Genomic DNA, 72,089 nt, shown 5'->3' with positions numbered 1-72,089 from the left:
AAAACATCACAAATATCATATAAGAGATCATAGGAAAAGCATTCTCTGATATTAGCCATAGAAATGTTTTCTTTGGTCAGTCCACCATAGCAACAGAAATAAAAACAAAAATAAACCAGTAGGGCCTAATTGAAATTACAAGCTTTTGCACAGCAAAGGAAACCATAAAAATACAAAAAAACATACAGAATAGGAGAAAATAGTTTAAATGATACAATGGATAAGGGCTTAATCTCCAAAATATGGAAACAACTTATACAAATCAACTGCAGAAAAAAAATAGAAAAAATGGGCAGAAGACATTTACCCAAAGGAGATATACAGACGACCAAAGAGCACATGAAAAAATGCCCAATGTCATTAATAATTATAGAAATATAAGTCAAAACTACAGCAAGGTACCATCTCATACCAGTAAGAATGGCCATCATTAATAAGCCCACAAACAACAAATGCTGGAGAGGGTGTGGAGAAAAGTGTCCCCTCCTTCACTGTTGGTGGAAATATAAATTGGTACAACCACAATAGAAAACAGTATGGTATTACCTCAGAAAACTAAATATAGAACTACCCTATGATCCAGCAATCCCACTCATGGATGTATGCAGACAAAATTTTCCTTGAAAAAGATACATGCATGCATATGTTCATTGAAGCACTATTCACAATAGCCAAGGCATGGACACAACCTAAATGTCCATCTACAGATGACTGGATTAAGAAAATGAGGTATACATACACATGGAATACTACTCAACCATAAAGGAGAACAAAATAACCATAAAGGAGAGCAAAAATGACAATTTGCAGCAACACGTATGGATCTAGAGTTTCTCATATTAAGTGAAATATGTCAGAAGGAGAAAAAAAATATGATATGATATCAGTTATATCTGGAATCTAATATATGTAACAAATGAATCTATCTACAGAAAAGATACAAATTCATGGACATGGGGAAGAGACTTGTGGTTGCCAAGAGGGAGGGGGAGGAAGTGGGTGGAACTTGGAGCTTGGGGTTAGTAGTTGCAACGTATTGCATTTGGAGTGGATAAACAATGACATTCTGCTCTGTAGCACAGGGAAATGTATCTAGTCACTTATGATGGAACATGATCAAGAATAAGGTGAGATGGGAGTTACTTTTGCAGCTCAGCAGTTAATGAAACTGCAGCATGCAAGTTCAATCCCTGGCCTTGCTTAATGGCTTAAGGTTCCAGTGTTGCCGTGAGCTATGGTGTAGGTCACATACACCACTCAGACCCCACATTGCTGTGGCTGTGGCAAAGGCTAGAGGCTATAGTTCTGATTTGACTCCTAGCTTGGGAACTTGTTTATGCCCCCCAAAAAGAAAGCAAAGAAAAAGATAATGTGAGAATATATATGTGTGTGTGTGTGTGTGTGTGTGTATATATATATGTGTGTGTATGTGTGTGTGTATATATATGTATGTATATATGTATACACACACATACACATATACATATATATATACACATATTATATATATATATACACACACATATATATACACACACACATACACACATATTATATATATATATACACACACATATATATAGTAATTACATTTATGATAACAGAACATTGTAAATATAGTATAATAAAAAATGTTGAAATGGAAAAAAAATGCTAATCAGCAACATAAAGAAACCTATGAAAATATACAACATTCTAGGAAATGAGAAAAACACACATTCAGAATTTGAAATGTGTAACTTTATATTAGATTTGTTTGACTATGTAACTATAGTACGAAACTAAAGGAAAAGAGTATGAAAAATAATTTAGCAAATGTAATTTGCTAAAAAATTATAGCATATAATGAGACAAATTGTGATACAAAAATATGAAAGAGGAATCAAACAGCCCTTTTATAGGTGAAAGAAGGTATTTTCCTATCAACATAAGATAGACCATTTTATCTATTAGTTATTTTATGAAAACTTATGGTATCCACAAAATAAAAATCTAGAAACCCAAAAAAGAGGACACTGAGCATGTAACACCATAGAAAACCACCAATTTACAATGGTAGGTAGAAACAGAGGGAAAAAGTGGTAATACGAAACAATAAGAAAGCAACAAATTTGATGGCAGTTGTTACGTCTTTACATATTAAAAATTATTGTTTAAGTGTAAATGATGTTAATTTACCAGTCAAAAGGCACAGAGGCACTGGATAAATAAAAAGCAAGATTCATTTATATGCTGCCCATATTTCAGCTGTAAAAATAGACAAAAACTCAATGTGAAAAACTTATTCCATACAAGTGAAAACCAAGAGGGAATAGCACTTTTTATATGACAAAAAGACTTCATGAAAAAATTGTAATGAGAAAAATAAGAACAAATATATAATTATAAAGGGTTCAACATATTTTTAAAATCACAAATATATGTGAACTGGACTTTAGCACTTGCCATCTGCCTCTGTATCAATTGAATCATGTGCCACTGCAGCTGCCAACATGCAACTCCTCCTGAAAAATCTCAGGGTGGAGATCAGGAGCCTAACATATTCTATAAGCTTTGAAATGTGCCTGTCTTCAAGGAAGTTAGAGAATGTCTAAAAAATAAATAAGAATGGGTGAGGTGAATTACACTCAGTGTGAAAAAGTAAAATAAATAAATAAAAATTGATTCAATAAATAATAAACAGTGGTAGAGGTAAACTGTATTATATCAAGCTTTTAAATATCCTAGAATTTTCTTATATATTTTGTTTAATTCTGATAAGTATATAGATAATTATACCAATCACTATAAATTCTAGAATTTTACTTAATGTAAATTACAGATATATATGCCTCAATATTATCTAACAGATTACTAAGACAACATGATTGAAGCATGACTTCTTATAGCTTGTGCATTAAAAAGTTATATACAGATCCAAAGTAGTCAAAATATCATTTGTTTTGATAGTAAAATCTAATATTTTGTTACTAAATATAAATTTGATGAGAATGGGTGTGTTGAGGGTGGTATGGCTGTAAAGTTCTGCTATAATCGATTTGGGAAAAATGAGTGGATATACATATATACACAACTCCTTCACTTTGCTGTAAACCTGAAGATAAATGAACATTTCAAAACAATGATAAACCATAAAAAAATATCAGTTTGAATGTTCAAGGTTAATGAAATTATTCTAATATTTTAGGAAAAATAGATATATCACATACTCTATCATATATTATGTGGTATTCAAACAAATTGAATTGGATTTTTAAAGGAAAATCTCACTTTACAACTTTTCATCATCGATGCTCTTTTTATAACTTAAGCAAACTTATAAATCGCATTTATAAAATTTTTGCATTATTCAGTGTCTCTCTTCCTTATAATACTTATATGGAGACTTGACCCAGAAATAGGATACAGATTTATGTCCCTGTATTTCTATCTTATGTGGCAGAAGTTTTTTTGTTTTTTAATAATGGCTCATATTGCATGATGCATGACATTATTCATTCACAGATTTGGGTCATTTGCACTGAATAAGTCACATTCTGTAACAAAATTTGAACTCTAGTGTCCCAAAATCTGTATCTCAATAAATGAACATAAATATATATTCAAGGATGATTTTTGAACAGATGGAACAAAGGAAAATTTTAGATAAGCCTTGAATCATTTTTTAATGATTTTAATTTTTTCTGTTACAGTGGTTTAAAGAGTTCTGTCATTTTTCTACTGTACAGAAAAGTGATGCAGTCATACACTCTTATGTATATGCATATACACATTATTTTCTTTTTTAATGTTTTTATTTTTATTTCCCCAAAACAAATTTTTTCTACTGTGTAGCATGGTGACCCAGTTACACATATATGTATACATTCTTTTTTCTTACATTATCATGCTCCATCATAATTAACTAGATTTAGTTCCCAGTGCTACAGAGCAGGATCACATTGCTAATCGATTCCAAAAGCAAAGTTTTCTTCTGTTAACCTCAAGCTCCCCATCCATCCCACTGCCTCCCCCTGACCCCATGCAACCACAAATCTATTTTGCAAGTCATTGATTTTTTTCCTGTGTAGAGGTTCATTTATGCCTTATATTAGATTCAAGATATGTGATATCATATGGTATTTGCCTTTCTATTTCTGACTTATTTCACTCAGTATGAGAGTCTCTAGTTTCATACATGTTGCTGCAAATGGCATTATTTTGTTCTTTTTTATGGCTGAGTAGTGTTCCATTGTGTATATATAACACTTCCTATTAATCCATTCATCTGCCAATGGACATTTGGGTTGTTTCCATGTCTTGGTTATTGTGAATAGTGCTGCAGTGAACATGTGGGTGCATGTGTTTTTTAAGGAAAGTTTTTTCCAGATATATGCCCAAGACTGAGGTTGCTGGGTCATATGCTAGTTCCATGTATAGTTTTCTAAGGTACCTCCATACTGTTCTCCATAGTGGTTGTACCAGCTTACATTCCCAGCAACAGTCCAGGAGGGTTCCCTTTTCTCACACCCCCTCCAGCATTTGTTATTTGTGGACTTATTAATGATGGCCATTCTAACTGGTGTGAGTTAGTATCTCATGGTAGCTTTGATTTGCATTTCTCTAATAATCAGGGATGTTGAGCATTTTTTCATGTTCTTGTTGGCCATCTGTACATCTTCCTTGGAGAATTATCTATTCAGGTCTTTTGCCCATTTTTCAATTTGGACATTTATTTTTTTGCTGTTGAGTTGTATAAGTTGCTTGTATATTCTAGAGATTAAGCCCTTGTCAGTTGCATCATTTGAAACTATTTTCTCCCATTCCGTAGTTTGTCTTTTTTTATTTTTTTTTGTTTTCCCACTGTACATCAAGGGGGTCAGGTTATCCTTACATGTATACATTGCAATTACAGTTTTTCCCCCACCCTTTCTTCTGTTGCAACATGAGTATCTAGACATAGTTCTCAATGCTGTTCAGCAGGATCTCCTTGTAAATCTATTCTAGGTTGTGTCTGATAAGCCCAAGCTCCCGATCCCTCCCACTCCCTCCCCCTCCCATCAGGCAACCACAAGTCTCTTTTCCAAGTCCACGATTTTCTTTTCTGAGGAGATGTTCATTTGTGCTGGATATTAGATTCCAGTTATAAGTGATATCATATGGTATTTGCCTTTGTCTTATTTATGGTTTCCTTTGTTGGTCAAAAGCTTTTCAGTTTGATTAGGTCCCACTGGGTTATTTTTACTTTTATTTATGTTGCTTGGGAGACTGGCCAATGAAAATTTTTGTAAGGTTGATAGCAGAGAATGTTTTGCCTATGTTCTCTTCTAGGATTGCAATTGTGTCTTGTCTTATATCTAAGTCTTTAAGCCATTTTGAGTTTATTTTTCTGCATGTTATGACAGTGTTTTCCAGTTTCATTTATTTTTTGTTTTGTGGCTGTCTAGTTCTCCCAGCAACACTTGCCAAAAAGATTGTCTTTTTTCCAATTTATATTCCTGCCTCCATTGTCAAAAAATAATTAACCATAGGTTTCTGGGTTTAGTTCTGTCTTCTCAATTCTGTTCCATTTGGTCTGTATGTTTTTGTTTGTTTGTTTTTTTACCACCAGTACCACACTGTCTTGATTACTGTAGCTTTGTAATATTGCCTGAAGTCTGGGAGAATTATGCCTCCTGCTTGATTTTTTTTTCCTCAGGGTTGCTTTGGCAATCATGTGTCTTTTATGATTCCATATATATCTTTAGATTGTTCTAGTTCTGTGAAAAATGTCATGGTTTTTTGACAGTTGAGTTGCATTGAATCTGTGGATTACTTTGGGTAGCATGACCATTTTTATGATATTAATTTTCCAACCTAGGAGCATGGAAGATCTTTCTATTTCTTTTAATCCACTTTAATTTTCTTGATTGTTATTTTATAGTTCTCAGCTTCTAAGGCTTTCATCTCCTTGGTCATGTTTATTCATGGGTATTTAATATTTTGTGGTGCCATTTTAAAAGTTATTGTATTTTGTATGTCTTTTCTAGCATATATTGTCATTAGTTTAAGAAGTGCAACAGAGTTCTCAATGTTAATTCAATGCTGAATTCATTGATCTGTTCAAGCAGTTTTTGTGTGGAGTCATTAGGGTTTTCTATATATAGTATCATATCATCTGCATAGAAAGACAATTTCACCACTTTGATTCTAATTTGGATACCTTTTATTTCTTTTGTTTGATTCCAGTGGCTAGGACTTCCAAAACTATGTTGAGTAAAGTGGTGAGAGTGGGAATCCTTGTCTTGTTCCAGATTTTAACAGAAAGTCTTTCAGCTTTTCTGCATTGAATAGAGTATTTGCTGTGGTTTTATCATAAATGGCTTTTATTATGTTAAGATATATTCCCTCTATGGCTGCTTTGGTAAGAGATTTTATCATGAATGGATGTTGGACTTTGTCAAATGCCTCTTCTGCATCTGAGATGATCATGTGGTTTTTGGACTTCCTTTTGTTAATGTGTCTATGATGCTGATTGATTTGCAGATTTTGAATCATTCTTGTGAACCTTGGATGAATCCCAGTTTGTCGTGCTGTATGATCTTTTTTATATGTTGGATTCAGCTGGCTAATTTTTTTTGAGAATTTTTGAGTCTATATTCATCAATGCCATTGGCCTATAATTTTCTTTTTCTGTATTATCTTAGTCTGGTTTTGGTATTAGGGTAATCATGGCTTCACATGCCCTCTTTGGAATTGTTCCTTCTTCTTCAACCTTTTGAAAAAGTTTAAGAAGAATGGGTATAAATTCCTCTTTGTATGTTTGGTGTAATTTGCCTGTGAAACCATCTGATCCTGTACTTATATTTGTAGGGAGAGTTTTTATTACATATTCAATTTCATTTCTAGTGTTCGGTCTGTTCACTTGATCTATTTCTTGATTCGGTTTCGGCAGGATGAAAGTGTCTAGAAAGTTTTCCATTTGTTATAGGCTGTCAAATGTGTTAGCTTATAGTTGTTCACAATATTCTTTTATTTGTGTATGTGTGTTTCTGCAGTATTGGTTGAGACTTCTCTCTTTTCATTTCTTTTTGTTTCCTCTCCTCTTCTTGGTTAGTCTGGCCAAAGTTTTGTCTTTTTTTTTTTTTTTTACCTTTTCAAAGAACCAGCTCTTGGTTTTACTGTTTTTTTTGTTATTTTTTAAATCTCTATTTTATTTATTTCTTCTCTGATCTTTGTTTTCCTTTCTTCTTCTGACTTTAGGTTTTGTTCATTCTTCTTTTATTCATTTAGGAGGTATGTTAAGTTGTCATTTTGAGATTTTTCTTCTTTTTTAAGGAAGGCCTGTATTGCTATGGATTTCCCTGTGAGCACTGCTTTTGTGACATCTCATAGATTTTTAATTGTTGAGCATTCATTAACATTTGCCTCATGTTTTTTGTTTTTGTTTTTTTTTTTATCTTTTTCCTTTTTTCTAGGGCTGCTCCCACAGCATATGGAGGTTCCCAGGATAGGGGTCTAATCAGAGTCATAGCTGCCAGCCTATGCCAGAGCCATAGCAATGCCAGATCAGAGCCATGTCTGTGACTTACACCACAGCACAGAGCAATGCCAAAATCTTAACCCACTGGGCAAGGCCAGGGATTGAACCTGCAACCTCATGGTTCCTAGCCAGAATTGTTAACAACTGAGCTACTACGGGGTCCTCATGGTATTTTTTAATTTCTTATTTTTTTCTTCATTGACATCTCTTTTCCTGTGGTTGATTTCTAGTTGCAAGCCATTGTGGACAGAGAAAATTCTTGAAATAATTTCTATGCTCTCAAATTTGTTGAGGTTGGTTTTGTGACCCAGTATGTGGTCAATCCTTAAGAATGTTCCATGGGCACTTTCAATCTATATGTGTATATGCCCTAAAGTGAGTCTCTTGTAGACAGCAGATCGTAAGCTCTTGCATTTTTATCCAAACTGCCATTCTGTGTCTTTTGATTGGAGTGTTCAGTCAATTGACATTTAAGGTAATTATTGGTAAATATGTATTATTTCCCATGTTAAACCTTGTTTTCCAGTTGATTCTATGTTTCCTTTTGTTCACTTATTTTTTTGCTTGAATGATTTCCATTACTTTTTTGCTTATATAATTTTCTTTTTAGTTTTTGTGAATGTAATGTTTGGTTTTATTTTGTGGTTGCTCTGTTTAAGTATATTACCCCTTCCTATATCTGCTTGCTTTTGCCTGATTGTCATATAGGCTCAAACACATAATTTAAAAGAAGAGTCTAGATAGTCTTACTTTCCTTCCCCACATTCTATGATTTAAAGTCCTTTTTTAACATCTTCATTTTGTCTTTTTGCTCTTCCTTTTGTTTATCATCACTATTACAGCAGTTACTTATCCCCCATTTTACATCTGTAACTTGCTTATTTAACTGAATTCTTTCCAACTGTGATTTCCTCTGCCCTATTTCTTCTTACTTCTTTTTTATTTAGAGAAGCCCTTTCGGTAATTCTTTTAGAATGGGTTTAGTATTTCTGTACTCTTTTAGCTTTTGTTTGTTAGAGAAATTCTTTATTTCTCCTTTTATTTTAAATTATATTCTTGCTGGATAAAGTGTTCTAGGGTGCAAATTGTTCCCTTTTAGAACTTTGAATATATCTTGCCACTCTATTCTGGCTGTAGAGTTTCTGTAGAGAAATCAGTTGATAGCCTTATGGGGGTTCCCTTATAAGGGACACTTTGCTTTTCTCTTGCTGCCTTTAGGATCCTCTATCATTAACTTTTGTCATTTTTATTATAATATGTCTTGGTGTGGTCCTATTTGGGTCCCTCTTGTTTGGGGTCCTCTATACTTTCTATATCTTGATATCAGTTTCCTTTAGATTTGGAACATTTTCAGCCATAATTCCTTCAAATATATTTTCAATCCCCTTTTCTTTTTCTTCTCCTTCTGGAATTCCTATTATGGATAGATTGGCCCACTTTATTTTATCCTATAGTTCTCTTATATGCTTACGTGTTTTTTCATTTGGTTTTCTTCCTATTGTCCAGTTTGGTGAGTTCCATTATTCTATCTTCCAGGCACTAATTCGTTCCTCTGCATTACTCATTCTGCTCTTTTGTGCCTTTAGTTCCGTTTGCATCTTTGCAAAAGAATTTTCTATTTTTTCTTGGTTTCTCCTTATATTTTCTAGTTATTCTCTAAAGTAATCTGCATTACTGTTTATATCTGTTCCTAATTCATTTATATTCACCTTAATTTCTTCAGTATTTTCACTATCTCCCTTTTGAAGTCAGTGTCCGTCAGACTGAAGAGGTCTGTTTCATTGTTGGCTGTTTCAGCTAAATTCTCCTTTTATTTTCACTGGGAATGGTTCCTGAGCTTCTTAATTTTGCTTATTTTTGTTTTTCTTTGCTATTAGGGAAATCACACTGTCATCTTTGAGAGCTATTTCTATACAAGAGAGCAGTTGGTATTTTGTGGAGTGTTACTATTTATTTTTGGAGTGGGAGTTTGGATATTTGCTGTCTCTTTCTTTGGTGTGAGCAGGCTGTTATCCCCAGGGTGCTGAGTGTATTTCCAGAGAGAAGGCAATGGGTAGGGCTGGTAGTCAGTGTCTGGTTGGTGGGGTCTTGACATTAGCAAGGACCTGCGGGAAGGTGGTACAGGATACTGCTAGTTGTAGGGCCCTGGGAAGTGGTACTGAGATTCAGGCATATTTAGGCATTGCCTGGAACATTTTGCAGTGATAGTGGCAGGGTTTGTGTGTTCCCAGAGGAGTGAGAACAACAACATATTGTGTTTGGTCAAAATGCCCTCTTCTGTGATGCCCTCCGAGGTGACTGGAGCCACAAGTTGTGTCTGTTTACAGACCCCTTGTTATGGCAGGCCAAGCACACCTCTAGACTTAGAGATAACTGTGATGGTTTGCCTCCATCACCTGTAAATCATGCACCAGGTACCCCATCCTGCTTATCCCATGCAGTGTGTTCTGCACAGTCTGCTCCTAGTTGAAAGGTCCTGGGAAGTGACAGTGATTAAGCATGTGTGGTTGCTGCCTGGAGTATTTGGCAGTGGTAGAAACAGGGTGGTTGTGTTCCCAGGGGAGTGAGAGCAACAGCTCATGTTGCTCTGTTGCAGTGTCCTCTTACTTGCCAACCTCTGAGGTGACTGGGGCCACAGGTGGAGCCTATTCACACTACCGTAGTGGTGGCAGGCCACACCTCCATCTGGTTTCTGAGATGATTGCTATGATTTGTCCCCACTTCCTGTGGATCTTGAAAGAGGCACCAAATCTCACTTAGCCCCCTGCTGCCCTTAGCCCACAAAAGAGGTGCCCAGCCATCCATAGCCTGCACAATAAATGCCTATTCTCCCATATCCCAAACAAGTGGCCTCTCACCACTAGCCTGCACCAAATATGCCCCACTCTCAGAGTCCCCGCATGTGCAGGGAAAGAGATTTCTATCGTGGTCCCCTCCACCTCTTGCCCTCCCTAACAATGGTCCCTTTTCTTATCCTCTGGGTCCAGACCTCCCCCATAGTTCCCTGAGTTGTGGTAAATCACTCCCACAGCCAGTCCTTCTCCAGAACTGACCTCTAGAGCCTGATATAAATTTTTTCATTAAGTACAAGAGCTATGTTTAAGTAAAAAGAGAAAGATGTGTATGAATATATTTGATATTTTTATTTGATAAAACATATAATATTAAAATTATATGCATGTGAAAGAATAGTGATTAAATATAAAATTTCTATCTAAACTTAAAATATAAATGAGATATCTGCTTATCATGATAGCACCACATTTCTCTTATCTAATATTCATCCTTCTCTTCTTCAGATGAGGGAACCTAGACTTGGCAAATTGCCAATCCCCCTGGTATGACAGATTTTTTTCCTCTTGGAATGCTCAGAAATTCATGATCTTTAAAGCTTACATGTACACTATTCTTACTGATCTATATAATAGATATAATGGAAAATATTCTCTTTTCTACCCTCACCTCCTTGACAAGCACAATTCAACTTCTATATACTTTTTTCTGAGGCACTTATTTCATTTGTTTCACTTTGATCACTATACCCAAATCTATCATAAATTCAATCATACACACCAGGTCTATCTCTTTTCTTGGCTGTGCCACACTGTTGTTTTAGGCCCATTACCCAGCATTTTCTGATCTGGTTTTACCCATAATGATGACTTATGTATGACTGCTAAGTGGCCATTTTATATCCTTTTTACTATGGGGCATCATGAAGAGAGAGGCCTTAATGCACCTAGAAGCAGCTGCTAGGTTTAGTGGTGGAATATGTGGAAATATGTATACTTATAGCACCTTCTCTTTAATCTTTTTCATCTTCCTTATACACCATTTTTTCTATGATGTTACTTCCTTGATATAGATTCTATGCATTGGTACAAATATTGTAAAAAGCTGTCATGAGTGCCATAATTTTTTTCTTAGCTTTGGGATGCTTTACTTCCATCATAGTACACTGAACTAAATATTGGCTATTATTCAGTAAATCTCATCAACAGAAAGGAAATTAAAAGCCTTCCTCAACTATCTGCCTCATCTCTTTCTCCTGACCGTACATGTCTCAATTGGCAATACAAACTATTTGATCCCAAGTCAGATATCCCATTATATATGAAGTTTCTGTGAACTGTCTTCTAAACTGTCATACCTCCAAGTTTAAATCCCATGATGTACAGCTTTAGGAATGCAAACCTCAAAAATGTTATAAGGAAGCTAGTTTTGGGCAAATTTTTCATAGTGTAACTCTTTATATGATCTCTTTCATATACAATATTTACTGCAGATACTTTGAGATGCTACATCATTTGGATTCATTAATTTGAATCACAAGCATAGAATGGTGTCTGCTGATATCTCCACCATGGAATATATCCATGCTAGGAGTCACTGATCATAAATTCCATCTTGAATTTCTAGTTACAAAATCTCCATTGTATTTTAGATTTCATTTCTAATACTGCTAATCAGTTTTTTTCATAATTCTCTATTCAAATTATGCATTACAGATTAGCATTTTCCTTCCCTGGAGTAATAATTTTGAGCAAAATGACAAAATATCTGATAATATTGGGGCTTATTTATCTCAGTGATATAATTTAAAGGTGTCATTCTACAACCACTCAATTCTCTGTAGATTTCCTGTTTTGTCTTTTCTGAGCCTGTAATTTAGCTTTGACTTTAATTCCATGAGCTACTTTGCATTGAATATTGCTTTTGTCATTAGGATAACCAATCATTTAACTTATAGACAATTATAGGAATAGAAGTAGGTTTCACATAAAACACATGTTCATGGAAGTACTGGTATGAGCATCTTGTAAGGAAGAGATGTAAAGCAATTAAACTCCACTGAACATTCTCAGAAGACACACTGATGAAATCAACACATGTTTTCTCTATGGAGCACCTGATCCCAGGAGTTCACTAAAAAGGATTTTTATAGACCTTGGTAAGCTAAAACTGCACGAGAATGTAAAGTGTGAGTTACCCTAAGATCTAGGCTAGATTCTTCTGATGGCACTGAATGGTATACATAAGTACTGTTCAGTAGACTTACTTCAGGGTAAAAAGATAGCTAGAGAGATAAGTAAAATAAGATTTTAATTCAATATAATTTAAATTAAATTTAAATAGCTGCATATAGAAGATGTCTACTATGTTGGGCATTCACAAATTTGGAGTAAAAATAATCAACTACTCCAAAATCCAGACTTCAGACATTAAGTTCTTGATACATTTTTCTATTTTGAGGAAAACATTCATTTTGGAACCATAAGTGTATGGAAAATAGTATGTATACAAGATTATCAGGCCCATATATGATTCAGAGAGATAAATCCACCTTTCCATGGACATGCCACCACAGTGAGATTTTTACAAATATGAAGTGATGATATTACTTTAATGTGCCAGTTGCCACTAAAAAAGGGACAAAAGATTATGGGCTCTTTTGCAGTATTATCTGCATTATTTGTCTATATCTGCTACTCTGAATTATTATTATTGACAAAATTAATTTAAAAATTGAAGCAAAATATTCACCATTTTTCAGGAAAACTCAAAGAGAATAAAGCTCCCACAACCAGGAAAATTACCTATTAACTGACACCTATTAATGTGTTAATGTTTTAAGAAAAAGATCATATCAAATGATTAAACATTTAAACATTTTAAAAGAAGACTCATGATGTGCATAGCTTCACTCAAAAGAGCGTGCTGCCAACGTTTTTTTTTTTTTTAATTTACTTTTTGTTGTATTTTCCCCAACACACATTTTTTTCCCCACTGTACAGCATGGGGACCCAGTTACACACACATGTACACATAATTTTTTCTCCCATTGTCGTGCTGCATTGTAAGTATCTAGACATAGTTTTCAGGGCTACACAGCACGATCTCATTGAAAATCCTTTCCAAAGGCAAGAGTTTGTATCATTTGACCCCAAGATCCCAATCCCTCCCACTCCCCCCCTCTGTCCAGGGAATCACAAATATATTCTCAAAGACCATGATTTTCTTTTCTGTGGAAAGGTTCATTTGTGCTGTACATTAGATACCAGATATGAGTGATATCATGGTATTTGTCTCTCTAATTCTGACTTATTTCACTCAGTATGCGAGTCTCTAGTTCCATCCATGTTGCTGCAAATGGCATTATTTTGTTCTTTTTTTACAGCTGAATAGTATTCTATTGTGTATATATACCACATCATCCTAATCCAATCATCTCTCGAAGGACATTTGGGTTGTTTCCATGTCTTGTCTATTGTCAATACTGCTACAATGAACATGTGGGTGCATGTGTTTTTTTAAGGAAAGTTTTGTCCAGATATATGCCCAAGAGTGGTATTTCTGGGTCATATGGTAGTTCTATGTATAGATTTCTAAGGAACCTCCATACTGTTCTCCATAGTGGTTTTACCAGCTTACATTCCCACCAACAGTGCAAGGAGTGTTCCCTTTTCTTCAGACCCACTCCAGAATTTGTTATTTGTGGACTTATTAATGATGGCCATTCTGATGGTGTGAGGTGGTATATCATGGTAGCTTTGATTTGCATTTCTCTAATAATCAGAGATGTTGAGCATTTTTTCATGTGCTTATAGGCCACTTGTATATCTTGGAAAATGTCTATTCAGGTCCATTGCTCATTTTTCCATTGGGTTTTGTATTTTTTGCGTTGAGTCTTGTATATTCTAGAGATTGAGCCCCTGTCAGTTGCATCATTTTAAACTCTTTTCTCTGATTCTGTAACTTGTCTTTTTGGTTTCCTTTGCTGTGCAAAATCTTATCAGTTTGATTAGGTCCCAGTGGTTTATTTTTTTCTTTTCTTTCTGTTGCTTTGGGAGGCTGACCTGAGGAAATATTCATAAGGTTGATGTCAGAGAATGTTTTGCCTGCATTCTCTTCCAGGGTTTTGATGGTGTCTTGTCTTTTATTTAAGTCGTTCAGCCATTTTGAGTTTTATTTTTGTACATGGTGTGTGGGTATGTTCTAGTTTCATTGATTTGAATGCAGCTGTCCAGGTTTCCCAGCAATACTTGCTGAAAAGATTGTCTTTTTCCCATTTTATGTTCTTGACTCCTTTGTCAAAGATTAATTGACCATAGGTGTCAGGGTTTAATTCTGCATTCTCTATTCTGTTCCATTTGTCAGTATGTCTGTTTTGGTACCAGTACCACACTGTCTTGATAACTGTGGTTTTGTAATTTTGCTTGAAGTCTGGAAGAGTGATGCCTCTTGCTTTTTTTTTTTTCCTCAAGATTGCTTTGGTGATTCTGTGTCTTTTGTGGTTCCATATACATTTTTGGATTGTTTGTTCTAGTTCTGTGAACAATCTCATGGGTAAATTGATAGGGATTGCATTGAATCTGTAGATTACTCTGGGTAGTATAGCCATTTTTATAGTATTGATGTTTCCAATTCAGAAACATGGAATATCTTTTCATTTCTTATATCTTGTTTAATTTCCTTGATTAATGTTTTATAGTTCTTGGCATATAAGTTTTTTACCTCCTTGGTCAGGTATATTCCCAGGTATTTGATTTTTTTTTGGGTGCAATTTTAAAGGATGTTGTATTTTTGTATTTCTTTTATTTTTCATTGTTAGTGTACAGAAATGCGACTGATTTCTGGATGTTAATCTTATGCCCTGCTTCTTTGCTGAATTTGTTGATCCATTCAAGTAGTTTTTGGGTTGAGTCCTTAGGGTTTTCTATATATACTAACATGTCATCTGCATACAGTGACAGTTTTACCTCTTCTCTTCCTATTTGCATGTCTTTATTCCTTTTGTTCATCTGACTGCTGTGGCTAGGACTTCCAATACTATGTTGAACAGCAATAGCAAGAGTAGACATCCTAGTCATGTTCCAGATCTGAGTGAGAAGGCTTTCAGCTTTTCTCCATTGACTATTATATTTGCTGTGGGTTTGTCATAAATGGCTTTGATTATGTTCAGGAATGTTCCTTCTATACCCACCTTGGTGAGAGTTTTTATCATAAATGGATGTTGGACTTTATCAAATGCTTTTTATGCATCTATTGGGATGATCATATGGTTTTTGACTTTTTTTGTTAATGTGGTGTATGATGTTGATTGATTTGCATATGTTGAATTATCCTTGTGTACCTGGGATGAATCCTACCTGGTCATGGTGTATGATCTTTTTGATATATTGTTGGATTCGGTTGGCTAAAATTTTTTTGAAAATTTTTGCATCTATATTCATCAAAGATATTGGCCTATAGTTTTCTTTTTTTGGTGGTATCTTGGTCTGGTTTTGGAATTAGGGTGATGGTGGAATCAGAGTGTATTTGGGAGTGTTCTTTTTCAACCTTTTGAAAAAGTTTATAGAGGATGGGTATAAGTTCCTTTTTATGTGTTTGGTAGAATTCACCTGTGAAGGCATCTGGTCCTGGACTTTTATTTGTTAGGATTGTTTTTATGACGTATGTAATTTCATTTTTAGTGATCAGTCTGTTCAGTTGTCTGTTTCTTCTTAATTTAGTTTTGGCAGGCTGTAAGACTCTAGAAAGTTGTCCATTTCTTCCAGATTGTCAAATTTGTTGGCGTATAATTGTTCATAGTATTCTCGCATTTTTTTTTTTTTTGTATTTCTGCAGTATCCATTGTGACTTCTTGTTTTTCTTTTCTTATTTTGTTTATTTGGTTTTTTTCTCTCCTCTTCTTGGTGAGTCTAGGCAGAGGTTTCAATTCTTTTCACCTTTTCAAAGAACCAGCTCTTCGTTTTATTTTTTTAATTGTTTTTTAAATCTCTATTTTATTTTGTCTTTGATTTTCATGTTTCTTTCCTTCTGCTGAATTTAGGATTTTTTTTTTGTTCTTCTTTTTCTAATTCATTTAGGTGGTGGATTAAGTTGCCAATTTGAGATCTTTCTTCTTTTTTGAGGAAGGCCTGTATTCCTATGAATTTCCCTCTGAGAACTGCTTTTGAAGCATCCCATAGATTTTGTTAGGTTGTGTCTTCATTATTGCTTTTCTCTAGGTATTTTATAATTTTCTTCTTGATTTCATCATTGGCCCATTGTTTTTTTAGTAGAATGTTGTTTATTCTCCATATAATAGGTTTTTTTCTCATTTCTTTTCCTGTGATTGATTTCTGGTTTCATGCCATTGTGGTCAGAGAAGATTTCTTGTTTCATTCCATTGTGGTCAGAAAAAAAATTCTATACTCTTAAATTTGTTGAGGTTAGCTTTGTGCCCCAATATGTTTTCAATTCTTGAGAACATTCCATGCTCACTTGAGAAGGATGTACATTCTGATTTTTTTGGATGTAATGTCCTGAAAATGTCAATTAAGTCTAACTTTTTATTGTGTCTTTTGGGATCTCTGTTGCTTTATTGGTTTTCTGTCTAGAGGATCTGTCCATTGATATGAGTGGGGTGTTAAAGTTTCCTACTATGATTGTATTCCCACCAGTTTATCCTTTTATGTCTGCTAATGTTTGTTGTATGTTTCTGGGTGCTCCTATATTTGGGGCATATATGTTGATGATTGTAATATCCTCTTCTTGTTTTGATTCTTTAACCATTAATAGTGTGCTTCTTTGTCTTTCTTTATGTCCTTCATTTTAAAGTCTATTTTGTCTGTTATAAATATTGCAACTCCTGCTTTCCTCTCTTTTCTGTTGGCATGAAATATCTTTTCCCACCCCCTCATTTTCAATCTATATGTGTCCTTTGTCCTAATGTGAGTTTCTTGTAGGTAGCAGATTGAAGGTTTTTGCTTTTTTATTCAATCAGCCACTGTCTTTTGATTAGAGCCTTCAGTCTTTTGACATTTAAGGTGATAATTGATAGATGTTTATTTATTGCCATTTTTAACCTCGTCTTCCAGTTGATTCTATGATTCTCCATTCTCCCTATCATTTTTTGATTAGACGGTCTCTAATTATTTTCTGCTTAGTATTTTTCTTTTCATTTTTTGTGATGTGATGTTTGGCATTGATTTGTGTTTGCCCTGTTTTTTAAGTATGTTAACCCCTTTCTATAATTGTGTGTTTTACCCTGATATTCCTGTAGATCCAAACACTTCATTACCATAATATAATTTAAAAAAAGAAAAAAGAAAAAAAAGAATATATTGATTTCCTTATTCCCTTGCCCATGTTTTATGATTTTTATGTCTTTTTTAAAAAAATTATTTTATTTTAAACATCGTGATTAGATCTGTATGCTGGCTTATTTAAGTGACTGCTCTCTGACTGTGGTTTCCTCCATCCTAATTCTTCATATATATATATATATAAAAGTATATATATATATATATACTTTTAATTTAGAGAAGCCCTTTCAGTATTTCTTTCAGAATGGATTTTGTATTTCTGTATTCTTTTAGCTTTTTTTGTTGTTGTTGTTGGATAAATTCTTTATTTTCCCTTCTATTTTAAATTATATTCTTGCTGGATAGAGTAGTCTAGGTTGAATATTTTTTTTCCTTTTAGTGCTTTAAATATCACTTGCCATTCCCTCCTGGCCTGTAGAGTTTCTGTAGAGAAATCAGCTAATAGCCTTATGGGAGTTCCCTTATAAGTGACACTTTGCTTTTCTCTTGCTGCCTTGAGGATCATCTATCATTAACTTTTGCCATTTTTATTATAATATGTCTTGGTGTTGGTCTATTGGGGTTCAAATATTTTTGGGCCCTCTGTTCTTCTTATATCTTGAAATCAGTATCCTTTAAATTTGGAATGTTTCCAGCGATAATTTCATCAAAGATATTTTCAATCCCCTTTTCTTTTTCTTTTCCTTCTGGAATTCCTATTATGTGCAGATTTGTCCACTTTATATTATCCCATAGGTCTCTTATATTGATTTCATGTTTTTTCATTTGGTTTTCTGTCTGCTGTCCTGTTTGTATGATTTCCATTATTCTATCTTCCCATGTCACTTATTCATTCCTCTGCATTACTCATTCTGCTCTTTTGTGCCTTTAGCTCTATTCGTATCTCTGCAAATGAATTTTCTAGTTTTTCTTGATTTCTCCTTATATTTTCTAGTTCTTTTCTGAGGGAGTCTGTATTACTGTTCATATCTTCTTTTAATTCCTTCAGTATTTTCACTATCTACCTTTTGAACTCCAAGTCTGTCAGACTGCAGTGGTCTGTTTCATTGTTCACTGCTTTAGGTGTTTTCTTCTATTGTTTTAACTGGGAATGGTTTCTGAGCTTCTTTATCTTGCTTGCGTTTTTCTTTCTTGTGGTGGAGTTGCACTCCCTGTGCCTGGGCAGGGCTTGTCTTGGTATTCCTGGGCTGTGGAGCTCTTCCCAAGGGCAGATGGAGCTGGAAGACTCTCTCAGTTGAAGTGCAGCACTTCCTGAGGGCTGGCATTGCTAACCGGCTCACTCTGAGGCAAAGGAGCACTTCCTGGGGGCTGCCAGGATTGGAAGGTGTGCACCAGAGCCTAGACTCACTTCCCATGGTGGTTCAGGGCTTGCCCTTGTGCTCCTGGCCTGAAGAGCTCTTCCCAAGTGCTTATGGTGTTGGGCAGCTTTCTCCGTGTGAGTGAAGCAGTTCCTGAATGTGACCAGATCTAACCAGCTGGCTCTGAGGCAAAGGAGAGGCTCCTGAAGGATGGTGGGACTGGCAGGTGTGCACTACAGTGTAGGCCTACTTCCTGTGGCTGGGCAGTGCTTGCCCTGGTCCTCCTTGCCATGGAGCTCTTTCTGTGGGTGAGCTGTGCTGTGTGGCTTGCTCTGCAGGAGTGGGGTGTTTCCTGTGTGCAGTCAGGCTGGCTTGGGAAGACACAGTGGCAGATGGCCTAAGGGTGGTGAGGCCAGTCCACAGGGATGGTAGGTGGCTTCTAGCCTGGTGTGCACAGGGTGGGAGAGAGGGGATGTGGTAGGAAGCTCTGCTCTCTGCTAGCTGATGGGCAAGTGTGCATGCTGGGTTGCAAGGAGTATTCTATGATGGCTTGCCCCTCCTTCTCTCCCCTCCCCAATACTGGTGTCTTGTCTCTCCTGTGAGTCCAGAACTTCTCCCAGGTTCCCTCTGTTGTGGCTTTCCACTTCCCATCATTTAGCCACTTAGTGCATTGCTCCACCCACCCATGACACACCACTTCCTAGTGTCTCAGGCTGTTTCCACCCCCACCAACTCCAGCCCACTCCCAGGGACTAACCTCCAGGGCCTATGTCTTGGTGCCCAGTCCCTACCCGAGTATCTCAGGTTTTGGTGTCTTTGCCAGTGGTTCAGAGGATCTGTGTGGCTCTCACTCTGCTTTTTAGATTTTAGACCTGCTGATCCACTTTTCTTGGAGTGTGGACATCCTTCCAAATCAGTTTATCTTTCCATTGGTTAGCTGACATTCCAGGGTGTAGGTTCCCTTTCTCCTTCATAGTTCCCTCTTAGGAGTGCCAGTCCAGTCCTGATTCCCCTTCTCTCTCTCCTCTTTTCTCTTATTTTACCCAGTTGTGTCAAGAGATTCTTGCTGTTTTTGGAGGTTTAAGTTCTTCTGCTAGCATTCAGTTTTTATTCTGTGCAAGTCATTTTTACGTATGGATGTGGTTTTTTGTTGTGTTTGTGGGAGAGTGTGAGCATGTCCTCCTACTCATCTGCCATATTTGGAACCCTCCTTGTAATCTCTGCCAACATTTGTAATTGGTTTTTGATGTGAACACAGTAAATGATCTTGTATTATAATAAAAATTATGATCAATTACTGCATTATGGGTAATTTCTAGATTATTTAAAAAATCTTCCATCTCTCATTATGCTTGTGGAAAATGTAAATATAATAATACGCATGCAGTCAAATGATATCATGTGTCCTGTAGAACACTGTGTCCAGCAGAACACTAGGGCTGTAACAGCTTTATCCATGGAGGTAAATTACAAAAAAAGACATTATAAATGGGTCAATAACAGTAACCTTGTACTTATGATAATAAAGTAAATGTAAAGTATTTATTTTCAAAAAAGAATGGATGTGTGTATAACATATAACAGAATTATTTCGTTGTAGAGCAGAAATTATCACAACTTTGTAACTCAAATGTACTTCAATGAAACTTTAAAAAACTGAAAAAATATATATCATATATACAAGAAAAAATAAAAATAAGAAACTCTTCATAAAATTGATTTAACAAAGGTACGTGTGTATTCTTAATTTTGTTGATTAAATATTATACATATTGCACATTTTTCACAAATAAATCAATTGAATTCCAATAAAGATAAAACAATATTTTATTGTATACACATAAAATATTTGCAATTTACTATGATGGGCTAGCAGGATAAAAATATGAGACAGAGACAGACAAAGACATTTTTACAAATAAAAAAACTACAAAATATCATGATATAAACTATGATTACAGGATTCATGCTGTGTATCTAAAGTAATATTAGGTTAAACCACATATAATTAGTGATTAATTTTATGAAGAAAAACTACAATTTTCTGTATTCCAATGTAATATCAATTTAGGTACTTGAAAAAAATGATAGAAGAATTTGAACAAACATCACAATAGAAGGCCAAATTTCTTTAAACTATTTGTTAAAATATAAAAATTTAAGAAGTTGTTTTGAGGGTTCAGAAGGAAGTGAGGATCATTATACACAAGTCCTATATTGTCTTAGAGAAAACCTAATACATTGTGAACAGACTGATAGGAAAAATCTGAAACTTAATGTGTATGTAAATTTAAAAGTAAGAGGAGCATGTGTTATTGGATTATGGCACTGGTACAGAAACAGAAATATAGATAAGTGGAACAGGATAGAAAAACAAGAAATAAACCCAAGCACTTATGGTCAATAATCTACGTAAAAGAAGGCAAGACATACAGTGGAGGAAAGACAGTCTCTTCAATAAGTAATATGAGAATAACTGGAAAGCTGCAAGTAAAATAATTAAATTATTTTACACAAAGATTAAACTCAAAATACATTAATAACCTTAATATAATGCCACATACTCTAAAACTCCTAGAGGAAAACATAGGCAAAATGCTCTTTGACTTAAAGCACAGTGATATCTTGTTTGATCCACCTCCTTGAATAATGGCATTAAAAACAAAAATAAAGCAATGGGGCCTAATTAAACTTAAAAGCTTTTGTACAGCAGAGGGGACCATAAAAAAATGAAAAAAAATGCACAGAATGGGAGAAAAATCTTTGCTAATGAAGGGACCTACAAGGGATTAATCTCCAAAATTTACAAACATCTCATTGAGTTTTATTTTAAACAGCCAACAAACAAAAACCCAAAAACCCAAAAATCCAATGAAAAAAATGGGCGGAATATCTAAACAGACTTTTTTCCGAAGAAGACAGAGAGCTAAAAAACACATGAAAATATGCTCAACATCACTAAATATTAGAGAAATGCCAATAAAAACTACAATGAGGTATCACCTCACACCAACTGGAATGGCCATCATCAAAAAGTCTACAAACAATAAATGCTGGAGAGGGTATGGAGAAATGGGAACATTTCTACAATGGCTTTCTAAGGTGATCAGTCTAATATGGAATAATCTCATCAGATAAAAACAATTTCTTCTAAAATATAAAAAGTAAACTAAATAAGTGTGAAATAAACCTGCCTGAGTAGAGGATAAAGACAAAATGTCTACTTCATCTGTTGTGCCTTCTCTTTCTTAAAGTGAGAGAGAGTTGCTTTGGAGCATATTCCGAACGTATAAGATTTGATTCCCTACTTAAATTATGGCTTTTGGGCTCTCTTTTTCCCGGCAAATACTTTCACCAAAATCTGTAGATTTATGTGCACTGCTACTTACCTACAACAGAAAAATTTTCAGTTTTCCACAATTAGAAAAAATCTGGTATTTCATAGATGCAGGGAAATTTGAAAACAAAATAAAATATATATTCATACACTATGGGAGAATCCATTCCTAAAATTATTATACATTTGCATAGACCTAATATAAAGTGAGTGTTCATATATTTGCACATGTTATCTATCACAGTATATATATATATATTAACACATGTACCCATGTCCCTGAGCTCTCAGAATGTAATTTATCTTTTGTTTTTCAACTGATTATATGAGAAAGAGAAAATTAAAACCTTACCAGGAGTTCCCGTCGTGGCGCAGTGGTTAACGAATCCGACTAGGAACCATGAGGTTGTGGGTTCGGTCCCTGCCCTTGCTCAATGGGTTAACGATCCAGCGTTGCCTGAGCTGTAGTGTAGGTTGCAGACGTGGCTCGGATCCCGCGTTGCTGTGGCTCTGGCGTAGGCCGGTGGCTACAGCTCCGATTTCAACCCCTAGCCTGGGAACATCCATATGCTGCGGGAGCGGCCCAAGAAATAGCAACAACAACAACAACAAAAAAAACTGACTCTTTTGGAGTTCCTGTTGTGGCACAGTGGTTGGCAAATCCGACTAGGAACCATGAGGTTGCGGGTTTGGTCCCTGCTTGCTCAGTGGGTTAACGATCCGGCGTTGCCATGAGCTGTGGTGTAGGTTGCAGACGCGGCTCAGATCCCGCGTTGCTGTGGCTCTGGTGTAGGCCGGTGTCTACAGTTCCGATTTGACCCCTAGCCTGGGAATCTCCATATGCTGCGGGAGCAGTCCAAGAAATGGCAAAAAGACAAAAAGATAAAAAAAAAAAAAAACTTACCAGAGATTTTATTGTCATGTACATGAATAAAGAGATACTGAGTTACATCAACTCTCTTAGTCAAATAGAATAAATTCAGTTGATTAAAAAATAGTCCTGGCTATGAGATCATAGAGTCACCTCCTAGTATCTTCTCTATTCGAATGCCTTTATGAGGATTAAGATTAAATATACTGACCCATATGTGAAATATTTAAGCAAGTGTAGTATCATTTGTTTAGTTGTTTCATCTCATATGGGCTAAAAATAATTGATAAGCCCAAGGTATAAAAAATCTTTTAATCAATAGTAGTATAAAAGAATAGAGGGAATTCAGCTCACTTAGCATAATTCTGCATGGTTTCTCAATTTCATCACTTCCAAGAAGACATTCTTTTTTATTTTCTTTTTTTTAACTACTCAAATGAATTTATCATATCTGTAGTTGTATAATGATAATAACAATCCAATCTCACAGGATTTCCCTCCCATAACCCAAACACAACCCCCACCCCCAAAATTTCTCCCCCAGAGACCATAAGTTTTCAATGCCTGTGAGTCAGCAACTGTTCTGCAAAGAAATTCAGTCTGTCCTTTTTTCAGATTACACATGTCAGTGAAAGCATTTGATGTTGGTGTCTCATTTTATGGCTGACTTCACTTAGCATGATAGTTACTATGTACATCCATGTTGCTAAAAATGCTGGTATTTCGTTCCTTTTGATGGCTGAGTAATATTACATTGTGTATATGTACCACTTCTTCTGGATCCACTCCTCTGTTGATGGACATTTAGGTGGTTTCCATGTCTTGACTATTGCAAGTAGTGCTGCAATGAACATCGGAGTACATTTGTCTTTGCAAGTCATGGTTTTCTCTGGTAGATGCCCAGGAGTGGGATTGCTTGATCAAATGGCAGTTCTGTCTTTAGTTTTCTGAAGCATCTCCATACTGTTTTCCACAGTGGTTGCACCAATTTACCATCCACCAACAGTGTACTAGGGTTCCCTTTTCTCCACACCCTCACCAGCACTTATTTTTTGTAGGCTTTTGGATGCTGGCCATTCTGGCTGGTGTAAGGTGGTACCTCATAGTGGTTTTGATTTGCATTTCTCTAATAATGAGTGAACATCTTTTCATGTGTTTTTTGGCCATCTACATGTCTTCTGTGGAGAACTGTCTGTTTAGATCTTCTGCCCATTGTTTCATTGATTTTTTTGGGTTTTTTTTTTTTTTTTTTTTTTGGTATGGAGCTGCAGATGGTTGTTTATAAATTTTGGAGATGAATCCCTTGTCAGTTGATTGACTTGCAAAGATGTTCTCCCATTCTGTGGGTTGTCTTTTTGTGTTGTTTAGGGTTTCCTTTGCTGTGCAGAAACTTTGAAGTTTGATTTGGTCCCATTTGTTTATTTTTGTTTTTATTGTCAATAGTCTAAGAGGTGGATCTGAGAAGATGTTGCTGTCATGTATGTTGGAGGGTGTTTGGCCTATGTTTTCCTCTAAGAGTTTTATAGTGTCTGGTCTTATATCTAGGTCTTGAATCCATTTTGAGCTTATTTTTGTGTAGGGTGTTAGGGAGTGTTTCAATTTCATTCTTTTCCATGTGGCTGTCCAGTTTTCCCAGAACCACTTATTGAACAAGCTGTCCTTTCTCCATTGTATATTCTTGCCTCCTTTGTCATAGATGAGTTGGCTGTAGGTGTGTGGGTTGAATTCTGGGCTTTCTATCCTGTTCCACTGACCTATATTTCTGTCTTTGTGCCATTACCATATGGTTTTGATGATTGTTGCTTTGTAGTATAGTCTGACGTCTGGGAGCCTGATTCCTTCAGCTCTTTTTTTTCTTTTTAAGGATGTCCTTGGCTATTTTGGGTCTTTGGTGCTTCCAAACAAACTTTAAAATATTTTGTTTGAGTTCTGTGAAAAATGTCCTTGTTAATTTGATAGGGATTGCATTGAATGTGTCGATTGCCTTAGGTAGTATAGTCATTTTGATAATATTAACTGTTCCAATCCAGAAGTATGGTATATCTTTCCATTTATTTGTGTCACCTTTGATGTCTTTTATCAGGGTCTTATAGTTTTCAGAGTACAGGTCTTTTGTCTCTTTAGGTAGGTTTACTCCCAGGTATTTTATTCTTTTGGATGTGATGGTAAATGGGATTGCTTCCCTAATTTCTCTTTCTGATCTTTCATTGTTAGTGTGCAGAAAGGCAGTCAATTTCTGTGTATTAGTTTTGTATCCTGCGACTTTGCCGGATTCGTGGATGAGCTCTAAGAGTTTTCTGTTTGAGTCTTTAGGGTTCTCTAGGTATAGTATCATGTCATCTGCAAATAGTGATAGTTTTCCTTTTTCCTTTCCAACTTGAATCCTTTTATTTCTTTTACTTCTCTGATTGCCGTGGTTAGGACTTCCAGAACTATGTTGAAGAGTAGTGTTGAGAGTGGACATCCTTGTCTTGTTCCTGATCCCAGCATGAATTCTTTTAGCTTTTGAGCATTGAGAATCATGTTTGCTGTGGTTTTGTTATATACGGCTTTTATTTTTTTGAGATAGTTTCCTGCTATGCCCACCAAGAAGGCATTCTTTACCCACTGCAGAACTGGAGCCAGAAAGTAGAATATTGAATATGATTTCAATACTCACGAAACAATATCTCTGGAAAAATTGAGTATGAATGAAACTGACAGTTTTGGGGGTTTTGTTTGTATTTCAGTCTTTTTATTTTTTTAAATTTTATTACTCAAAGAATTTTAAAATTTATAGTTTTATAATGATCATCACATCCCAATTTTACAGCATTTCGATCTCAAACCCCTAGCTCATGCCCACACCCCACAACCTGTCTCATTTGGAAACCATAAGTTTTTCAAAGTCTGTGAGTCAATATCTGTTCTGCAAAGAAGTTCATTGGGTCCTATTTTAGATTCCACATGTAAGTTATAGCATATGATGTTGAATGTCTCACTGTGTAACTTCACTTTGTGTGATAATTTCTAGGTCCATCCATGTTGCTGCAAATGCTATTATTTCTTTCCTTTTAATTGCTGAGTAAGGTTTCATTGTGCTCATGTACAACTTCTTCTTTATCCACTCCTCTTTCAATGGATGTTTAGGTTTTTTTCCATGTTTTTGCTATTGAATATAATGCATCAATGAACATTGGATTACATGTATATTTTCAAGTCATGGTTTTCTCTGGGTAGATGATCAGGAGTGGGATTGCTGGATCAAATGGTAATTCCATTTTTAGATTTCTGAGAAATCTCCATAATGTTTTCCACAGTGATTTGAAACAATTTACATTCCCACCAACAGTGTTATAGGGTTCCCTTTTCTCCACACCCTCTCCAGCATTTATTGTTTGTAAACTTTGTGATGACAGCCATTCTGGCTGATATAAGGTGGAACTCCAGCAAGGTTTTGATTTGCATTTCTCTAATAATTAGTGAGGTTGAATGTCTTTTCATGTGTTTTTCTGGCCATCTATATGTATTCTTTGGAGAACTGTCTGTTTAGATCTTCTGCACTTTCACACATGATGGAGTTGTTTGTTTGTTTTGGTATTGAGTAGAAGGAGATGTTTATATGTTTTGCAGATTAACCCCTTGTCAGTCACTTAATTTGCAAATATTTTCTCCCATTCTGTGGGTTGTCCTTTTGTTTTGTTTATGGTTTCCTTTGCTGTGCAAGATAGTTTTCGCTTTGTTTTGTTTTGTATTTTTGCTGTGACTTAATACCAATTCAATATTAGATCACAGTTTTTCTTCTCTTCCATGTTTATATTTTAAAAAACCTTAAGGTGTATATATTTCCTGAAATTCACAAGAGGAAATTTAATTTAGTAGTTCAAAAATTATGAGGAGAGCTTTGTTTTCCTGTGAGACTCTGGATATCTAAGGATCTGCCATCATGGGGAAGCTAGATTTTGGCTATACTCATTGAATTATATCTTTGGAGAGATTAATTTCAAACATGTTAGACCTTGAATCTGCTTCATTCACTTTCTTTTCAGAGCCTGATCAAACATGCCAAGGTAGACTGATGCTACATCATACTATAATTTTATCCATTTATTTCAGTAAAAGTTAACATTTAAATGCTTCTTAAGTGTTTTTTACTAGGAAGAGAGTTTTTTTTTTTTGCTTTAGTCTCACAAGATGTTTATCTTTCTGTTTTTGTAATGAAGATGGAAAGAAGAATATATTACCACAGTAACAGTAGCATTTTAAATTTTGCTGACACATTCAGTTCAGAGAAGAGACTTTTTGAAAATGTATGATTCAGACTTAGAACAGCTTTGTACCAACACAAGGAAGGTAAGGCTTTTCTCCTTCACTGCTTTATGTTTTAACAATTCTATATGTGCATTTGTCTTTATACATGTTTTTTAAATAAAGTCATATTTTTACTTTAAAAAACTGTGAGGAAAGAATGCAGCAAGTGAGAATAGAAATAATACATAGGAAATTAAGGGTTTTTTTAATCTCAAGCATTTACAAATATTTATTGAATATAATGATTACCAAGAAATAATTTGAAAAACAGGATAATCAGAAGATAAATTGGGAGACTAACCCGAGAAAGTATTCATGATGTTGATGTCAGAGAGTGTTTTGCCTATGTTTTCTTCTAGGAGTTTGATGGCGTCCTGTCGTATATTTAAGTCTTCTAGCCATTTGGAGTTTATTTTTATGCATGGTGTGAGGGTGTGTTCTAGTTTCATTGCTTTGCATGCAGCTGTCCAGGTTTCCCAGCAATGCTTGCTGAATAGACTTTCTTTTTCCCATTTTATGTTCTTGCCTCCCTTGTCAAAGATTAATTGACCGTAGGTGTCAGGGTTTATTTCCGGGTTCTCTATTCTGTTCCATTGGTCTGTCTGTCTGTTTTGATACCAGTACCACACTGTCTTGATGACTGTGGCTTTGTAATATTTTTTGAAGTGTGGGAGAGTTATGCCTCCTGCTTGTTTTTTCTTTCTCAGGATTGCTTTGGCGATTCTGGGTCTTTTGCTGTTCCATATAAATGTTTGGATTGTCTGTTCTAGTTCTGTGAAAAATGTCCTGGGTAATTTGATAGGGATTGCATTGAATCTGTAGATTGCTTTGGATAGTATGGCCATTTTTACAATATTGATTTTTCCGATCCAGGAACATGGAATAACTTTCCATTTCATTACATCTTCTTTGATTTCTTTGATTAAAGTTTTATAGTTCTTGGCATATAGGTCCTTGACATCTTTGGTCAGGTGTATTCCGAGGTATTTGATTTTGTGAGGTGCAATTTTAAAAGGTATCATATTTTTGCATTCTTTTTCTAATATTTCATTGCTGGTATACAGAAATGCAACTGACTTCTGAATGTTAATCTTATATCCTGCTACTTTGCTGAATTTTCTCAGTTCAGTCTCCCAAAGCAATAGAAATTAGAGCAAAAATAAACCCATGGGACCTCATCAAACTGAAAAGCTTTTGCACAGCAAAGGAAACCAAAAAGAAAACAACAAGACAACTTTCAGAATGGGAGAAAATAGTTTCAAATGATGCAACGGACAAGGGCTTAACCTCTAGAATATATAAGCAACTTATACAACTCAACAGCAAAAAAACCAATCAATCAATGGAAAAATGGGCAAAAGACCTGAATAGACATTTCTCCAAAGAAGATATACAGATGGCCAACAAACACATGAAAAAATGCTCAACATCGCTGATTATAAGAGAAATGCAAATCAAAACTACCATGAGATACCACCTCACACCAGTCAGAATGCCCATCATTAATAAGTCCATAAATAACAAGTGCTGGAGGGGCTGTGGAGAAAAGGGAACCCTCCTGCATGCTTGGTGGGAAGGTGAACTTGTACAGCCACTATGGAGAACAGTTTGGAGATACCTTAGAAATCTATACATAGAACTTCCATATGATGCCGCAATCCCACTCTTGGGCATATATCTGGACAAAACTCTGCTTAAAAGAGACACATGCACCCGCATGTTCATTGCAGCACTATTCACAATAGCCAGGACATGGAAACAACCCAAATGTCCATCAACAGATGACTGGATTCAGAAGAAGTGGTATATATATACACAATGGAATACTCCTCAGCCATAAAAAAGAATGACCTAATGCCATTTGCAGCAACATGGATGGAAGTAGAGAATCTCATCCTGAGTGAAATGAGCCAGAAAGACAAAGACAAATACCATATGATATCACTTATAACTGGAATCTAATATCCAGCACAAATGAACATCTCCTCAGAAAAGAAAATCATGGACTTGGAGAAGAGACTTGTGGCTGCCTGATGGTAGAGGGAGAGAGTGGGAGGGATTGGGAGCTTGGGCTTATCAGATACAACTTAGAATAGATTTACAAAGAGATCCTGCTATGTAGCATTGAGAACTTTGTCTAGATACTCATGTTGCAACAGAACAAAGGGTGGGGAAAAAATGTAATTGTAACATATACAAGTAAGGATAGCTTGATCCCCTTGCTGTACAGTGGGAAAATAAAAATAAAATAAAATAAAATAAAATAAAATAAATTTTAAAAAAGAAGATAAATTGTAATGTAGAAACACCAAAATCAAGAAATTGATAGTAATGGAGTTCCCATCGTGGCTCAGTGGGTAACGAATCTGACTAGGAACCATGAGGTTGCGAATTTGATCCCTGGCCTTGCTCAGTGGGTTAAGGATCTGGTGTTGCTGTGAGCTGTGGTTTAGGTTGCAGATGCAGCTCAGATCCCTCTTTGCTGTGGCTCTGGCATAGGCTGGGGGCTACAGCTCCGATTAGACCCCTAGCCTGGGAATGTCCATATGCCATGGGTGCAGCTCTAGAAAAGACAAAAAGACAAAAAAAAAAAAAAAAAAAGAAAGTGATAGTAAATAGCTGAGGTGACAAAAAACTGTGTATGTTGCTATTTTTATTTTAATAGATGAGTCATTATTATTTATAGAATTAACCAAGAACAAAAACTAAATAAATGATAAAATTCAGACTTCCCTGAATTAGAATCAGGTAAAAACTCTTCCAAGTCATTAGAGTGAAAGTACACTTAAATGAAACAAAATAAAACAAGTATGGACTACATGAAAAAACCTTAAAAAATAAGGGTATAGAGTTAAAAATAAATTGTCATAAAGTGTAAATGGAATCAATGTATAAATATATAAATGTGTTCTGTGTTTGCTTAACTCACTGATAACATTTATAAGTAGTAGTTTATTTTATGAATAATCTCAGATTGATTGCAGTGTTATATGTGTTATCATGTTGCTTGAAACTTTTTTTCTAAAGAGATCCCAAATGGTGACAGCAATAAAAAATATAAATTTAATGTCTTTCAGTAGGCTACAGGTTAAACAAATCATGACATTCTTAAACGAGATTAATACCTGCTGTTAAAAATAAAGGTATTTAACATTTTTACGTATACCTGTTATTATATTAAGAATTATGTTTATATGTACATAAAAACATTCTGAAATTCTGTGCAATATATAGTAGTTTGATAAGGGCCCTCCCAGAACAAAGGGAAGGGAATGTAGCATAACCAGCATCTGTGTGCCCTTGTGTAACTCTGCAGCAGCATTCATAATCCCTATCTGTGTGCAACTTTGTAACATAGACCATCAAACCAGAATTAAGAGAATGTGTCTTACCTTATAAGGGGGAAAAAGGGACCAAAGTGTAAAAGAAAAACAATATTGGAGGGTATACAAGACAGCACCCTGCTCTGCTCAGGGCTCAGTCTTTGGATATGAATCTGCTGAGCCAGTGCCAGCATAAATAAATGCTGCTTCCTGGCAAAAAGCCTCAGTGTTCCTTCTCTGTGTATGAGAATCCTGCAACATTTCCTGGGGGCTCTTCCAGGATTCAGAGATGCTTATTTCACCTCCTTTGTCACCAGGGGGTGACCCCTGGGATGCCATGAGAGGTGACCTCACCTGGCACTAGTGGACCCATTGATCCTTGGGGGACTAGCCCTCCCAGTGTTAAAGGGCAAGGACTGCAGGAGCACAATGGAACCCAGTGAGGCCCAGGAACCAGCCAAGGGAGTGCCACCCATCAAACTGGTAAGGACCTAGGTTTTGTTTCGTAAGCCTGCCCCTAAGAGGCAGAAGGGGAGCCTGATTGCCTCCCAGAATTGCCCATTTAATCTCACAGGAGACAAAACCGTGGCTCTAAGGCACTGGGCGGTGGGTTGGAGATGTGTCGATGTGAGTGAATAAGATGGACAACAAGAGAGTTCTGACTTGACCAAGGGTCGAAGTGAGTGTGGAGTCCTGATCCGTGGTTCCATGGTGATCCTCATATGGCTTATGGTGGCTCTCTTCAGAGAGACCCTGACATTGAGGTTTATTCATTCCCACCAACACTGAGGCACCTGAAATATCTCCATGCAGAGAGTGGCCAAAGATGGATGAAGAGATTGTTTACTGCTTCCCTTTCCTTTCTTGTGTGTGACTGTCACCTTTTAGGGGGAGAAAATGAGTGGTAAACAGAGTAAACAAACATCCTTAGAATGTATATAAAAAAAATCAAGAGGGGATATTCACGAGATTATGGCATTAAGTTGACTCCCAGAAAACTCCCAAAATTCTGTGAGGTAGATTGACCTTTATTCAGGATGGGTTGGCCCTCTGTGTGGTCACTAGATAAAGAACTAGTTAGAAAAGTATTTAGAGTTGTTGCAGGGGACCCAGGCTACCCTGACCAATTCTTTTACATTGACAGCTGGAAAGACATAGTCCTCTCTTGGCCACTTTGGTTGAAAGCCTGTCTGGAAGAAAACTGTAAAATCATGATGGCCCAAATGACAGCTTCCCCAAAATGCTGACCAGAATATGAGAAGCCCATTCTGTCTGGGGAGCCAGATGAAGTTCCCCTACCTATGCATGACTGTATCCCCCTGTTAATGCTGGCACTCCCTGCACCTATTGCAGCCAAAACCCTGCCATTTGCTGACCACACCCCTGAAGCCACCCCTCCCACAAAGCCTCCTGTGACAACCCCTACCATAGCCACTCTGGAGCCACCAGTCTTAACCCCATATACTCTGGCCCAAGGTGCCAGGAGGACCCTGCTGACAGTACTCCTTCTCATAGGTGCCAAGACGCCTTACAAATGCCACTGAGGGAAACTCAGGGGCCGCTCTACTGTGTTCGGGATGGTCAGATACAAGGGGGGCAATGTACTTTCTTATATCAGCCTTTTACCACCACTGATCTCCTGAACAGGAAGAACCATACTCCCTCATTCACTGAAAAACCTCAGGCTATGATTGATCTAATGCAACCCATCATCCAGACCCACAAGCCCACCTGGATTGATGGCCATGAGCTACTCTTGACTTTGTTCAACATTGAAGAGCACTGTCAAATTACTCAAGCTGCTTTAAAATGATTAGAGGAACATGCCCCACAAGGGATAATGAATGCACAGGATTATGCTCAGGATCAATTCCCTGAGAAAAATCCTCAGTGAGACCCTAATGATGCTGGGGGATTTAAAATACTTGAGCACTACCAAGAGGCTTTTTTAGGTGGCATTAAGGATGTAGGGAGGGAAAAAGTCTATGAACACGAGCAAAATCTCAGAGGTGCTCCAGGGACCTGACTAGAGCCCAAGCCAGTTTTATGAAGGGCTATGTGAAGTGTTCCAACGTTATACTCCCTTTCACCCAGAAGCTGTTGAGAATCAATGGATGAGTAATGAAGCCTTTGTTGGCCAGCCCCGGGAGATATTTGACATAAGCTACGAAAGTTAGAGGGCTTCACTGGAATGAATGCCAGCCAACTGTTGGAGGTTGCAATGAAGGTATTTGTCAACTGAGACCAAGAGGCATGACAGGAAGCAGACCAAAAAATGAAAAAGAAGGAAGACTGCTTGCCACCACCCTGGCGGATTGAGTGGGACACTCCCAGAGAGATGCCCCACAGGGCAGGGGTCAAGGTCAGAGAAGGAACTGACAAGAGGGACCACCTCACTCAGAGATGAGATTGGGATGAAATAAATGCACTCACTGCTGCCAGGAAGGTCACTGGAAGAAGCAGCACCCAGAATGGTCAGAAAAGTGCATCTCCTGGACACAGGAAGAGGGGCCAGATGACTCAAGGATGGTATCAACCAGTGCAGTGACCATATGAAGCCCCTGAAGACAGTTTTGTTGGTCTGGTTGTCATGGGAAACTATGAGGAAAACTAGGACAGACTGGGCTCCATTCTGTTAGTCCCCTAGGAGCCCATTGTCTGAATGACCATAGGAGGCTGGCCTATTGACTTTATGGTAGACACCAGGGAAGAACATTCTGTGGGGACCCAACCCCTGGGCCCCCTCTCACAGTGTCTTGTGACACTATTGTGGGAGCCACTGGCAACTGAACCCATCATCCTTTCTTACTACCTTGATGATGCAATTTAGGTGGCTATGAAGTCATTCATGAATTCCCATACCTCCCTGACTGCACTGTGGTTTCAATTGGTCAGGACTTATTGGGAAAGCTGCAGGCCCAGATAACTTTCAACTCCCATGGCCAAGCAGCCCTAACTCTAAGGAAAACAGGAGTAAAAATCATGACTCTCATGGTCACCTGAGAAGATTGGCACCTCTACAGTCTTATAGAGGGGCCTCAGCAGGGACCTAAGGCTACCCCTGGAGTACAGAGTGTTGGAGGGTCCCCATTTTAAAACATATTTGTGGATTTAACTGAGCTTCCCCAAGTATGAGGCTATAAATATCTGTATATCTTGGTGTATACTTTTTCAGGCTGGGTAGAGGCCTCCCCTACTCACACGGAGAAGGTACAAGAAGTGGTCTGATCTCTCTCTTAAAGAAAATCATTCCCCGATTTGGAATCCCAATCACCATGGGATCGGATAATGGGTCAGTGTTCATGGCTGAGGTGGTACAATTGGCACATCACCCCCAGAGCTCCAGGAAAGTGGAACAAGTGAACCAAACTCTAAAATTGCAACTAAGTAAACTGTGTCAGGAGACCCACCTACACTGAGACCAAGTGTTGCCAATTGCTGTGTTAAGGATTAGGCCAAGCATTAATAGACAGACATGGTTTTCTTCTTATGAGATTCTTTATAGATGCCCTTCTCCCATTATCAGGTACATATGAGGGAATCTAAAATAACTGGGCAACATTACCCCGATATAACATATGCAAGCTCTTGGCTCAAAACTAACCACTCCACACCATTGGATTAGGGAAACTGTGAGCTTGACCACAGGTGCCCACCCCTCTAAACCAGGAGATGCTGTATGGGTAAAAGAGTGTAATGTCCAACCCCTGAAACCCCTCTGGAGGGGTCCATTCACTGTCATTTATCCTGCAGTGAAGGTAGCCGAGGTAGTCCCTTGGATTCACCACAGCAGAATAAAACTGGCTGGGAATGCACTTTTGATCCATCAACACCATGCAAGCTTGACCATCCAGAGGAAGTGAATTGAAACATCAGAGGACTTAGAGGGATGCAGCCCTGCTCTGGTCATTCCAGAAGTGAGTAATCTATGCACAGCAGAAGCTTGAGGAGTCAGCTGACAGACAGGATAAATAGACTCATTTTGTTTTCTATTTTGGTTCTCTTACTGTGATGCACTGTCATCCCTTGTCCCTGTCTGTTGTTGTGATCCTTGACCTAATCTTGGCCATAGGGTTGATGGAAGCCACTCCAGTTGACTGAAAATGTGACAAAAGGCCTGGAACGAAGTTGACATAGACATCGAATGGTGGGACCCAGGTGGACTATACTGGATATGTAGAACAGCCTAGACTGTACTTCCCCCAAACTGGTCAGGATCTTGTGTGTTAGGATCTATTCTTCCATCCTTCTTCTGCTCCCATTTGCCAGAGTGGGACACTTGGGATTCCCAGTATATGAGGACTGGGAGCCCCAGAGAAAATACCATGTCCTACAGATTGGCAACTGGAAAGATGACAAATGGCTTCCTGAACATTTAATCCATTACTATGGTCCAGTCACCTGGGCAGAGGACAGGTCTTATGGATACCGTATTCTCATCTATATGTTAAACCACATCATCAGGCTACAGTCAGTTATTACAAATTTATTTGAGGGATAGTTTTCAACTATCAGGAGATTCAAAACCCTCATAGGTGCTGTGTTTTTAATTTGGGGGACTTGCTTGATCCTACCCTGTCTAGCCCCGCCTAGTTATAAAGTGTGTCTCCAACCTCATTGAGGCCATGGTCAAAAGAAAAATGGCCACACATGTAATGATGTTATGGAAATATAAACCCCTAAACTAAGGTGATGCCCTTTTACCTCAGAGGGGGCTCTGAGCATTAAAGAAGGGAATGTGGTAAGGGCTCTCCCAGAACAAAGGGAATGCAACTTGGCATAACCAGTGTCTGTGTGCACAAGTGTACCTTTGCAGAAGCAAGACATAATCAGTACCCATGTACAACCTCATAACATAGACCATCCAACCAGAATTTACAGAATGTATGTTATCTTATAAGGGGGAGAAAGGGACCAAAGTGTAAAAGGAAAACAATAATGAAGGGCATATAAACAGTGCCCCGCTGTGGGTCTCTGCATTTGGATATGAATCCACTGAGCCAGTGCTGGCTCTAGTAAATGCTGCTTCCTAGCAAAAAGACTTGGTGTCCCTTCTCTCTGTACAAGAATCCTGCAACATTTGAAGATGATTATTTTGCTTTTGTCTTCAATATAACATCTTTATCAAGATGTAATTCATGAATCATACAATTTATTATTTTAGTATATTCAGAGTTGTGCAACTATCACTACTATCTAGTTTTAGAATATTTTCACCATTTCAAAACCAAACTCTCTACACACACAAAAAAAGTCACTTATAATTTTCTCCTCACACAATTCCTTGGCAACCATGAATCCACTTTCTAGCCCTATGAATTTGCCTGTTCTGGACACTTCGTATACGTGGAGTGATATAATATATGACCTTTGGAATCAAGATTATTTCACTGAGCATAATGTCTTAAAATTTCATTCATGTAGCACAGCTATACTACAAAGTTTACTTAGGGAAGAGACATTGGGACTAAGGAGATTTGATTTTGAATTGTTTGCTTCTTTTATTTTTTGAAAACATTCTTGATTTATTTAACATGCATATATGATTATAAGGCTTATTATAATTTTTTGCATTCTGCATTTTTTAAAACTACACAGTGAATACTCAGAAAAAATATACAATATGGGAGGTGTATTTCTTTTTCTTTTGTTTAATGATTTTTATTTTTTCCATTATAGTTGGTTTACAGTGTTCTGTCAATTTTATACCGTACAGCTAAGTGACCCAGTCATGTACACACACACACACACATATATATATATATATATATATATATATATATATATATACATACATACATTCTTTCTCTCACATTATCCTCCATTATGTTCCATAACAAGTGACTAGATATAGTTCCTTGTGCTATACAGCAGGATCTCATTGCTTATCCACTCCAAATGCAATAGTTTACATCTATTAAACAAGTGAACATATATGACTAAAGCAATATTAACTGTTATCCAAAAGCTGATAAAACCTATAGCATAGCAATTGATTCATTCCATGGGTCAAATTGGTTTCAGTTACAAGAAATTTATTAATATATTTCTCTATTAAATTAAAAAATAATCATGTCCATCTTAAACCTCAGTACTTTTAGTAAAACCTAATAATAATTTAAGCTTATTACTACAGTGTGTATAAAATGTATGACATAACGTATAGTTCCAAAAATGTCAGAAATAAGAAAAGTGTCTTTGCTATTCTTTTTTCCTATTTAAATATATAAAATAAATTTGAGCTTTGAAATTGGAAGAAATGGTTATTATTAATAGAAGATTATGATTACACACCTGGAAATATATTAAAGCAGTAATTCATTAATCAGTTGTTACAATACCTGCATTAATCAAGTAGTCATAATCTACATATAATTAAACAGTTAATATCTATGAAATATAGTGGAGGAATTGATACATTGGATAGATTAGTTAATTATCATTTATTAACTTCCCTGGAAAATGAGCTATAATGCTGCAAAAATTAACACTCTGCAGTTTTTTTGTGGCACAACAGGTTAAGGATAGAGTGTTGTTCATGCAGTTGTTTGGGTTGCTACTGTGGTGTGAATTCTATCCCTGTCCCAGGAACTGACACACACAGTGAACACTCTCAAAAATCAATAAACAAACAAAAAATTACCACTTCTGAGTGAGGAGAGAAAAGGATATGTACTTGAAAAAAACTGGAAAACCATATTAAAAAATAAATTGCACAAAAAATAGTGAGGAAGAGAAAATACTTTCTACGCAAGAACCCATACTAGAAGCCATGAAGAAATAGAATTTGACTAGTTTAAAAACATCTCATGGACAAAATATCATTACAGAAAAATTGAAAACAAACAAACAAAAAAAGAAAATTGCTCATATCTGAGAAGCATGAGGCTGACTAGTTCTAAATTTCCTGATATATAGAGAGCTTAAAGAAAACATTAAAGATCAATAAAAATAGGGAAAATCACACACAATTAAGACAAATGGCTCACAAATGTATTAAAACTTGCACAACATGACAAATATATTCATTTGAACATAATAAAGCTTCATAGTGTTAAATAAAGCTGACTCATGATTAAAAAATTGAAATTTATTTTTATTGTTATTTCCCCCAACACACTTTTTTTCCCCCACTTTACAGCATAGGGACCCAGGTACACATACATATATTCATGTTTTTTTCTCCCATTGCTGTGCTCCGTTGTAAGTATCTAGACATAGTTCTCAGTGCTACACAGCAGGATCTCATTGTTAATCCATTACAAAAGCCATAGTTTTCATCCATTAACCCCAAGCTCCCAATCCCTCCCACCCCTTTCCCCTCCCCCTGGGCAACCACAAGACTATTCCCCAAGTCCATGTTTTTTCTTTTCCGTGAAAAGTTTCATTTCTGCTGTATATTAAATACCAGATATGAGTGATATCATATGGTATTTGTCTTTCTCTTTCTGATTTACTTCACTCAGTATGACAGTCTTTAGTTTCATCCGCGTTGCTGCAAATGGCATTATTTTGTTCTTTTTTATGTAAAAAAAAATAAAAAATAAAAAATTGAAATAATTTGTGTCTTTTGAGATTTTGTCACAGCTCTAGTGATAAATGAGGCAACTCCTCTAAAGTCCTTTTCTTTCAAAGTACAACCAACATTTTTTTTTAATTTGATTCTATTTACAGGGTATTTGCTTACCCAGTTTAAAGAGAAACACTATAAAATGTGAAGAAGCATGGACAGGAATCATGTTTCACCATGTCTGGGAAAATTTTGTACATATACTGAAGCTGCAAAAAATCCAGTGAAGTTCATGCCACTGATAGGTTCTGAATCTATTGCAACTCTAGTTGAATGTCTACACTTCGGTATTTATTTTCTCATTTTGTGTGTGTGTGTGTGTGTGTAATCTGTTTTGAAGCTCAGAAGAAGTAACAGGAGTGAAGTAGGCAGAGTAAGAGTATTATAAATATTAACTCTTAGTATTATGCTCTAGAAGCCCATAAAAAAAATGGTAGAAAGGAGAAGATATCATTAAAGAAACCCTCTGCCAGCCACTGTACTTTGATGTATCACTTCTAGAAAAATAGCGAACTATTGGGATATGAAGTCTGTTTTCATAAAATGAAGCATCATACAACAGAAGAGGGTTAAAGAGATCACCTCTGCAAAAATGCTTAATGACAACCTGGGATAAAATAAATCTGAGTGTTTACATAGCATAATGCATTCTAGTGTATAAATTTTAGGAATGAGGCTACCTGTATTCTAATCCTGCTTCTATCCTGGTGATGTGAGCTTAGTTTCTTAAGCTCACCACAGATCTGAGCTCTATGTATAAAGAGTATATAATGTGCTGCTTTGAACATGTAAGCATATCGTCACACATAGAAACATTTTAGAATGTGGCTAGTGAAGGTAAATGCTCAAGATCTCACATTCCTAATAGTACATTTCACCAACTATGAATCATTCTTGCCTTGAGATATCCTGCCAAAATGCAAGCTTTCTCAGGACCACTTAAAGAAAATGAAACACCAGTCTATAAAATCTGTTATACTCAGAAGGAATAGAGTGAGAGAGTGTAATGATGAATAAATTATCCTCCACAAGTACATAGATCTGACTTCTGAGCTATTAAAAAAAATGAGCAGTTAACATCAAAATTATCTATGGACCTAGAATATATTAAGAGCCTTGTCAAAATATAAGAAACTTAAATTTCATTCCAACAAATATCTGTTTTAGTTGACTTATTTAAATCATTAAAATAAAAGACTTTTCGTAATATGTTGGTTTGGTCAATGAAAAGTGTTTGCCAATGATTCCCACAGGTACGGCTAGGAGTCTTTTTGTTGGTGGCAGGAGTAAGGAAAGGAAGAGAGGACAGTGCCAGTTTCATCCTAACCCCAGGGTGAACGAGGCTATTGGAAGTCTGCTAATATTTTAAGGGACAAATAATAGCTTTATCATCCCCACAAAACACCCCCAAGAATGCATTGTTGATGCAAGGACATTCTTAAAACCAGTAAGAATTATTATTTTTAAACATTTTCTTTCATAATTTACACAAATGCACATAACCATTTTATATTGGGTTGTAAAATAAGTTGTCCATCATTCCAGAAGTAAGAATACTCTCTTGCAGGCCTTTTCTTACAAGTCTTTAATGAGCAGGGAAATGTGCTATAGCATTGGGGTTCAGAACATAGACAATGTGGGAAAGAGGCAGAATAATGTGAAAACAGACAAGCACATTCTACTTCTTGCCTGGTTTCAAAGTATAGGTAGAACAATTCATACCCCACCTGTGTCCAGAGTTTTATTTTAACCTTTCATGTGTTCAATAATACATTCAAAACTTCCATGTCTTTCTCATGTTTAAGTTATTTTGTGTTTTCTCTTTGCAACTCATATCTATTTCATTCCAGATCTTCTTTTAAGAAACATGTATATATTATTAAAACAATTTGCTCACTGTTTTTGCTTCATCAAAAAAAAAAATATTCCTTTCAAAAGTTACTAACCATGGAGAACTGTTAAGAACTAGGAAATACCACTTTTATTATGTCACCCTCTTTCAGCTCTCAAGTGTCTGTTGTGGTCAGTGTAGACATAGTGAAAGCCGAGCTCATGACCCACAACTCCTAACCATCTTACTTCAAATCACATCCACACACATTTCCTTATAAAGTATTCTACCTACACATTCCTTAGGCTGCTGAAATCCTGCTTTGTTCATCTGTTCCCTGGCTTTGAGGAAGTATTACTCTCATTTTGCCTCCTAAATAGTATCAACATTCCTAAGGTTAAGAATTTCATTTCCCACATTTCTTCAGCCAATCCACAGTGATGCCCTCAGAAAGAAGCATTAGTGTCTACCCTCATTTGGCCCAATAAATGCCATCTTATTTATTATAATTGTAGAGTAGGGAAATACTATGATTGCATTTGTTAACTAAGATGTAAATTCAGGGTAAATTTGAGGTAAATAACTCTATTATCAGAGGAAAGTTGGGATTGTTGCTGGGAACTTATTTTGATCGCCGAAACCTCCAAACTAGGCTTGAAAATGGACAAGAAGAAAAGCAAAAGCAAATTAGGGAAAATAAACTATTTTTTTCCAGTTATCTTACATAAGTTTAAGATAAAGAGTGTAGACATTTTGATATATATATATATATATATATATATATATATATAGCAAAATGATTATTGCATGTGTAATTAACATATGACACCTCACATAGTTTTGAGGGCTTTTTTTTTTTAATTTTTGTATGGTGAGAATTTTAAAATTTACTTTCTTAGTAAATTTCAGATATATAAAAATGTATGGTTAACTATAGTGAACCATGCTGTTTATTAGTCCCCAGAACATACAAGTCTTTTAACTGGAACTTTGTACCATTTGACTATGTTCACTCTTTTTCTCACACCCACTCTCAATCTTTGCAAAACACCAATATCTATTCTATGTCTCTATGCTGGCTGTTTGTGTGTTTGTTTGTTTTTTCACATATAAGTGAGATAAATTACTTTTATAGGGGAATAAAAAAGTTCTTAATATCAGCAGTTGCTATTCATGTCAAGTGCTAAGAGATATTTTTAAAAAGAGGAAAAATGCACACAAAAACAGAGGTCAAAATTTTATTGAACTCATTAATTATAAGGGAATCAGCAAGCTATTTTAATGGATTTAAAGGGAGGTAGAAAATTAAAGTGCCGCATATATAGGGGCAGAAAAGAAGAGTATATACAAGCAGATGTAAATGGGTCTGACCACAGAGTGATAGTCAATATTCTATAGAATGCACCTAATTTGTATTTCAATGAACAAGAATAACTTGAGTTATTGACCACTTCCTACAACTACAAGAAATGTAAAACACCTCAAAGATAATAAAATGTAAAGATGATCCAGTAAACAGACACACACACACGCATAGACATGGGTGTGTGCACACAAACACACACATAGTTTTCTTATTTCACAGTTTTTCATAGTTTTCCTGACTCTGAAATAAGGAAGAAAGGTTGAGTAGAGAAAATTATGTTTGTTAAGGATCTTTCTGTCAATGAGTTATTCTAGTTGCTGCTCTATGTATTGTTCAATTGAATCAAAATTATAATCAGATGAGAAAGGTCACTCTGGAAATGAGTAAACTAACACTTGGATAATTTACTCATTGAAAAGGAAAGGAATGGCTAGGTGAAATTTGTATTAGGGACTGATGGCTCAAAAGCCATGGCTTTTCACACTACATTTTGCACAATATAATATGTAAATTTCACTTGAGCATGATACAGGGCAAGGGCATTGATTTAGATAGAAACATGAGGTAGATGATTTGAACTGGAAGTATCTACCCCTTTAGTAATATTGCAATATGATCAGTGTAGAAAAGCAACCTCAATGGAAGCTTCCTGGTGTTAGTCTCACGTGGTCTCAAATTTCCTAACAGATGTGCAAGTGAATGGGAGAAAGAGCAGTGAAGAAATCAGAACAGGAAAACTTCTCAGGCTGAGTCTCAAGTTGTTTGCTTCTTTTTTTCCTTTTCTTTATTTTTTTTATTTCTTCTTCTTTTTTTTTAGAGAAAGTGATTAAAAGAAATGAACAACTTTACTTCTGGAAGCACATTCTTTCTCATGGGATTCACTGATATTCGGGAGATCCAGATCTTACATGCTGTGTTCTTTTTGCTAATTTACCTGGCTGCCCTATTTGGGAATCTTCTCATTATCACCCTCATCACCAAGGACCATTGCCTCCACACCCCAATGTACTTCTTCCTGAAGAACTTATCTTTTCTGGATCTCTGCCTCATTTCCATCACTGTCCCCAAATCTATCATGAATTCTCTGATGAATCACAACAGCATTTCATTCTTTGGATGTGTTTCACAGGTATTTTTCTTTTTCCTCTTAGCCACTACAGAAGTAGCACTGCTCACAGTCATGTCCTATGACCGGTATGTTGCCATCTGCCTCCCACTCAGGTATGACGTCATCATGAGCCACAGATCCTGTGTGGAGATGGCTGCCTCTTCATGGCTCAGTGGAGGACTCAATGCCATCCTGCATACAGCTTCTACCTTTTCCATACCCATATGTGGGTCTCCTGAAGTTCATCAGTTCTTCTGTGATGTCCCACAACTGCTCTCTCTTACAAGTTCATTTCCACAGTGCTGAAGTTGCCCTACAGAGAAGGCAGGTCCAAAGCCTTCTCTACATGCTTGCCTCACCTCCTTGTTGTGACTTTGTTTCTCTCTTCAGGGTTTTTTGCCTATCTACACTCCTTGCCCAAATATCCATCACTTTGGACTTGTTAATTTCAGTATTCTATACTGTGGTTCCACCCACTATGAACCCTCTCATCTATAGTCTGAGAAATAAGGATATGAAAATGTCACTAAGGAAACTGAGAAAGGCCAGATATTTTCAATCAAATTAGAAGAATTAATTTCGCATACATCATGATCTTTTAATTCACAGGCATACTTTTCTGAGGTACCTATGGCATACTCTGACAACAATATTAAATATGTGGAATTAAAATTATCATGAAAATTTTGGTTTTTGCTATAAAAATGGTGCTAGTAACCACTATGCCTGCTTATACCAAATGAATGGCAAAACCAGTAGGATTCTCCTTGGATTTGGTCATATATATGTTGCTCTTACATTTGGCATCCTAATGGGAAGTAATTTTTCTGTGACAAGTGGTAAACTGGGCAGGATGCTGGGGCATCAGATGTACACTTGGGCTCTGTCAACTAATTCAGATTTATGGTCACTCTTAGCAGAGGTGATATCTGAAATACCATGTGATATGATACATGTAATTAATTCTCAAATTAGAGGAAATAGGTAGATGTTATGTGATCCCTGCAAAACCCTGAATACACTAAATACTATTGAATTATACATGTTAAATAAAAACAGAACAGCAGTTTTGAATGATAATGAGGAATGAATCTGGAGAGTAGCAGAAACAAAGTGAAAACTGATTGAAATTAAAAGTAAACGAACCCCAGGACAAAAGGCAACAAAAGGTTAGAGAAGATGTGTGACTGATCCAAGATAGGAAACCACAGTGTTTTGTCAGGAAAGACAATGAGAAAGAGATAAGGGAAGAACGAGAGTAGGCAGAATGTAAAGAAATTGAAGAAAATTTTAAGAGCTCGAAATATACAGAGAGAGAAGTTTGATCAACTTTTTTTTATGAAGTGAAGACAGATACAGCAAATTTTTATCACTTATTTAATGTCTTAGATATGGTTTAGGAAATAAAAACAAAACCCAAGAAAATTAAGTTTGCAAACAATAAGTTTAGACCTCCAACTTCTGAAAATACAGACCACTATGATTTTTTTCTCTATTTCTTTATTCAAAATCTAGTGAAATATGTCCCTACTTTTTACAAGGTCCATGAAACTTCTTTTGCCACAGATTTGCTCCAGACTAGCTCAGTTTCTCCTATTATATGCTTCTTGAGAATTTTGTCCCTCTCTATTATAATGCTTATTCTAGTTGTAATTTGGCATGTATTTCTGTAAACCTGTGATAAATATCTCTTTATTTGAGTAAATTGCATTCTCCTCAAAGTAGGATTATATCTTCATGAATAGTTTATTGTGTGACCTAAAACAGAACTTCAGAGCATTTGCACTGTCTGTGGCTCTCCTGTGAGTTCAGCTGGGTCTTTTTAAGGCATGTAATCTCATTGTAGTAACTCAGAACAGTAAATCTGGATGATGAGGCTGGATAACATTAAGGATGAGTAAAATACTCAATGAATATTTAGCTTTAGGGACATTGAATAGAAGGCATTAATATAAGTGACAATGTCTATTGTTTTAGCTCTCTGCTCATCCGGTAGTATCAGCAAGACACCCAGAACAACAGTGGTAATAATGTAGAGCAGCCTCATGAATGTGAGAGCCAGACAGCCGGATGGAAAGGAGGCTAGTTGCTTCCAGCGGATGATTAGCCATTGTCCTGGGGTATCAGGTACCAGAACTCATGTAGTTCATGGGTAGATACTGTAAAATACTTTTTTGGTTGGGAGAAGGACAGGGAAGAGTAATTGATTTTATGCCTTCTGTCTCAAGAGAAAGAAATGATTTCTACGTAATAACCTTAGAAAATTTTATTATGCCTGATTCCACTAGAAGGCAGATTAAATTCCTGGTAAGTAATAGCATCTATTAAAATGCTTGCTTTATTCATCTGAAGTGTTAGAAAAGCTATTAACCCTAGGAGATTTGTTTTATTTCATCTCTCTTCACTCTAATCCTGGGCCTGATTTTCTGCTTTCTGTAGCCAAACATAATCTCATTATTTTGGTTCTTTTTTTTTTTTCCTCAAAATGTATGCTAATGTGTAGGTTTGTTAAGAAAATGCCATTACTCAATTTATTCCATGACCCCAGCATATCCTCCAACTTATACATTATCTGTAATAAGACTGACATTTTTTTTCCATTGGTCTGATTTCTAAGGTGAATTTTTTTTTGTGAAAAAATAAAAAGGCTTAAACTTACAATGTCCTAAATTCTTGACAACATTCTGATATAATACAGTGCAATATAATAAAAATTTTCTCACTTCTTCCACTTCTAATGAGCACGTCTCTGACATTCAACTGATAATGTTACATGAGCTCTATTATGGAGTGGCTATGTACATATAAATTATGTTAATAATAGCATTTACGTATATTTAAAATATTTTCTAGTAGGTCATTTGCACTTTAATTTTGTTTAAATTATAAATATATATATATTATCTATTTTTAAATGAAAATTATAATCTTTTCTTCATGCTACTTTTCTGCAGAAAGTTATTCTATATCATAAAATGAGGAAAATATCATTCTTAATTTTCTGCTTTTACATTTATCTTAATTTAACATACATAGTTTTTATTGTTCTGAGTTGGGGGTATGGGGCAATCTATACAAACATAACATTCACTTGTCCAAATAATAAACTCACTTATTCTAGAATCAGTAGTTGTATGGTCATTTCTCTTTCCAATAAAACATAAACATATATTTCTCATACACAAAATTTGCATGGGAGAATAGCCAACTTCTGTGTAAGGGGATTTTAATCTTTAGTTCATGTTTCTGATTATATTCAGCTCCATCATATAAATTTTATATCAGTTTCAACTGAACCACCATATAAATGGAGAAAATTTATATTTTCTCTAGAATATTCAAAGTACATTTTATCACTCATCAGATATTACATTTTTATTTTAAAAAGTTCACATTTTAATGTTATTTTTTTTACAATTTTTAAATATTTATTTTATATACAAAGAACTAACATTGTTTCTGCATAAGGTAGATGTCCTGGATGACCCATTCAAGGAAGCTTAGTCCAACTTGATGAAGCCAATATCCTTTGCATACTGGCAGAAGCACTGGCCGCTCATATTGAGGCGGTATTTCTGGATCAGACCGTGCCAGTTTGAGCAGAGGTGGCAAGAGCGAGAACCCTGACCAAATTTTCTCGGATGCCTCCAGTAGAGCTGCTGGTGACCCATCTTGCTCTCTCGGCTGCAACGAGGCAAAAGGACAGGCTTTGTTATAAATATTTAATTTTTTTAGGGATACCACATTTCCTTTTGTTTTAATTGCTTTTTTAGTGATTTTTATTTTTTCAATTATAGTTGTTTTAGAGTGTTCCATCAATTTTCTGCTGTACAGAAAAGTGTTCCAGTCTCTCTCTCTCTCTCTCACACACACACACACACACACATATACACACACGTTACTTTTATCACATTATCCTCCATCATACTCCATCACAAGAGACTAAGTATAGTTCCCAGCACTATGCATCAGGATCTCATTGCTTATCCATTGCATCTATTAATGCCAGATTCCCAGTCCATCCCGTTCCCTCCCTCTCCCCCCTGGCAACCACAATTCTGTTTTCCAAGTCCGTGGGTTTTTTATTTTCTGTAGATCGGTTCTTTTGTGCTGTATAATAGATTCCAGATAAAAGTTATACCGTATGGTATTTATCATCCTCTTCCTGACTTACTACACTTAGTATGAGAGTCTCTAGTTCCATCCATGTTGCTGCCGATGGTTAATTGATTTTTTAACAGCTACATCATGAAAACTTATAAGGTAAAAATTATAACCCAAATAATTCAGAAAGAGAGTCAGTATGTAAGATTATTAACAGTCACTGTACTATCAGAAAAGTTATAGTCAATGATTGAAGAAAAAATATAAAAATGTACTTGATATCAGAGATTTGCATGGAAAAAAATGTCTGTAATGAAACTTTGAAATTCCAGCATAACTCTTAGGACTGATGATGTACACTGTATTAGTGATACGAAGAATAGATTTTTTTTTTAAAAAAGTGTAAAGACAGCCAGCATCATTGAAATGAAAAGAACCAGTTTCATATGCAGCCCCCAAAGAGTTCCACAGTTCTTTCCCATATAAATACACTACACCATTAGGTCTTCACCCTAAAGCCATTACAAGCAGTGACATCATCTCCAGACAGGATTCAGGTAGAAAGATTACATACTAAGTGATTAAAGACATAAGAGCAGAAGGAAATAAATCTGTAGCTAGAATATTTGTTTGAACAGAGGCTTTTTAAATATGATAAATAGAGTCTAAATAAATAAATACTATATTCATACAAATTTAACATGCAGCTGATGTGCTGATGAAGATCAAACTAGTGGTCTAGAAGAAGGTCAGATAACAATATGTAAGACATAAAGTGAGATTATTTTTTCTTTTCTTTTTTTACCTTTGTGAGACTTGAAAGTTAGGAGAATAATTCCAACATTCATCTGTCTGTAGAGCTTCGTGGTGAAGAGAATGCTGCCTAAAAGGCAAATAAAATTTTCCCCTGTGTAAGTGAAATTACCTTATCTCACACCTGCCAAATGCACACTGCTGCTCGCAGTCTGTTTCCAGCTACTCCTTAGTCAGTAGTATCTACACCCTTAGCACATTTCAGTAAACCCCTATTTCTTAGATAGTTCCTTAAAAGTTCATTGGAGCTAGTGGCCACTTTTCATCCACTATCTGTGCTCAATCATTACTGATAGACTCTTTTCCCTTAAACACAACACACAACTCAATGTTTTCTTTGTCTTTCCAAATCCATGTGCTCTCTGAAGATCCATCCTTGATTGTGGTTGCAACCAAACACTGGATATTCTGTATTAGCTTACTGAATGGCAGCATACTCCATTCTTATCTTAATTTTGAGGTTATAAGAAGCTAAATCTCATGTCATTCTGAATGGTTTGGTGCAATATCTCACTGAATGTTATATATTCTCCTGATTTAATAATAAATGTATATATGATTAATGCCTGAAATGAGGATAATAATATGGTACTTAAAGTACAGCATCTGTATGTATTTAATAGCTAATAACAAAATATAGAATTTTCAGTTATAGGGATTTCATGAATATATATATTATACACACAATTTACAATTTCTAATGAATTTTTTTAGGAAACTATCTCTAAATTTATATGTAAGTATACAACATATAGGCACATACACTCACAAAAACATTTGATCTTTGACCAAATTTGTAGAGCTAGTGTTGAGCAAAGGTTTATGATATATGTAATCCTTAATGTTTTTGACAGTATTATCATAAGAAAAACTCCATATGGAATAGATACATGGAATATCATGAGATCTTTATATGAAGCATGATAAAAAAATCATCTGGTCCAAATCAGCTCATAAAATAGCTCTATGGGAAAAAATCTACAGACATTCTGTGATGTGTTAGAAAATTATTACTGGAAACAATATACTTCTTTTAGTTTACATGGTCAATCTAACTCAAAACATGACTGAACATTTACACATGCATAACTAACACATTCATTATAGGTCACATTCTAGTAAAAATAATAATTAGCCTAGTCCAAAATTCATTCATTAAACACTACTCTAGAATGTGAGAAAAATAAAATTTAAAAAATACAACAAAATGTAACAAAATAAAATAAAAATTTTAATAATGTGTGGGTTTGTCAATGAGGTCAAAGATGATACAGAATATGTCCCAGTCAGGAACCATGAGGTTGCGGGTTCAGTCCCTGGCCTTGCTCAGTGGGTTAACGATCCGGCGTTGCCATGAGCTGTGGTGTAGGTTGCAGACACGGCTCGGATCCCGCATTGCTGTGGCTCTGGCATAGGCTGGTGGCTACAGCTCCGATTCGACCCCTAGCCTGGGAACCTCCATATGCCGCGGAGCGGCCCAAGAAATGGTAAAAAGACAAAAGACAAAAAAAAAAAAAAAAAAAAAAAAAAAAAAAAAAAGAATATATCCCAGGCAGAATATGGGAAAAACATACATTAGGATCATACTGTGATTGTATTTTTTAGTTGATATGAGACAAAAATGTTCACAATAGAAGTATAAGACATCAAGATTAGCAATTCCTGATCTATTTAGTACAGAAGAGTTCCTTGCATGGTAGCCTGCCTACATAATTCCCACAAACTACCATAGCAACAGTGGCCTCTCAGTGGCAGTATAATGAGTCAGTAACACCAGTTTCTTTTTTAAAAAAGTGCATATTTTCTAGACATTAGAGAAATTTTCAGCATCATCCTTGAATCATCTTGGTCCTTCAAACAAGTTGTTTCAATCATTTTCTAACCTTTGGTGCAAGTTTCTTCCAAAGATGCACATGACAATATTGCAACTTCTTCCTGAGGGCAGAAGAGAAGGACTTGAGCAAATATACTCTTCAAATGTATCAAATTTGTAGATATTTTTCTCAGCATTTATTGGACTTGGCAGTCAAACATGAAAAAAAGAAGAGCATATCCCAATAACCATTATGTGATGGGACACATTTTTCTGTTCTGTACTCCATTTTTCTTTATAAATATGAAAGGAAAGAGTAGTCATTGTTACCTGTCATCAAAAGATAATTTTATTCAAGAAGAGCTGCCTGTTCCATGACCTAGAGAGCTTATGTCCACAATTTGTGTATGACTGCTGAGATTTAATCTTTACTTTCAGGCTCTGGCATTGGTTCAAGGTTAATAAGGTAATATTTTGCATGAGTTTACATTTATAATTGGTTAGAAATTAACTAGAAAAAAGTGGCCAAGGGTTAGGATGAGAGAAAGCACTTATTCTCTGAGGGACCAGAGGGCAACCTTAAATTCCTGGATTTAGGACCTCTTAGAAGGGTGGTTCTACTGGCTTCCATTTATCAACTTATCATAACAACTTTATGAATACATTCAAATTGTGCCCCTCTACTTATTGAATTATTATAACACCAAAATTTTAGTGGAAAATAGAATTTGAATTAATGTATTGACTTTAAAATTCTGGAACATCTATTAAGCCATGCATTCTGTTTTATTTCCCTTTAGTTCTACCTGAAAACAGGAGATGCCCTTTCAATTAAGAGACCAAAAACTTAAAACAATCTCATATACGTATATATATACACACTCCAATATCAAAACTTCAGTGTAACAGCAAACCAAAAATCTATAAATGGTACACACAGAAGTAAGAAAAATAAACTCAAATACAAAACTAAACATACTCATAAACGACAAAGGAAAGACTAACAGAATGGGGAGGGGATAAAAAAAACAAATCCAAAACAGTTAATAAAATGGCAATAAGAACATACATATCAATAATTAACTTAAATGTAAATGCTAAATACCCCAACCAAAAGACATAGACTGGCTGAATGGATACAAAAATAAGATCTATATATATGCTGTCTTCAAGAGACCCATTTCACTTCTAAGGACACATAGAAATTGAAAGTGCGTACATGGAAGAAAATACTCTACGCAAACGGTAATCAAAAGAAGGCTGGAACTGTCACTATATGCAGATTACATGATACTATACATAGAAAACCCTAAGGAATCAACTCAAAAAATACTTGAACTGATCAACAAATTCAGCAAAGGAGTGGGATATAAGATTAAAATTCAGAAATCAGTCACATTTCTGTATACTAACAATGAATATTAGAAAAGGAATATGAAAATACAATACGTTTTGAAATTGCACCCCCCCAAAGATAAATGCCTGGGAATACATCTGACCAAAGAGGTAAAGAACTTACATGCCAAGAACTATAGAAATTAATCAAGGAAATTAAAGAAGATATAAAGTAATGGAAAGATATTCCATGCTCCTGGGCTGGAAAAAGTAATATGTAAAAAATAGTCATACCACCCAAAGCAATCTACAGATTCAATGCAATCCTTATCAAATTACCCATGACAATTTTTCACAGAACTAGAACAAACAATCCAAAAATTTATATGGAACTACAAAACACCCAGAATTGCCAAGGCAATTCTGAGGAACAAAAACTAAACAGGAGGCATAACTCTCCCAGACTTCAAGCAGTATTACAAAGGCACAGTGATCAAGACAGTGTGGTCCTGGTAGAAGAATAGACAGGGAGACCAATGGAACATACTAGAGAACCCAGAAATAAAACCATACATCTTTGGTTAATTAATCTTTGACAAAGAGGCAAGAATATAAAATGGAAAAAGAAAATCTTTTCAGCAAGTATTGCTGGGAAACCTGGATAGCTGCATGCAAAGCAATGAAACTAGAACACACCCTCACACCATGCACAAAAATAAATTCAAAATGGCTGAAAGACTTAAATATAAGACAAGACACCATCAAACTCCTGGAAGAGAACATAGGCAGAACATTCTCTGACATCAACCTTACACATGTTTTCTCAGGTCAGTCTCCAAAAGCAACAGAAAGAAAAACAAAAATAAACCAATGGGACCTAATCAAACTGACAAGTTTTTCACAGAAAAGGAAACCAAAGAGGAAACAAAAAGACAACTGACAGAATGGGAGTAAATAGTTTCAAATGATGCAACAGACAAGGGCTTAATCTCTAGAATATGCAAGCAACTTATACAACTCAACAGCAAAAAAACCAACAGCCCAATGGAAAATTGGGCAAAAGGCCTAAATGGACATTTCTCCAAGGAAGACATACAGATGGCCAATAAACACTTGAAACAATGCTCAACATCCCTGATTATTAGAAAAATGCAAATCAAAATTACCATGAGATACCACCTCACAACTGTCAGAATGCCTATCGTTAAAAGTCCACAAATAACAAGTGCTGGAGGGGGTGTGGGAAAAGGGAACCCTCCTGCACTGTTGGTGGGAATGTAAGCTGGTACAACCATTATGGAGAACAGTATGGATATACCTTAGAAAAGTATACATAGAACTACCATATGACCCAGAAATCCCACTCTTGGGCATCTGGAAAAAACTTTCCTTGAAAAAGACACAGGCATCTGTATATTCATTGTAGCACTATTCACAATAGCCAAGACATGGGATCAACCCAAATGTCCAGCAAGAGATGATTGGTTTAGGAAGATGTGGTATATTTACACAGTTGAATACTCATCAGGCATAAAAAAAGAACAAAATAATGTGGTATATTTACACAGTTGAATACTCATCAGGCATAAAAAAAGAACAAAATAATGTCATGTGCAGCAACATAGATGGAACTAGAAACTTTCATACTAAGTGAAGTTAGTCAGAAAGAGTAAGATAAATACCATATGATATCACTTTTATATGGAATCTAAGAGATGGCATAAATGAACTTTTCCACAGAAAAGAAAATCTTGTACTGTGGAAAAGACTTATGGTTGTTAAGGGAGAGGGGATGGAGTAGGATGAATTGGGAATTTGGGGTTAATAGATGCAGACTATTCCTTTGGAATGGATTAGCAATGAGATCCTGCTGTGTAGCACTGGGAAACAAGTCTAGTCACATGCAATGGAGCATGATAATGGGAGAAAAAAGAATGTATATATGGTATGCATAACTGGGTCACCATATTGTACAGTAGAAAAAAAATAATGTATTGTGGAAATTAAAAAAAGAAAAGAAATAAAATATTGTTCAAAGAAAAACAGGAAAGAAAGAAAGCTAGAGTAGCAATACTCATATCATACATAATAGACCTTAAAATAAAAAAAATTATAAGAGAAAATGCAGGAAATTACATAATTATCAAATGACCAATCCAAGAAGAATAAACAACAAGTGTAAATATACATGCACCCAACATAGGATCACCTCACCTTAAAAAGAGAAATTGACAATAACACAGTAATCATGGTGGACTTTAACACTCCACTCACAGCAATGGACAGATCATCCAGATAGAAAATCAACAAGGAAACACAGACCTTAAATGAAGCATTAGACTAGATGGACTTAATAGATATTTATAGGACAATTCATCCAAAAGCAGCAGAAAACACATTCTTCTCAAGTGCACATGTAACATTATCTAGGATTGATCACATTCTGGGCCACAAATCAAGCTTCTGTAACTTTAAGAAAATTGAAATCATATCAAGCATCTTTTCCAACCACAATGCTATAAGACTAGAAATCAAACACAAGAAAAAAACTGCAGAATACACAAACATGTGGAGACTAAACAACATGCTACTAAACAGCCAATGGATCACTGAAGAAATCAAAGAGGAAATTAAAAAGTAGCTAGAAGTAATGACAACAAAGATACAACACTCCAAAATCTGGTATGCAGCAAAAGCAGTTCTAACGGGGAAGTTTATAGCAATACATGCCTACTTCAGGAAACAATTTAAAAAAAATCAAATAAACTACCTAACTTTACATCTAAAGCAGCAAGAGAGAGAAATGAAAAGACCTAAAGTTCGTAGAAGGAAAGAAATCATAAAGATCAGAGCAGAAATCAATGAAATAGAAATGAAGAAAACCACAGAAAAGATCAATGAAACTAAAAGCTTATTGTTTGAAAAGATCAACAAAATTGATAAACCCTTAGTCAGATTTATGAAGAAAAAAAAGATAGGCCTCAAATCAATAAAATGAGAAATGAAAAAGGAGAAGTTACAGCAGACATTACAGAAAAACAAAGGATCAGGGAGTTCCCATCAGGGCTCAGTGGTTAATAAATCCAACCAGGAACCATGAGGCTGCGGGTTTGATCCCTGGCCTCACTCAGCGTGTCAAGGATATGGCATTTCTGTGAGCTGTGGTGTAGGTCACAGATGCGGATCATATCTGGCATTGCAGTGGTTCTGGGGTAGGCTGGCAGCTATAGCTCTGATTTGACCCCTAGTCTGGGAACCTCCATATGCCATGGGAGCAGCCCTAGAAAAGGCAAAAAGATAAAAAAAAAAAGAGAGAAAGAAATACAAAGGATCATAAAAGACTACTATATGCAACTATATGCCAATAAAATGGAAAACCTAAAACAAATGGACAAATTCTTAGAAGAATACAATTTTCTAAGAGTAAACCAAGATGAAATGGAAAAGACGAATGGACCAATCAGAAGAACTGAAATTGAAACTATGATTAAAAATCTTCCAATAAACAAAAGTCCAGGACCAGATGGCTGCACAGGTGATTTCTATCAAACATTTAGAGAAGAGCTAACACCTATAATCCTGAAATATTCCAAAAAACATTGCAGAGGATGGAACACTCCCAAACTCATTCTATGAGGCCACCATCACCCTGATACCAAAACCAGACAAAGATCCCACAAAAAAAGAAAATAACAGGCCAATTTCACTGATGAACATAGATGAAAAAATCCTCCTCCAAAAAAAAAAATACTAGCAAACCCCATCCAACAATACATTAAAAGGATTCTACATCATGATCAAGTGGGATTTATCCCAGGGATGCAAGGATACTTCAATATCTGAAATCCATCAGTGTGATACACCACACTAACAAACTGAAGAATAAAAACCATATGACCCCCTCGATAGATGCAGAAAACACTTTTGACAAAATCCAACACATACTTCTGATAAAAACCTTTCAGAAAGTGGGCATAGAGGAAACCTACCTCAACATAATTAAGGCCATATATGACAAATCCAGAGCTAACATCATTCTCAATGGTGAAAAGCTAAAAGAATTCCTGCTGAGATCAGGAATGAGACAAGGATATCTGCTCTTGCCACTACTATTCAACATAGTTTTTGATGGCCTAGCAATGGCAGTCAGAGAAGAAAAAGAAATAAAAGGAATCCAAATTGGAAAGGAAGAAATAAAACTATCAGTATTTGCATATGACATGATATTGTACCAAGAAAATCCTAAAGATGCCACCAGAAAACCATTATAGCTCATCAATGAATTTGGCAAAGTTGCAGGATACAAAATTAATACATAGAAATTGACTGCATTTCTATATACTAACAACAAAAGGTCAGAAAGAGAAATTAGGAAAATGATCCCATTTACCATTACATCAAAAAGAATTAAATACTTAGCAATAAACTCTTCAGTTCTGCTTTTTTTTTGGTATTTTTAATATTAGTATATATTCAAATGATATTGACATAATATACAAAGTATAGAAAAAATAAATTAAAATTTACCTCACCCCCACTTTTCTTCTCAGAGACCATGGGAGGTGCAAGTGTGAGAGTGTTTCCTCCAATTTTAAATTAAGTGGCTCTTTTCCCTGTTTTATTTTCACATCATAATGGTCTAGTAAGTTGAAAATTCTGAACAGTTTATAGTCACCATTAATATTTATAAACACATTGTAATCTCACATTTTCAGGGCATTCACAAAAAATAGCCCATTTCACTATTATTCCAGAAAGTATATTTTTTATTTAAAGTATCTCTAGTTAAAATAAGTTTTCAAAATCTTAAAATTTGAAGTTAATTTTTTTTTTGCTTATGGTTATTAAATACTAATCAGTGGCATTCAAAGTAGAACCACCAAAAGAGTGGTTGAATTACTGTGGTCAGTGGTCATTCAGGAATTCAGAATGTCTGTAGATGATAATGACAATGTTTGTATTAAAGTCCTGCTACAGAGATGGAATTAAGATGGTGGAATAGAAGGACTGGAGCTCAATTTCTCTCCTAAAAACAACAAAATTCACAACTTAAGGGTGAGCAATCTTCACCAAAATGGACCAGAAACCTTTAAAAACCACCAGAAAGCCACCAGAAAACAATTATAGCTCATCAATGAATTTGGCAAAGTTGCAGTTGGACCAGAAACCTTTAAAAAGATATCCTACTCTAGAAGAAAAAAAGACAAGGCCACATCAAGAGGTAGGAGGGGTGATATTGCAATATAAACAATTCCATATCTCCCGGGTGGGAAGCCCCACTGACTGGATATTAACTGGTTCACAGAGATTCACCTACAGGAGTGAGAGTTCTGAGTCCCACATCAAACTCTCACATGTGGGGATCTGGCACTGGGAGAAAGAGCCCCTGGAGCATCTGGCATTGAAGACCAGTGGGGCTTGTGAACAGGAACTCCATGGGACTGGGGAAAATGGAGACCCCATTCTTAAAAGGCACACACAGACTTTCACAAGCACTGGGTCCCAGGGCAAAGCAAAGTCTCCGTAGGAATCTGGGTCAAACATGACTGCAGTTCTTGGAGGATATCCTGGGAAAACAGGGGTGAATGTGGCTTGTTGTGAGGAAAGGACATTGAAAGCAAAGCTCTCGGGAATATGCAGCAGTGTGCCTTTCTCTGGGGATGGCCATTATGGGAAAATCTGGCTGCACTCATCAAGTTAGTCAGCACTTAGAAGACCCAGGGCAAACAACAATCCAGGTGGGATCACAAAAAGGCCCTGCCCCTAAGTAAATAGGCTACCTAAAGACCCCTCAGGCACACAGCTGCCCCTAATCTCATCCAGAGACTAAGCCCACCCACCAGAGGGATTAGGATCAGCTCCACCTACCAGTGGGCAGGCATCAGCCCCTCCCATCAGGAAGCCTACACCAAGCCCCCAGAGGGGCTTCAGCCGCAAGGGGGACAGACACCAGAAGCAAGAGAGGCTACAACTCTATTATCTGTAAAAAGGTCACCACAACAAAGACCTATAAAAATGAAAAGCCAGAGAACTATAACTCAGATGAGGGAGAAAGGAAAAACCCCAGAAAATCAGTGAAGCAATGAGGAGATTCTCAGCCTCCAGGAAAAAGACTTTAGACTGTCGATGCTGAAGATGATGCAAGACATTGGAAATAAACTGGAGGCAAAGATGGGTAACTTACAGGAAACACTGAGCAAAGAGATACAAGATATAAAACTTAAGAAGAGATGCAAAATACAGTAACTGAAATAAAACATTCACCAGAAGCAGCTAACAGCAGAATACAGGAGGCAGAAGAACAAATAAGCGAGGTGAAGGACAGATTAGTGGAAATTACTGATGCAGAACAGAAAAGAGAAAAAAGATTGAAAACAAATGAAGAGAGTTTCAGAGAACACTGGGACAACATTAAATGCACCAACATCCATATTATAGGGGTGCCAGAAGGAGAAGAGAGAGAGAAAGGGAGACAGAAAAAATATTCCAAGAGATAATAGCTGAAAACTTCCCTAACATGGGAAAGGAACCACTCACTCCAACCCAGGAAGCACAATAAGTACCATATACAATAAACGCAAGGAGGAATACACCTAGACACATGTTAATCAAACTGACCAAAATTAAAGAAAAAGAGAAAATCTTGAAAGCAGCTAGGGAAAAGAAACAAATAACATACAAGGGAACCCCAATAAGGTTATTGGCAGATTGTTCAGCAGAAACTCTGCAAGCCAAAGGGAGTGGCATGATATACTTAACATGATGAAAGGAAAAATCCTCCAACCAAGATTACTCTACCCAGCAAGGCTCTCATTCAGATTTGAAGGAGAAATCAAAACTTTCACAGTTAAGCAAAACCTAAAAGAATTCAGCAATGCCAAACTAGCCTTACAACAAATACTAAAGGAACTTATCTAGGCAGAAAAGAAAAGGCCACAACAGGAAACAAAAATTCCACAAATGACAAGGCTCACCAGTAAAGGTATATATACAGTAAAGATATGGAATCATCCATGCACAATTATACACCAAAATCAGAAATCATGAGAAGAGGTGGGTACAAATGCAGGACACTGGAGATGCACTTGCAATTAAGATACTAAAAACTTAAAACAATTTCATATACATATATAGACTCATATCAAAACTTCAGAATAACTGCAAACCAAAAAATATACAATTGATACACAAACAAGAAAAATCAACTTGAATACAACACTAAACATAGTCACCAAACCACAAGAGGAGAGAACAAGAGAAGAAGGGAAGAAAAAAGAGCAACAAAAACAAATCCAAAGCAATTAATAAAATGGCAATAAGAACATACATATCAATAATTACGTTAAATGTTATGGACTAAATGTCAAACCAAAAAACATAGACTGGCTGAATGGATACAAAAACAAGACCCATATATATTCTGTCTTCAAGAGACCTACATCACTTCTAGGAACACATACAAATTGAAAGTGAGAGGATGGAAGAAAAAATTCCATGCAAACGGGGATCAAAATAAAGCTGGAGTAGCAATACTCATATCAGACAAAATAGACTTTAAAATGAAGAATGTTCTAAGGGACAAAGAAGGTCATTACATAATGATCAAAAGATCAATCCAAGATGAAGATATAACAGTTTTAAATAGCTACACACCCAACCTAGGTTCACCACAATATATAAGGCAACTGCTAACAACCTTAAAAGGACGAATCAACGGTAACACAATCATAGTTGGGGACTTTAACATACCACTTACAGCAATGGACAGATTGACCAGACAGAAAATCAATAAGGACACACAGGCCCTGAATGATGCATTAAACCAAGTGGACTTAAGAGATATTTTTAGGACATTCCAGCCAAAAGCAACAGAATACACATTCTTCTCAAGTGCCCGCAGAACATTCTCTAAGATGGATCACATCCTGGGGTACAAATCTAACCTTGGTAAGTTTAAGAAAATTAAAGTCATATCAAGAATCTTTTCCGACCACAACGCTGTATGACTGGAAATCATCAAGAAAAAAACTGCAAAAAACGCAAACACATGGAGACTCAACAACATGCTACTAAACAACCAATGGATCACTGAAAAAATCAAAGATGAAATTAAGAAATACCTAGCAGCAAATGACAACAAATACACAACCCTCCAAAACCTATGGGATGCAGTAAAAGCCGCTCTAAGGGGAAAGTTTATAGCACTACAAGCCCACCTCAGGAAACAAGAAGAATCTCAAACAAGCTAACTTTACATCTCAAGCAGCTCAAAAGATAAGAACAGACAAAACCTAAAATTCGTAGAAGGAAAGAAATAAAGATCAGAGCAGAAATCAATGAAATAGAAATGAAGAAAACCATAGAAAAGATAGATGAAATGAAAAGCTGGTTCTTTGAAAAGATCTACAAAATTGATAAACCCGTAGCCAGACTTATCAAGCAAAAAATAGGGAGCACTCAAATCAATAAAATTAGAAATGATCAAGGAGAAGTAACAACAGACATCACAGAAATACAAGGGGTCATAAGAGACTACTATATGCAACTATATGCCAATAAAATGGAAAACCTAGAAGAAATGGACAAATTCTTAGAAGAATACAATCTTCCAAGACTAAACCAAGATGAAATAGAAAAGACGAATGGACCAATCACAAGAACTGAAATTGAAACTGTGATTTAAAAACTTCCAACAAAGTCCAAGACCAGATGGCTTCACAGACGAAGTCTATCAAATATTTAGAGAAGAGCTAACACCTCTCCTTCTGAAACTATTTCAAAAAAATTGCAGAGGAAGGGATACTCCCAAACTCATTCTATGAGGCCACCATCACCCTCATCCTAGACCCAGACAATTATACCAATTTCACAGATGAACACAGATGAAGAAATCCTCAACAAAATACTAGCAAACCACATCCAACAATCCATTAAAAGGATTGTACATCATGATCAAGTAGGATTTATTGCAGGGCTGAAAGGGGTCTTCAATATCTGTAATATCTGCAAAACCATCAGTGTGATAAACCACATTAACAAACAAGAATAAAAACCATATGATCCTCTCCATAGACACAGAAAAAGCCTTTGACAAAATTCAACACCCATTTCTGTTAAAAACGCTTCAGAAAGTGGGCATAGTAGGAATCTGCCTCAACATAATAAAGGCCATATATGACAAACCCACAGCAAACATCATTCTCAATGTTGAAAAGATGAAGGAATCCCCGCTGGGATCAGGAAGAAGACAAGGATGTCCACACTCACCACTACTCTTCAACAATGTTTTGGAATCCTAGCCATGGCAATCGGAGAAGTAAAACAAAAAAATAAAAGGAATCCAAATTGGAAAGGAAGATGTAAAACTATCACTATTTGCAGATGACATGATACTATACCTAGAGAATCCTAAAGACTCAAACAGAAAACTCTTAGAGCTCATCCACGAATTGGCATAGTGGAAAGATACAAAATTCATACACAGAAATCAACGGCCTTTCTATATACTAACAATGAAAGAGTAGAAAGAGAAATTAGGGAAGCAATCATGTTTACCACTGCATCCAAAAGAATAAGATACTTAGGAGAAAACCTACCTAAAGAGACAAAAGACCTGTACTCTGAAAACTATAAGACCCTGATAAAAGACATCAAAGGTGACACAAATAAATGGAAAGATATATCATGCTTCTGGATTAAAAGAGTTAATATTATCAAAATGAGTATACTACCTAGTCAATATACAGATTCAATACTATCCCTATCAAATTACCAAGGTTATTTTTCACAGAAAAATATTTTAAAGTTTGTTTGGAAGCACCAAAGACCCAGAATAGCCAAAGACATCCTGAAAAAGAAAAATGGAGCTGGAGGAATCAGGCTCCCGGACTTCAGACTACACTACAAAGTAACAATCATCAAAACCGTATGGTACTGGCACAAATACAGAAATATAGATCAGTGGAACAGGATAGAAAGGCCAGATTTCAACCCACACACCTACGGCCAACTCATCTCTGACAAAGGAGGCAAGAATATACAATGGAGAAAGGACAGCTTGTTCAATAAGTGGTGCTGGGAAATCCGGACAGCCACATGGAAGAGAATGAAATTGAAACACTCCCTAACACCACACACAAAAATAAACTCCAAATAGATTCAAGACCTAGATATCCAGAGAAAACCATGACTTGCAAAGCTACATGTACTCCGATATTCATTTCAGCACTATTTGCAATAGCCGAGACATGGAAACAACCTAAATGTCCATCAACAGAGGAGTGGATCAAGAAGAAGTGGTACATATACACAATGGAATATTACTCAGCCATTAAAAAGAACGAAATACCAGCATTTTTAGCAACATGGATGGACCTAGAAATTATCATGCTAAGTGAAGTGAGTCAGACAATGATACATCGACATCAAATTTTTTCACTGACGTGCAATCTGAAGAAAGGACAGACTGAACTTCTTTGCAGAACAGTTGCTGACTCACAGTCATTGAAAAACTTATGGTCTCTGGAGGGGACATTTTGGGGGTTGGGGGATGTGCTCAGGCTGTGGGATGGAAATCCTGTGAAATTAGATTGTTATGATCATTATACAACTACATATGTGATAAATTAATTTGAGTAATAAAAATAAAAATTAAAAAAATTAAAATAAATAAATAAATGCAGTAGACCCAACACATACATATGCTGCAGTTATTAGAGTAAATTTATGTTCTCTTCAAGGAATTTCAATTTTCATTATACACATTTTCAGCAAATAGAAATTTGAAATTTTGAAATTCATTGGCCCTTTTTCTATCTCTATATATTCATCATGAAATAACTATATTATAAATGTTATATATTTATTGTTAAATTAATTGAGTGTATGCTTATGAAAGAAATTGGCTAGAAATAATATACATGTAGATAAATTATATGGAAAAGCTGATGTACTATAAATACATGCAGTGAAAATGTTTTCAAAACTTTATTGACACAATGACAAATATATATTCACTTAGATACATGAATCTATTTTCATGTACATATTTGAATTTCTTTTGACTTTACTATTAAATTAAACAATATTCCTACATAAAAATTATACTAGAAAATTTACTGTACTCTGTTGAAACAGTTATGTGGAAATACAACTCTAAACAGAAGGAAACTGTGCTATTCAAATAATAAAACCAAAGTATCACTAAACACCTGTTTATATTTAAAGGAGATAAGCAGCTTCCTTCAAAATAGATTAAAATTTGAGCATTTGACTGCAAAATAGAGTAAAACACATTTTTATTTTACTGATTACTTATATGGGGGTATATCAACTGATATGTGAGTATAGAGCTTCAGGTTTCACTGTGCTTGTTAATTTCTTCTGTTAATATCATGTTTATAAACATAGAAAGCCTCTGTATAACCAGAAATCTACACCTTCCAGAAATCCATTACTTGAAATAAATGTATAGAATATTTACCTGGTATATACAAACTTATGAGACTAGTTCTGTATTTCTTCTATAATGTAGCCACTCAACTCTACAAAAGACAAGAGAGGCCAATTCCATTCACTGGAGCAAAATTACACAGCCAAATTTAGTATGTAGACTTACAGATTCAGATGAAGTCCTTTATATATCAAGTCACCACACACATATGCACACAAAGAGTAATGATGTGTATTTTTGTAGGTAGGTAGTACTATGACCTAAGTGGAAAGAGATTACAACTAAGTGGATATAAAATGTATTCATTTTAACATAGAGTAGCCATATTTTACTATAAATCACAGACTGAAAAACAGTGTACACAAACACACTCATAAACAACGTCTGTTTTACTCCAATTTAAAGGCATATATTTGGAATAGTGAATATCTACTTGAACTGGTATCTAAAATAAGAGTATTTCAACCAGAGGAAGCATCATGCCATGTATAGCTAACCATACACTATACTATGGGTGATAGATGTTATAATTCAAATCCAAGGTATAACTGAAACATGATGGTGGAAAACATTGAAAGACACTGATTGACCTTAGCTTATAATTGATGTAACCTGGAGAGCCCTTGATGTTGCTTCTGTACTTAGCTGCAAATCTAGTATAAATAGAGGAGGGACAGAGAAGAAGCCAATATATGAAGTTGGGAATTGTAGCAAAATCTGACTGACATGTGGTAGAATTACCAACCAGGCTTATAGTGTCTTTTGTAATAAATGGCAAATGTTTTGAGAGGAGAGAAGAATGATTACTAAATGTGATTGACAGAGAAAACATGTGAGTCCAGAATTACAGCATAATGTGATTGACAGAGAAACATGTGAGTCCAGAATTACAGCATAATGCACCCAGAGGGCCTGGAAGGACTGAGTTTTGACAAGCTGAGATATGAAATGTTCTTGAGTGTAATGTTTAAGCAAAAGACCAGGGGTGTCTAAAATTATCATATAATTATAAAATTTTTACACAAGAAAACAAAATTATCAAATGTACCCCAAAATGCACAAAATTTCAGTGTGTTTATAAAAATTATCTATCCTGAGGATTTAAAAAATGCTAAGATATATAGCGAATTTCTAGCTCTTTATATTGAAGTGACACTATAGAGGGAAAAAACACCTAAATTAAAAACAAAATTGTAAAAAATGATTAACACCAAGTTAGAGCCAATTCCATTCACTGGAGCAAAATTACACAGCCAAATTTAGTATGTAGACTTACAGATTCAGATGAAGTCCTTTGTATATCAAGTCACCACACACATATCCACACAAAGAGTGATGATGTGTATTTTTGTAGTTAGGTAGTAGTATGACCTAAGTGGAAAGAGATTATAACTAAGTGGATATAAGAAAAAAATATACTCTTAAAGTGAAGAAGAGGAGTTCCAATTATGGCTCATTGGGTTGAGAATCCAAGTTGTCTCTGTGAGGAATCAGGTTCAATCTCTGGCCATGCTCATTGGGTTAAGGATCTAGCATTACCACAAGCCATGGCATAGGTCACAGATGTGGATTGGATGAAGTGTCACAATGGCAGTGGCATAGGTTTGCAGCTGTGGCTCTGATTTGACCTCTAGCCTAGGAACTTCCTTATGCTGTAGGTGTGGATGAAAAAAAAAGTGAAGAAGAAAAGAGAAACAAAAAAGGAGTGAACCTTAAAAAAAGATGTCAAAAAATGACAAGAAAGAAGGTAATATTAAAAAGAAATTGGAAGTGATAGAAAAAAAGGGGGAAAAACAAAAATAAGACACTGTGTATTGATATTTGAGGAAGAAATGAATATGAAAAAAGAAGAACTGGATACATGTTCAGTGATAAGATATACATTCTTAAACATTTCAGTATTGTGTAATGTAAATTTATTAATTATAAAATAAACCATTCATGCTAAGAACCTGGTCAGATATTGGACTTTTAATACAAGTTTTGTAGTTACACTTTTTGCACATTTAAAACTTTTATTTTACTTTTAAAAATGTATTTTATTTTATTAAATAAATTTTATTGGAGTGTAGTTGACTTAGGAAGTTGTGCTAGTTTCAGATATACAACAGAATAAATCAGTTATACTTATACACATATCTATTCTTTTTCATATTATTTTCCCATATATGTTATTGCATGGTAATGAGTAGATTACCCTGTGCTATACAGTAGGTCCTTTTTACTCATATATTTTATATATAGTAGTGTGTATATGCCAATCCCAAACCCCTAATTTATCCCTCCCACTCAATCACTCAACATTTCCCCTTTGGTAACTGTGAATTTAGTTTCAAAATATTTGATTCTGTTTCTTTGTTGTGAATTCTTAGGTATCATTATTGGTTAGAGTCCACATACTCGTGATCTCACATATTTGTATTTCTCTGGCTTATTTAACTTATATTAATTTCTAGGTCCATCCATTTTGCTAAAAATTGACACTTTCATTTTTATGGCTGAGTAATATTCCATGTACATAAGTACCATTTTTTCTTTATCCAGTCCTCTGTCGATGACCATTTAGATTGCTTCCATGTCTTGGCTATTGTAAATAGTGCTGCATTGAACATTGGGGTGCATATGTCTTTTCAAATAATGGTTTTCTCCAGGTAAATGCCCAGGAGAGGGATTACTGGAACATATGGATGTTCTATATATTTTTGTGTGTGTTTGTGTGTGTGTTTTGTCTTTTTAGGGCTGCACCTGCAGCACATGGAGGTTCCCAGTCTAGGGATCTAATTGGAGCTGTAGCTTCCAGCCTATTCAACAGTCTCATCAATGCAGATCTGAGCCACATCTGTGACCTACACCACAGCTCACAGTAATGCTGTATCCTTAACCCACTGAGCAAGGCCAGGGATCAAACCCACAACCTCATGGTTTCTAGTCAGATTTGTTTCTTCAGTGCCATGACAGGACATCCTATATTTGTTTTTTTAAGGAGCCTTCATACTGTCCCCCATAGGGAAAACATCCAATTTACCATAGTATAAATAATAATAAAATACATAGGACTAAACCTACCTAAAGAGACAAATGACCTATTTTCTGAAAACTATAAGATGCTGATGAAAGAAATCTAAGATGACACAAACAGATGGAAAGAAACACCATTCTCTTTATTTAGAAGAATCAATTTTGTTAAAATGACTATACTACACAAAGCAGTCTACAGATTTAATACAATCCCTATCAAATTACCAATGACTCTCTCTACAGAACTAGACCAACATATTTTAAAATCAGTATGGAAACACATAAGACCATAAATAGCCAACTCAATCCTGAGGGGGAAAAAAATGGAGCTGGAGAAATCAGGCTCCCTCACTTTGAACTCTACTACAAAGCTATATTCATCAAAATAGCATGGTTCTTGCATAAAAACAGAATTGTAGATCAGTGAAACAGGATACAATACCCAGAAATAACCCAAGTGCCTATGGCCAACTAATCTGTGACAAAGTATGTAAGAACACACAGTAGATGTCCAAAATCATATGAGAAGATGCTAAACATCAGTAATTATTAGAGAAATGTAAATCCTTAGACATGTGTTCACTGATACTGGTATGCAAAATTGAAATATTTTCAATTTTGTACAACTAGAAAAAAAATGCTATGCTTTAAAGATGCAGGAAAATTGTAAAACAAAATAAATAAAATATGTATTCATTTATCTTGGAAAAAATCTATCCTTAAAATTACTATATGTATGTGTAAACCTACATAGTATGTTTATACATGTATTTGCACATGTTACCTACCTATCTTGGCTTTAATTATATATATATACACACTCAATGTACACAGAGACACACATATACATTTCTATGTACACAAACACGTATATATACATGTTCATGAGCTCTCATTATGACATTGATCTTTTTTTTTTAACTGATTACAGGAGAAAGGGAAACTTAAAACCTGATCAAAAGATTTTTTTTCTTTTTTTCTATGACCCCTCAAAGCCAATTCAATATCAAATCACAATTTTTCTTCTTTCCCGTGTTTACAAAATGTCCACTGATAGATGATTTTATTAGGAAGATGTGGTATATATAAACAATGGAATACCACTCAGCCATAAAAAGAAGAAAATAATGCCATTTGCAGCAACATGGCTGGAACTAGAGACTCATCCTGAGTAAAGTAAGTCAGAAAGACAAATCCATATAATATTACATATCGGAAATATAATATACAGCACACAGGAAACTTTCCACAAAAAAGAAAATCATGGACTTGGAGAATATTTTTTAAATAATCATAATGTATGTGTATTTCTTGGAGTTCACAGTGCTAGCTGGCCAAATATTATGAAGAGGGGTTTGCTTTCCTGTGAAAACTTGGACATCTCAGGATATGTCTCCCTGGAAAACCTAGATTTTGGCTATACTCACTGAATTATATTTTTGGAGAGATATTAATTCTAAACATATTAGAACTTGAATCTGGCTCATTCATTTTCTTTTCAGAGCTTGATCAAATGTGCCAAGTTAGATTGATACCACATAATATCACAAATTTACCCATTTATTTCAGTGGTTTAAACATGAAGATTTAAATGCTTTTCAAGTGTTTTTACTAGGATAATACTCTTTTTTTCTATAGTCTTATAAGCTATATTAGTTTAGCTTTTTGATTTTGTAATAGAGTTGGAGAGAAGGAAGAATGTATTACTGTAGTAACAGTGGCATTTTCAATTTTGCTGGCACATTCAGTTCAGAGAAAAGAGACTTTGAACATGTATGATTCAGTCTTTGAGTATGTTTCTACCAACATATGGAAAATAATGTTTGTCCCTGTAATTGTTTTCTTTATTAAGGATTCTATATGTGCATTTGTCCTTATAAACATTGTTTAAATAATCCTATTTTTACTTTAAAAAAAACTATAAGGAGAGAAAGAATGTAACATATGAGAATATAAAATAAAATATAGAAAATTGAAGTTCTTTTTTTAAAAAAAAATCTAAAATATTTACAATTGTTTATTGAATATAATGCTGACTAACATAAATTTGAAAAAATAGAATAATCAGAAGAGAAATACTGATTTTAAAAACACCTGAAACAAGAGAGTTGATAGTAAATAGATGAGGTAACAGGAGATTATGTTTGTTGCTATTTTTATTTTAGTAATGAGGAACTGTTATTATCTATAGTTGTTAACAAAGAACAAAACTGAAGAAATGAAGAAATTCATATTTACTTATCGAGAGGATTAGAATAAGATTAAAAAATCTGCTATGTTACTAGAATGAAAGCATATTTGAATAAGACAAAAATATATATCTGGGTTACAGGAGAAAAGCTTAAAAAATAAGGATAAAGAAAGCTGACTCCAGATTAAAAAATGAAATGATCTCTGTCTTGAGATTTTGTCACAACTCTAGTGATAAATGAGGTAACTCCTCTAAAGTCCCTTTCTTTTGAAGGACATTTTGTTTTTTAATTTTGTTCTATTCCCAGGGTATTTACTTACCCAGTTGAAAGAGAAACACTATAAAAAGTGAAGAAGCATGGTCAGGAATACTGTTTCACTATGTCTGAGGAAATTTTGTATTAGGTCACATTCAGCTGCAAAAAAATCCAGTGAAGTTATACCACTGATAGGCTCTGAACCTATTGCCACCTCTTGCTTCACTTTGAAACACTAGTTGGATATTTACTCTCTTGTAAGTATTTACTTTCATATTTTTAGTGTGTGTAATAATCTTCTTTGAAGTTCAGAAGGGATAACATGAGTGATGTTGAGAGTCAGAGCATTATGAATATCATCTGTTAGTATTATGCTCTAAAAACCCAAGAAACCCCACTAAACCAAACCTCTGCCAGCCATTATACTTTGATGTATCCCATTCTCAAGAAAAATAGGGAAGTACTGGGATATAAAGTCTGTTTTCATAAGAGAAGCACCATGCTAAAGAGAGGCTTAAATTGATCACCTCTGCGAAATGACAACCTGAAAAAAATATATCAGTGTTAATCTAGCATAAGTCATCCTAGCATATAAACCTTAGGAATGAGGCTACTGGTGTTCAAATCTTGCGTTGATCCTAGTTATATGAGATTAGTTTCTTAAGCTCACCACAGGTCTGATCCCTACGTATAATAAGTACATAATGTGTTGCTTTGAGCATGGATGTAAGTCATATTAAGTCACACATAAAGAAATCTTAGAATGTGGCTGATACAGATAAGTGCTCAAGAGCTCACAATACCAATAGTACTTCCAACTGTGAATCATTCTTACACTGAGCTAGCCTGCCAAAATGCATGATTTCTCAGACCCGTTTATTCTGAAGAAAAAAACAAACAGCCTGTTATACTTAGGAGAATAAAGTGAGAGAGGGTGATACTGAAGAAATTGTCCTAACAGGTACTCAGATCTGACTGCTGAGATGATATATAAATAAGGTGAGAAATTAACATTAAAATTATCTATAGGCTGAGAAATACTTTAAGAGCTTTTTCAAAATATAAGACACTTTAGATTCATTCCAAAAAATCTGTTTTAACTGACTTACTTATCTGAATCATTAAAATAAAATAATTTTCCTAATATGTTGGCTTGGTCAATGACAGTTAAGTGTTGGCAATTATTTCTACATGTGCTGCTTGGAGTCTTTCTGCTGGAGGCAGGTCTAAGGAAAGGAAGAGAGGCCAGTGCCAGTTCCACCCTAACCACAGACATGGAAGCCAGGAAGAATCAGGCTACTGGAAATCTGCTAGTCTTTCAAGGGACAGATAATGGCTTTTATCACCCTTTTAGAGCACTTACAACAATGCAATATTAATGAAAGGACATAAGAGAGATAATTTTTAAAAATTTTGCTTTCATAATTTATATGAAAAGGTATAAAGAGTACATACACACACACACATATATATATATGACTGAGTCAAGCAGAAATTGGCACAACACTGTGAATTTATTATGCTTTAATAAAAAATTAATTTATACAAATGTGCAGAACCATTTTATATTGAGACATAAAACAAGTTGTTCATCATCCCAGAAGTAAGAAAAATCTCTTGAAGGCCTTTTCTTGCAAGTCTTTAATGAGCAGGGAAGTTTGCTATTGCACTGATGTAAATTCAGAGTAAATTTGAGATAAATAACTGTATCATCAGAGGAAAGTTGGGATTGTTGCTGAGAACTTATTTTGATTGCTGAAACATCCAAAGTAGGCTTGAAGATGGACAAGAAAAGCAAAAGGAATTTTAAGGAAAAACTATTTTTTCCAGTTAACTTGCATAAATTTAAGATATACAATGTAGTGATTTTATATATGTATATATTGCAAAATTATTATCACATGTAATTAACATATGATCACCTCACATAGTTTTGAGGGGTTTTTGTGGGTTTGTTTTTGTTTTTGTGTGGTAAGAACATTAAAATTTACTTTCTTAGTATATTTCAGATAGACAAAACAGTTGGTTAACTGTAGTCATTCATACTGTTTATTAGATCCCCAGAACATATTCCTCTTTCAACTGGAAGTTTGTATCATTTGACCGTATTCACCCTTTTTCTCATCCTCCACACTCCAACTTTGCCAAACACAAATCTATTCTGTTTCTATTCTTGCTGTTTTGTTTTAGTTTCCACATATAGGTGAGATAATAAATTACTTTTATAGGGGAATAACAAGTCTCCGTATCAGCAGTTGCTGTTCATGTAAAGTGCTAAAAGATATTTTTAAAAAGAGGATAAAATCATTACTCATGCACACGTAAAACAAACACAGGTGACAATTTTATTAAAGTCATTAAATATAAGGTAATCAGGAAGTTATTATAACTGTTTCTTAGGGAGGATAAAATCAAAGTACTGGAGTTCCCATCGTGGCGCAGTGGTTAACGATCGATAGAACATGATTGGGTTCGTCCTGCTCAGGGTGACGATCCGTTGCGTGAGCTGTGTAGGTTGCAGACGCGTCGGACCCGTTGCTGTGGCTGGCTAGGCATGTAAGTCCGATTCAACTAGCTGGAATTCATACGCACGAAGGCCAAGAAATAGCAACAACAACAACAAAAAAAAAAAAAAAAAAAAAAAAAAAAAAAAAAAAAAAAAAAAAAAAAAAAAAAAAATCAAATATAATATGGGCAGTAAAGAAGGCCGTCTTTATAAGCAGATGTAAAATGAGTTTGACCACAAAGCAATAGTCAATAACACTCAATGGAATGCACCTAATTTGTACCTAAATGAACAGAATAAGTTGCTTGGTTGACCACTTAATATACTTCAAGAATTTTAAAACATCTCAAAGAAAATAAAATGTAATAATTACCCAGTACACATACACATGCACACACACACACACACACACACACACACACACACACATGCATGCACATGGGCGTGTACACACAAACACAGAATTTTCTCATTTCGTAGCTTTTCATAATTTTTCTGATGCTAAAATAAGGAAGGAACATTGAGTAGAGAAAATGATGCTTTAAAGATCTTCCTGTCAATGTGTTATTCTAGTTACTATTATATGCATTGTTCAATTGAATAAAAATAATAGTCAGATGAGAAAGGTCACTCTGGAAATGAGTAAACTAACACTTGGATAATTTACTCATTGAAAAGGAAAGGAATGGCTAGGTGAAATTTGTATTAGGGACTGATGGCTCAAAAGCCATGGCTTTTCACACTACATTTTGCACAATATAATATGTAAATTTCACTTGAGCATGATACAGGGCAAGGGCATTGATTTAGATAGAAACATGAGGTAGATGATTTGAACTGGAAGTATCTACCCCTTTAGTAATATTGCAATATGATCAGTGTAGAAAAGCAACCTCAATGGAAGCTTCCTGGTGTTAGTCTCACGTGGTCTCAAATTTCCTAACAGATGTGCAAGTGAATGGGAGAAAGAGCAGTGAAGAAATCAGAACAGGAAAACTTCTCAGGCTGAGTCTCAAGTTGTTTGCTTCTTTTTTTCCTTTTCTTTATTTTTTTTATTTCTTCTTCTTTTTTTTTAGAGAAAGTGATTAAAAGAAATGAACAACTTTACTTCTGGAAGCACATTCTTTCTCATGGGATTCACTGATATTCGGGAGATCCAGATCTTACATGCTGTGTTCTTTTTGCTAATTTACCTGGCTGCCCTATTTGGGAATCTTCTCATTATCACCCTCATCACCAAGGACCATTGCCTCCACACCCCAATGTACTTCTTCCTGAAGAACTTATCTTTTCTGGATCTCTGCCTCATTTCCATCACTGTCCCCAAATCTATCATGAATTCTCTGATGAATCACAACAGCATTTCATTCTTTGGATGTGTTTCACAGGTATTTTTCTTTTTCCTCTTAGCCACTACAGAAGTAGCACTGCTCACAGTCATGTCCTATGACCGGTATGTTGCCATCTGCCTCCCACTCAGGTATGACGTCATCATGAGCCACAGATCCTGTGTGGAGATGGCTGCCTCTTCATGGCTCAGTGGAGGACTCAATGCCATCCTGCATACAGCTTCTACCTTTTCCATACCCATGTGTGGGTCTCCTGAAGTTCATCAGTTCTTCTGTGATGTCCCACAACTGCTCTCTCTTACATGTTCATTTAACATGGGGGAATTAGTAGTCATTGGGATCAGCCTAGTGTTTGATTTTGGTTGCTTTGTGTTTATCGCTATTTCTTACATTCACATCTTCTCCACAGTGCTGAAGTTGTCCTCCAGAGAAGGCAGGTCCAAAGCTTTCTCTACTTGCTTGCCTCACCTCCTTGTTGTGACTTTGTTTCTCTCTTCAGGGTTTTTTGCCTATCTACACTCCTTACCCAAATCTCCATCACTCTTGGACTTGTTAATTTCAGTATTCTATACTGTGGTTCCACCCACCATGAACCCTCTCATCTACAGTCTGAGAAATAAGGATATGAAGATAGCGCTAGGAAAACTGAGAAAGGCCAGATACTTT

At 35.6% G+C, this 72,089-nt stretch overlaps 1 protein-coding gene and 2 pseudogenes across 1 annotated transcript in view; 2 read left to right on the top strand and 1 right to left on the bottom strand.

The window, feature by feature from the left end:
• Nucleotides 42,314–43,154, top strand: LOC100517146 (annotated as a pseudogene).
• On the bottom strand, nt 45,992–46,287 carry LOC100736624 (annotated as a pseudogene).
• The window catches only part of LOC100517331 (olfactory receptor 14A16-like), a 933-nt gene continuing 12 nt past the window's right edge, over nt 71,169–72,089 (top strand). The window contains exon 1 of the mRNA XM_003123566.3: nt 71,169–72,089. This exon is cut by the window's right edge and continues 12 nt beyond it. Within this exon, the coding sequence (XP_003123614.1) occupies nt 71,169–72,089 (921 nt within the window).

The sequence above is a fragment of the Sus scrofa genome, chromosome 2, assembly GCF_000003025.6.
Source record: "Sus scrofa isolate TJ Tabasco breed Duroc chromosome 2, Sscrofa11.1, whole genome shotgun sequence".
NCBI classification, from domain to species: Eukaryota; Metazoa; Chordata; class Mammalia; order Artiodactyla; family Suidae; genus Sus; species Sus scrofa.
The sequence above is the reverse complement of the archived record's forward strand: the minus strand, read 5'-3'. Positions and strand labels throughout refer to the sequence as shown.